Here is a 72,089-nt window from a genome sequence, read left to right as displayed (position 1 = left end):
TCATCAAAACCTTGGATATATTGAGACATACTGTCAGAACGAATCCATTGGGTTTTGGTTGGATCTTGTTTGTTGTAAGCTAACAGACATGACTCATCTTCTGATCCAACTGAACTATCAGAATCATAATCAGACATGATTCTTTTCTTCTTCCTTTATGTATCGATTCCTCGACAATCCTTAACCTTTTGAGCTTCCTCCTTATTAGTCTTTGAAACACTGCGAGTTACTGGAGGCATGCTCGGTTATGTATAACTATAAAATGATTGCTCAGGGTTTCCGAAAACATAAAAGAGAAAGTTTCTCCTTTTAAAAGAGACAAATTTCTGACCAAAAGACCTATGGAGAATCCGAAAATATTAAAGAATATATTTCGTTTCCTCAGTCCATATTTCTCAAGTTGGAAGGTTTATTAAAATTCGAAAATTCTAAATAAAACCTCTTTTTGGAAGATCATGTTAAACATGAACATTTTTTTCTGACAACCATGGATTCGCAGCTACCCATATACTGTCACAAAAATTTTCTGACAAACAACTATACAAAACAAATGTGCTCATGTTTTATTATGCCTTTCCCATCCAATATTATGAGCACGAAAAGGATGAGAATGCACATTTTTGATACAACTAAGTTGCATCGAAGTAAGCTTTTTCCAGCTTACAGTGAATATCAGAAACATAGGTCATGTTTCTCTTCGGGGATTTCTGCCCAATTTCTCCCAAGACGATGATCTTTTCTAACTTGAGAGATATGATCATTGGAGAAAACGTACTAAATTGAGAATTCTCAGAGATAGATAAATCTCTCTTAATTCTTTCAATGGGATTTTCATAAGATATTCTCATTCTAAGGACTTCTTTATGATCCACATTAGTATGATCATCTGAAACAACTATCGGAAACTCCTGATTGTTTCTTTTGGCAGATATTCTCTCTTTCCCTTCCTTCTGAAGTCGTTCCATATAAAAACCAAAATTGTTTCGATATGGGTGCGGAGGAACCTTTTTCCAGAAGCGATTATCAACTCTTTCCTCTGACTCTTTTGAGTTGATCTTATTGGGATGTGGTATAATCTGTCTTTCTACTGAGGAATGATCTTTCAGTTTTTTAAGACAAGAAACTTCCTTCAAAAAATTTACCACCATATGTTGAAGAAGTATAAGTTTCCTGTCAAGTAACTGAAAATTGTATTCCTTAAGATCACCACAGAATCGGTTCAAAGTTTCCTTTGGACAAGATTTCGTTTGATCATCAGTAGATCTAGAAGCTAGCTTCTCATCCTCTTCTAACTTGATGTATTTAGGCAAACTACCATCATCTTGATCTGTTTCAGATGTGATTAAACCGGTTTTATCGCAGTCTGTAAAAGTCGAGCAAAGACTTTTAGTTTCCTCATCAGAAGAAATCACAACAGCATCATTAGTTAGAATCATAGGACGTGTCTTTTTATCTGTAAGAGATTTACCAAGAGCCTCTAGTTTGACAGTGAGATCCATTTTCTCTTTGGCTAGACAATTCAGTTGAATGTCTTTTTCTCTGATCTCCCGTTTAAGAAGATTTGACTCTGTCTTTAAAATGAATACTTTAGAAGACAGAGATTGTATAGGCTTTAGGAGTTTTACCAACTCTTTATCAGCATCTTCTCTTTCATCATAGATAGACATAGATGTTTTCGTAAATCCTGGATCATGAGTCAACGAAGTAGTAACATCTTCAACTTTTGAGTATTCATACTCCTGCATAACGTTAACTGAATCGGATATTAGATTCAATTCTTATAGGTTGGATCGCACCAAACACAGATTGTTAGATCTTTTAGTGTTTGCCTGCTCTGATTCCAATTGAAAAGGAGAGAGTACCCAAATATACCTCAAGCTAAAACTTTTCCTACCTATAAGTCCTTTCTCCGAAAGTGATTGTCTATAGACTGAGTCGAGAGAATACAACTAATTGATTCACACTTCGTGTGATCGTCTATGGATACAAGATCGTGACAATATAACAACGAAGTATGTTACTTGATAAAAAGGTTCGGACTTAACCAAACACAATAGGATTCACTTATCAAGTAAATAGGAATTAACGTTTGTGTAATTTACTTTAATTATAATAAAACAATTATAATGTGGAAATATAAAGTAAATGACACAGCAAGATTTTGTTAACGATGAAACAACAAATGCAGAAAAACCCCGGGACCTTTTCCAGAATTGAATACTCTCAGGATTAAGCCGCTACACAAAATTACACCTAACTTCGTATAGTTGAGACCAAGCAACTAAACCTATAGTTCACCTAGTTTCGTCTGTATTCCCACTCCTCAAACTTATAAATAAGTCACGTACTTGGAACAATTCCTTTGGTTCGTATTCCAAAAAGTAAAGGAACAACAAATCTGTTTGGTATCAACTCTGTTCAACAAAGTGATATGAGTCGGACAAAGGCTCCTCTTTTTATCTTAACATAAATTCCTTCATCGGGTCCTTAGATCTATCTTATGTTCAATTACCGAAGTAATCGTTTAAGATTAAGCCAACAACACTCCCAATCCAAAGAATTGTGTTGATGCCGATCTACTCAATTAATCAATCCAATCTATCACAAGGATAAACTGATTATTAATTGGATCCTTTTTTACTGAAACAAGTATTGTGCACACCAAAGAATATGAACCCACAAATCAATATCTTCAATATTTTCTTTGTCTTCAAATCTTCTTAGATCTTCAATAATAACCTGCACACAATCATTTGAATCTCTTGTGACCAATCACGCACAGAACGGAGTCTGTTAACAGTTGATTATCACAAGATCGTCTTTAGAATTAACAACAGTCTAAAGATCCCAGTCGAAACTCTGAACTAGTTTGAATGAATCTTATATCAGAAAAGAAGATTCTCAAGAATAAACAAACTAGGTGCAATCAGATTTCAATCACCGTTAATCAACCAAATCAATCGAAAACAAAAGATAAACCGCAATTATCTAGTTTCCCACCAACGGTACACGCTAGAGCTTCTCAATCACAAAGAAGACTTTAAACTGAGCGGACGTAAAAGTATTCGCCTAATTAGGTTACTCTCCTCTCCGAATAGGAGGCTACACCAGTAACAACAATAAAAGAGGAAGTCTGTTGTTACGAAGGATTAGTTTGCTAGAAAGGCAAACTTCAAGTATTTATAGACAAGGAAGTTTGGACACCAAGGAATTTCCAAAACCGAAAATATTATCAAGATATTAATTAAAGCACAAATTCGGTTTCCATAATTCCTGGAAATGCTCTGTCCAAAAATAATGATCGAAATCTCTCGGAAAATCTAATTAGTAAATGCACATTACTAATTCTTGTATTTCCCTACAAAATGAAATTAATAAAATTAATTAAAAGATTCTTAACTTACTTATGTTTCGATCCTGAGATTCTCTTCCCTTAGCTATTAAGGAATAACTTTGAACAATTAAAGAAATAAACATTCACAACACGTGTACAAAGTATGTCAACATCCTTACTTTGTAAGTTCTCTTTAATACTTACAACCTTGAAACCGATTTGCCACACTTCCAAACAAGTTTAGAATTGGTTCATCTAACTTTCAAGAACTATGTGATTGATCAAACAAACATTCAATCACAACCATGGGTTTAACGGTTCTACCAAAACAAGTTTCGGTTCTACCTCCATGTGAGTATCGTGCATAGTCACACTAGCTTTCCAAAATTCGGTTGACTAGGTACTAGGATCGTTTCCCCACATATATATGGTATCTAACTTATATGTGTTGCACATGTCCATAGGATCAGTTCCCCTTTGCCTAAAAACGTGTTGCACATGTTCATAGGATCAGTTCCCCTTTCTTCTATAAACCTTGTTGCACCCCATACAAGGATTGGTTCCCCTTTTTGATGTACTGCACCTCTTACTAGGATCAGTTCCCCTTTCCCATATTTGGTGAGACAAAACACAAAACCGATCATACCATCTCAGGTGATTACTTAAGATCGGTTTCACTAATAAAAGTTATACCAATACATAAGTCAGGCCTTTGTGAATAGTTCTACCAAGAACACAAACTAGTCGTGAACGGTTATAATCATTCAGACATATTGGTTGTTGATAACATATGCAATGAATAACAAAACCAATAACACCTGGAAATTTCCTTTTTGGTCCACAAACAAGTTTATGAACTTACTTCCTTAGAATACATGTAAAACATTGTTCCCTAGGATAAAATCCTCACCGCATACCCAAACATAATCACAATAACATTCAAATGATTATGTCGATGTCTTATGAACAAAGTTTAATGGTTAAGAAATAAACCTCGTACTGTATTCCTTAATACTACGTCTATCTAGAGTTCAAATATGCTTCGCAGTTATGTTTTCAATATGCACGACTTGAAAGATACGCTAGAGAATGAAACAGTTCAGGTCAAGTATCACTAACCTCGAGTGGAAGGATGATTGTTGTCGTTGTAGCTCCTTGCTTCTTCACATCTTCAAGTCTTCGCAATACTTGTAATGTCTCATTATCCTAATACTTTCAAGATAACCTATACGAAGTTGACTCTAGTACATAATCAAGCGACTCTTAACATTAGTTTTTATTCACTAAAATATGCCAACCAAACTTGACATACCAACGCTTAGTGGGTTCAACCGAGCAATGCTCTAACAATCTCCGATAAGCAAGATAGAAAAGTAGTCACAAACACCTTCGTCTCATCGTTTGTGATTCCACAATAACTTGTTTCGCTAGTCGATTAAGTTTATTATGAGGTGATTGATACTACTACGTTGTTCTTCTGGAATATAAGTCTGGTTTATCAATTGGTTCATGTTCACCTTGATTTATCAAAAGACGTAACAAAAACTCTTGGGTATTTCTGTAGGAGATAGATTTATTCAATCCTATAGCCTTTTCTGTGTGAGACATATTTGTTTATCAAGTCTTCGACTATGGGTCATAGAAACTCTTAGTTGTGGGTGAGATCAGCTAAGGGAATCAAGTGCGCAGTATCCTGCTGGGATCAGAGACATAAGGAGCGCAATTGTACCATAATCAGTGTGAGATTGATTAGGGTTCAACTACTGTCCAGTCCGAAGTTAATTGGTAGTAGGCTAGTGCCTATATCGGCTTAATAAAGTATGGTGTTCAATCTGGACTAGGTTCCGGGGTTTTTCCGCATTTTGCGGTTTCCTCGTTAACAAAATTCTGGTGTCTGTGTTATTTCTTTTCCGCATTATATTTTTGTATATAATTGAAATAGCACAGATTTTTTATTAAGATCAATCAATTAGAATATCCAAACTTTGGTTGTTGATTTACATTGATTGACACTTGAACATTGGTCTTTGGTACCGTTCAAGTAATTCCTCTTATATTCAATCAGGCTCGCAGATTTCTATTTGATGGTTGCGGATCGAATTAAGAGTTAGAGATATTAAACTCTTTTATGTACTTTATTCTAAACTGAGTATGATTGTCTAGTTGATTCTCTAGAAAGTTTATTGGAGTAAGTCCTCTCAGATTTCCAAACGAATTGGAGTGTGTGGTTGTTAGACCCCCCGCATTTTCAATTGGTGTCAGAGCAGGCAAACACGTTAAAGAACTCATAAGTCTATGTTTGTAGCAATATGTGTTCTGAGGACCTAAGAAGTATCTCTCAAGATAATGCATACTGTTATGTCTTCCAAAGGTTCGGATCACACCAAAAATCTTGGGTTTGATTCAAAGGATAACCCCTTAGAAGATTCTTCCGAATCCCTACGGAAAAATAAGATTTGTGGGATCGTGTCAGAATCCGAAATGGAACTCACCAGATCGTTAAAAAAATCTGTTGAAATCGTTGATTTTCAAGTTTCTGAAATTATGACTCTTGAAAAAAGAAATGATCTGCTTATTGATGAATTAGAGAAATCCCTTGAAAGGGAACGTGATCTCTACTGCTTTATTGATTCTCTCTCTAACAATTTCGAAAAACTGGTTCAAGAAATTACTCTACAGTGTGAAAAGATTAGGTCTCTTGAATATACTGTTAGAGAAGACTCAATCAGAGAAAAACGTTTAGTCAAAGCTCATTCATCGGAAATAAACATCTATCGTGCTGAAAAAGAGAAACTTGTTGCATCTCTTCAACTTGTCCAAGAACAGTATAACACCTTGAAAAAGGAAAACTCCGTCTTGATGATTAAGTCATCTTCTATACCTTCTTCTGATATTCACAAGGTTTTACCTAGCGTAAAGAAAAATTCCTCCAAGGAACTACCTACCGTGAAGCACTTGCAAAATTTGCATGTGCGGGCAGAAGTGTTGGGACAAGGAAATCATATCTCAAGTCCATGATGTTGTTCCTTCTGTGGGAAAAAGAATCACCATGCTCTTCATTGCTTTACCAGGAGGAAAAAAATTGCTAATCTCCATCATTTTCCTCTTTCAACTGTCAATGGAGTAAATCTTCTGACGACATCTTCAGTGAATTTCTTCCCTACAGAAAACCAGAATTCTTATAAGGATGATCGCTCTTCTAGAAATCATCACAGAACATATGTTCCTCTATTTGGTATAAACTCTTGTGTCACTAATGAACATAGTTCCTGCACTTACAAGAAAGTGTCTGGTAAGACCAAGTCAAGGAGACGAAAACTTTTTCTCACTTCTCCTCTAGAACCTGTTTCTAGGGGACCTAGACTTAGCCCTCAGAAAAATCCTTCTGATGGATATTTAAAAAGGTTTATGACAAATTCTTCTGGAATGAGTCATAATCAATGGAAAGAAGGAAATATACAGTGTAAACTCTCGCAAAACTGTACAACCCTTCTCATATGATTCATAGTGAGATTACTTCTCACTCCTTTACCTAATTCTAGGTAAACTCATTCTTGAATCTATCTTGAGAGATGCAAGGATGGTGATTGTGGGATTCTCAAGATTAGTTGTGAATTTTCGATTCTTCTATTGGTATCAGGCTCTATTTTGCGAATTTCTCTTTGAAATGTTGAGCCATTTTTTTGTTTTCCTCTTATTGGATTTTTGTTTTGAATCCATCTTTTCATATAATCGGTCCACGAACGTCCGTGTCCCTCCTATGTGAGTTCATAGGGTTTCCTTAGTGAGAATCTTCTTCTCTTATTCAATTACATATATATAAGTGTAGTAATCCATCCCTTTTAAAAAAGAAAATTATATGGAAGTCTGCAGAATCTCAAGAGATTGTGCATCTTTATATACTCAAGGACGTGATTCGATTCAAGAGTTGGTTCTGAAGAAGATGCTTGCAAGGAAAGAGCACGACTCCTGGTTAATGAATCTGTTAAGGATTTAACTCGTTTTCAGGACGATTCCAAGGTCGATTTTGCAAACCTTGAACTGCAAATAAACCAACTCTTAGATGGTCAGGACAGAATCCTTGCTAATCAGAATATTCTGATACGAAATCAGAAGAAGTTCATCGCGGACTATGTCAAGGCTAGACAACTTGCTCGGATTGTTGATCGTAAGGTTTGTGTTCTAACTCACGAACATGGAGTATCCATGGTCAAGAGAATAAATGAAATCAGTGATACCTTCTATGATGGCTTCATTGAAAGGTATGAGGTTCTCAAAGAGCTTTGAGTTTATATGTCTAGTAAATCTTCTTTTTATGTTTTTATAAGAATAACTAGAGTATTTTGGAATAGCCATTATTGTGAGTACACATAGCTATGTCCAACGATTTTCATCTTCAATGTTTTTAGATTTATTTACACATTCTAAGTTTTTGGAAGATGATTTTTGCAATTTTGATCTTTATGATTTTATATATTGCAAATTGTTATGGCATATTGAAAAGGAGGGTACCCAAATATACCTCAAGCTAAAAATTTTCCTACCTATAAGTCTTTTCTCCGAAAGTGATTGTCTATGGACTGGGTCGAGATAATGAAACTAATCGGTTCACAAGAGAAAAATGGTGGACAAATTGTTGTTCACCGCAATGCAACTTGATTGTGTTGATTTTTGAATTTTGTCTCATGTGCCTGATCAAAAGAGACAAGATTATGTACCTCTCAGGCTTTAGAAAAAGGTTGCTCTCTTTTTTCTTAGTTTTTTTTTGGAATTCCCTGTCTATCAATAATGAGGGTTATTTTCAACAATTCTACTCTGTTTAGGGTTCATAATTGTGCGTGCACGAAGATGTTAAAGGTTAACCCTACATTCCTTTTTCCTTCCTTGAAACCTCTTTTTATCTTAAGACCGCTTGTTGAGATTGTGATCTCCTCTCACAAACCCATACATTTATGGATACTCCAAGTATCATGTCTTCTGATGGAAAAGATGGTAATATGATTGTCAAGCCATCAATCATGAAGGAAAAAAAAATCCATTGGATCCGACATTGAAAAGAAAAAGAAGGAATGTGAGGAAGCCTAGAGTTGTTCCTTCAAATTCTCAGAAGTCTTGAAGTGTTGAAGGAGATGCAAAAGGATATTCAACAAATAAAGGCTTTTGTGTTTAAGACTCATGGGATTCAGAAGGCCCTGATTCGACATCAGTCAAGAAGGTTTACTGATATTAGCTCCTATCTTCATGAACCTTATCTCCCAATGGCTGTTGATGACAAGGAGTTCAGGGACGATAAATAATTCTTCAAAGGTCTTATTTCCTAGTAAATCTTCTTTTATTGTTTTGTTTAGAAGAATAACTAGAGTTTGGAATAGCCATTATTGTATCTACACATAGCTATGTCCAACGTTTTCATCTTCATGTTTTTAGGTTTATTGGTTTAAATTCTAAAATTGTTTGGAAGATGATCTTTGCAGTATTAATCTTTATGGTTTTATATATTGCAATTTGTTATGGGATATGTGTGTTTGCGTCCGTGAACTATGATTGTCCCATACCTTGTCAAAAGTTAAGTCTTTCATATGTCGATATGCATGTATTGATAAAAGAATGAATGAACTTTTGACAATACAAAAGTTAAGCCTATTATGTCATTTATTGATGGAAGATAGGTAAAATCTTTTGTTTACAAGGATTATGTCTATTGTATGTCATTGTGCAAATAGTGATGGAAAATAGAGTGAATCTTTGTGTATTCCGCAGTATTGATCTTCCTTGATCCATATTTTTATGTATTACTATGAGGCTCCGTAAGTTCTCTTATGTCGAGCATGACCAATTAAATTCATCACTTTTTGTGGTTAATTTGGTTGTATATTTCCGATTAGATTATTTATGGGTTCTCTTGTGATTAATATAATTGAGTATTTTTGGATTCAAATTCATATTCGTATGTGATTTGTTATGTCCAAATAAATCCTTATTTTCTGACGAAATTAAGGTCGCTCTTGTTGTTCTTTCGGGAATGACATTTTATGGGGGAGAGTTCTTAATTGAACTTGTGTTTAATTGCCAAATCTTTGTGGGGAGTGCAGTTGTGGAATATTATAGGGGTTATCTTGTATCTTTATAAACTCCTTGATGAAAGCTTTTAGCTTCGGCTATATGATTGCATCTAAATAAGTTGATATGTGCTTACTTTTGGTCATGAAATGTCTCTATGGAAATTTTCATTAGGACCCGTTCTTGTACCTTATCCAATTTTATTGACAAAAAGGGGGATAATTAATATGTAGTTCACACTACAAATACATATGGTTATCGGATCATTATGTAAGGGGGAGTGGTTTCCATGTGAGATGGAATATTGCTAGGGGGGCAATATATATCACCATAGTATTGTTGTCAAAGTTGTGATACAATTGAACTTTGATGCTGCATAATGATACTATGACATTGTATAACAATGATCGAGAATTTTGTGTTCTCATTGTTATAGCTACGGATTTTCAACAACGATGATGCTAAACTTACAACCTTTGGAATCATTGGAGTACTTGGAAGTGACGAAGATTTCGAGTAATGTTGAAGATTAAGCATGTGGAATAGGAGTTACAAAATTTTACATAAAATTGGTTTAAAAGACCAAAATCAACAATTTATGGGTGAAAAGGATATTTAGATTTTGATATTGTTTAAATGGACAAAAATGTAAAAATAGCCAGGATGTAAACAGTTTCATCCTACCCATTTTCAAATATTTTTTCTTATTTTTAATTTACATCAGGATGCATCAAGTTTCATCCTTGCTAATTTTTAAGTTTAAGTCAGGATGAATCCAGTTTCATCCTTGCTATTTTTTTTGGTGTCCATTTCACCCATACTGATTTTTACTCGTCCATTTGAACCACGTTTTAAAAATATTTGGACAAATGACCCATTTTCCAAAAAATTTATTTATTTATTTTTATATTCCATATGTATTGATAGTTTTGTCATTAAAATTGACAAAGGGGGCGATTGTTAGAGCACTGCTCGGTCGAACTCGCATGCGTTTATATCTCAAGCATGTTTGTCAATGTTAGTGATCAAAACTATAAGTCTTGATTTCTAGTCTACAATAGCGAAGTCTCTGACTGTGATAGAAAGTGTAGTTGAGCTCAAGAACTCCATGGCGATCATCATACAAGACGAAGAACTACCCTAGGAACTGGTGGAACTTCAGAAACTAAAAGGTGTGTGGAGACTTGAACATATATATCACTCAAAAGTATATCTACTCTATCTCCTATCTTGAGACAAAAGTCGTTTTTCTATATAGACTTTGATTATACACATTTGTTATTTCGATCCGAGTTTATCTCGCTTATATATTTCTTGAAATATGTGTTGGTAAGATTTCTCTTTGGCCAAGTTCATCTTTACCTAGTGACGAAAGTCATGTTATGTTTCAATCACTTTGAAAATGGTTTTGACGAAAAATGGTTTGTGAATAACAACTATATAACGTCCTCTAAGAATGTTTCAATGATTGAAATGAGAGTTTAGAATATATAACCAATGTTGGACATAAGCATTGTATGGTAACACATGTATGTATAAGTCCTTATTTCTTGAACCAAAGTATGCGTACTTTATTGATCAGGAAAACCAGAATAAGAGGCGTGAACTCAGTCCGCGAACCCAGACCGCGAACTGGCGGGGGTTCTCATCCCGAGAAAATCTGATGGAGTTTGTGAGCTCCTTCTGGGAACTTAAGTCCGCGAACTTAGTCCGTGTACTTGAGTTGGTTATTTCTAAAGACGATTATTTGTGAACTTATATTTATATAAACTAAGGAATGCAAGTTTGCAAACCGTGGCTATAAAGTTCATGAATCGATTCGAGTGAATCAAATCGTTTTTACTTCGATTGTGTCTTGTATAATTCTATAAGATCTAAGCAATTGAACAACTCTCTAACTAGTTCATTTGAGTCATTTGAACTAGTTATGGTGAAGAAGAATATGGTCGATACGAAAGTGCTCATATGGCTAACCATTTGGTTAACTATTGTTGAACCAACAAATGTACATGTTTGGCTACGTTACACAAACCTAAAATCGTGCATTTCATTTGTGTGTAACAAGCTAAGTTTTCGATCCAACGGTTGAAAGATATTATCTTGAATCTAATCAGGTTTTCATTTAACGGTGAATATTGAATACTTTGTTACTAAGTTAACATTGATTGCAAACCCTGATTTGTAAGACTATATAAGGGAGAACTCTAGCAACTGGGAAACCTAATCCCCAGACCTTACGTGTGATACTATTAGATAGAGTCGGTTCTCCTTTAACCTTAGGTTTCTTCTTGTAAACCAGGTTAACGACTTAAAGACTTCATTGGGATTGTGAAGCCAGACCGATACTACTTTCTCGTAGTTGTGTGATATGATCTTGCATATTCTATCGTACGAGTACAATCGCAAAAATTGTCTTGAGATTGATATCTCCGATTAGCAAGATATAAAAGTAATCACAAAAATCTTCGTCTCATCGTTTGTGATTCCACAATATCTTCTTTCTCCGCGTCTATTAAGATTATTGTGAGGTGAATGATAACAATAGGTTGTTCTTCGGGAATATAAGTTCGGTTTATCAATTGGTTCCTTTTCACCTTGATTTATCAAAAGACGGAATAAAACTCGTAGGTATTTCTATGGGAGACAGATTTATCTATTACCATAGACTTTTTTGTGTGATTAATCAAGGTGAACAGGAACCAATTGATAAACCAGACTTATATTCCCGAAGAACAGCTCCGACGCGGCGAAAGAAGATATTGTGGAATCACAAACGATGAGACGAAGATGTTTGTGATTACTTTTATATCTTGCCTATCGGAGATATTAATCTCAAGCAAATCGTTACGATTGTACTCAATACGATAGAAACAACAAGATCATATCACACAACTACAAGAAAGTAGTGTCGGTCTGGCTTCAAAATCCCAATGAATTCTTCAAGTCGTTAACCTACAGGGTCTCAGTAAAAGCCTAAGGTTAAAGGAGAATCGACTCTGGATAATACAACTAGTATCACATGTGAGGTGTGGGGATTAGGTTTCCTAGTTTCTAAAGTTCTCCCTTATATAGTCTTTCAAATCAGGGTACAATTAATCTTAGCTTAGTAACAAAGCATTCAATATTCACCGTTAGATGAAAACCTGATTAGATTCAAGCTAATATCTTTCAACCGTTAGATCGAAAATTTTGCTTGTTACACACAAATGAAATGCACGATTTTAGGTTTGTATAACCGTACCCAAACATGTACATTCATTGGTTCAACAGTAGTTAACCAAATGGTTAGCCATATGATCACTTTTATATCAACCATATTCTTGTTTACCATAACTAGTTCAAATGACTCAAATGAACTAGTTAGAGAGTTGTTCAATTGCTTAGATCTTATAGAAGTATACAAAACACAATCGAAGCAAAAACGATTTGATTCACTTTAATAGATTCATGAACTTATAGCCACGGTTTGCAAACTTGCATTCCTTAGTTAATATAAGTATAAGTTCACGAATAATCGTTTTTAGAAAATAACCAACCTAAGTATGCGGACTAGGTATGCAGACTTAAGTACTCGGAATAAGTTTGTAAATAGTTCACAAACTCCAGCAGATTTTCTCGGTACGAGAACCTCCGACAGTTCGCGGACTGGGTTCGCGGACTCTGTTCCGGTTTTATTTAGCAACAAAGTACGCATACTTTGGTTCAAGTAATAAGGACTTATACATATATGTGTTACCATACAATGCTTATATCCAACAATGGTTATATATTCTAAACTCTTATTTCAATCATTGAAACATTCTTAGAGGACGTTATATAGTTGTTATTCACAAACTATTTTTCGTCAAAGCCCTTTTCAAGTAATTGAAACATAACATGACTTTCGTCATTAGGTAAAGATGAACTTGACCAAATCAAAAGCTTACCAACACATATTTCGAGAAATAGATAAGCGAGATAAACTCGGCTCGAAATAGCAAATGTGTATAATCAAAGTCTATATAGTAAAACGACTTTTTTCTCAAGATAGGAGATACAATAGATATACTTTTGAGTGATAGATAAGTTCAAGTCTCCACGTACCTTTTAGTCGATGAAGTTCCACCAGTTCCTTGAGTAGTTCTTCGTCTTGTATGATGATTTCCATGGAGTTCTTGAGCTCAACTACACTTTCTATCCTAGTCCGAGACTTAGCTATAATATACTACAAATCAAGACTTATAGTTTTGATCACTAACATTGACAAACATTCTTGAGATAGAAACGCATGAGAGTTAGACCGAGCAGTGCTCTAACACTACCAATAATAGATCGATACAATTATTGATCCACTTTTACTCCTTTGTCATTTATGTGCAGTTTACCAGTAGTGGGCATATGTGTCAGTTTTGGAGTTGACTTATCCATACCGAACCTTGAGACAAGATCCTTTGCATATTTTTCTTGGGATAAGTAAATTCCATCCTTATGCTGTTGAATTTGTAATCCTAAGAAGATCTTTAATTCACCAACATTTCTCATTTCAAATTCTTTAGCAAGAGAGACTTGGAAATCCTTTGCAGGTTTCTCAGAAGTTGAACCATAGATGATATCATCTACATAGACTTGAGCAATGACAACATCTTTCCCACTCCATTTGGTAAACAAAGTTTTATCAGCTCCGCCTCTTGAAAAACCTTTCCTAATAAGAGAAGTGATAAGTTTTTCGAACCAGGCTCTAGGTGCTTGTTTTAACCCATATAACGCCTTTTTGAGCTTAAGAACATGATATGGGAAATGAGGGTTTCAAAACCCTTAGGTTGAGCGACATAGACTTCCTCCTTTAAGATTCCGTTTAGGAATGCGGATTTTATATCCATTTGGAACAACTTAACCTTAAGAAAACAAGCATGATTTAATAATAGCCGAATGGACTCAAGGCGTGCCACAGGAGCAAAGGTTTCGTCAAAGTCGATACCTTCAATCTGTGAATATCCTTGAGCGACAAGTCTGGCTTCATTTCTGAAAATTGTGCCAAATTCATCAGACTTATTCTTGAATATACATTTAGTACCAACAATATTAATATTGGAGGGACAAGGTACAAGTTCCCATAGGTCTTGTCTTTGAAATTGATTTAACTCTTCATGCATTTCATTCACCCAAAAGGGATCGCTAAGAGCTTCATCAATGTTTCTTGGTTATACTTGTGAAAGATAACAACCAAAATTGCAAATATTTTGAAGTTGTCATCTTGTCTTAGATGTAGAATCTTTTCCTTTAATGATACTGTTGGGATCATGATTCCTTTGAACCCAGAGGTATCGTGGAGGGACACGTTCTTATTCGTCAGGAGTAGCCTGATAATTTCTCTTCTCCTCGTCACTAGAAATATCAGGATCAGTAACAATTGGGATAACTTCAACTGAATATGGAATTTCTTTGACTTTCTCAATTGTCTCAGTTAGAGGAAATTCAGCCGGAGGATTATCATGATGAAAATTACTAATATCATCGATGATAACATTTGAAGATTTCATCATGACCTGGGTTCTGAGATTAAATACTCGAAAACCATGGTTATCAGAAGCATAGCCAAGGAAGATACCTTCATTATTTTTGGTATCAAATTTCCCTTTATGTTCTCGATCTTTTAGAATGTAGCACTTACTTCCGAACACTCTGAGATAGTGCAAGTTGGGTTTCCTTCCGCACCACAACTCATAAGGAGTGTTTAGGGTCTTAAACCGTAGGTAAACACGGTTGATCAAGTAACATGATGTAAAGACAGCTTCTCCCCAAAACCTTAATGGTAAGTTTTGTTATGGAGCATTACCCTTGCCATTTCCTGAATGTTCTTATTTTTTCTTTGTGCAACTCCATTAGCTTGAGGAGTGATGGGTGGTGAATATTTTTGAATAATCCCCAGTTCGACACAAAATTCAAACACCTTGGTGTCCTGAATTTAGTTCCACGATCGCTTCTAATTTTCTTTAGTTTGCGACCTTGTTCGTTCTGGATTCTTTTAATAATAATCTTGAATTCATCAAGGGTTTCACTCTTATGATATAGAAATGCAACCCAAGTGAACCTGGTGTAATCATATACCATAACTAAAGCATACTTCTTACCAGCAACCGTGGGTTGTTGAATTGGTCCGAAGAGATATATCCACATGAATTAAATCAAGTGGAGCTTTAGTGAGAATATCTTGGGATGATTTATGGTGAACTTTCATTTGTTTACCCTTTTAACAGGCACCACGTACACCATCAATCTTTGCATTGATTTTGGGAACGCCTGTAACAAGTTCTTTTTTAATGATCTTAGTTAGAAGATGATAATTGATGTGACCAAAACGCTCATGCCAAAGATGTGTAGATTACACCTTAGTCAAATTTCAACAGTTGCTGAACTAAGTATCCAGAAGATAACAGTTGTTTTTACCACGAGTTCCATGAAAAATTACTTTCCCAGTTTTGTCTATAATGTCACATCCATTTGCATTGAAGACAACTCGATGGCCTTTATCACAAATTTGACTAATAGAAAGAAGATTGGAAGTCATACCTTTTACGTATACTACATCATGGATTTCAGGTACACCGGGTAGTTTGATCGTCCCCTTCTTTCTTATGTAGCAACAACTCCCATCTCCAAATGTTACCGGTCCTCCTTCATAGTTTTTTGAAGAAACAAATGATGTAGTTTTGAAAGTGATAAGTAGAAGTTTGTTCAACTCGGACTTGTGTAGACTCGATTCTAGACTTAAATATTAACCCTAATAAATATATACAAAAAGATGATATCAATATCGGAGAAACTAGGACTTAGGATTTCACCAAACCTCATATCATGTGGTTCAACAATCAATTCTTAGACAATTATAGCTCTAATTTATTGACTCTAATTCTTTGCCAGGTTAGATTTTAAAAAGATTAACTGTAAATCACTAGCATGGTGCATCAAAAGCACTTAGACCAAGCATACATCATCATACGATTTCACAACTAATTAAGAAAAATCATAAAACGATTAAATTAATGCAAAAAGTCATAAAAAGAATTAAACATAATTACCACACGCATGAAATATGGCTTTCTCCGCCATCCCAGTGTTGGGGTTTAGCTCCTCATATCAAAAATAAGTTCAAAATAATAAATCATGGCTCAAAAGGTGGTTTTATTGAAGAGAATATATAAAACAGCAGATCTGCAACGGTGTATAGATGTTACATAAGTCACCGTTACAGTTGGTGTTGCAATACTGAAGATATACGTTACTAATCGACTGTTACAGGATCGGAAATTTAAGACCCTAGAATACGACTGTCCAGCACAAATTAATGTTCTTCAGCTGTTGAACAACGATACCGTTCTGCGACTGTTTCTCGTGCGTCAATGTTCTTCGTGTTCTTCCTCTTCAGCAGCAGCAACAACAGAAACAGAGTTTGATAAAACTTTGATTTCTTCTTCTCTGGCTCTCCTCAGGTCCCCAAACTCTCGACACCCCTTCTATATGACCCAAACGATCTATTTATATCAAAAATACCGATTAAATCTCTCCCAAATCTTCCAAAATCTCTTTCCTTCTCTTCACGGCAAAGTTACGGCAATTTCTTGTTTTAGCATTTCTACGCTTTTCTGAGCTTTCCTTTTTATTCTAAACTCTTCCTTATTTAGATACAAATCTTTGGGAAGGTTTACAACACTTTAATCTCTCTAAAATTCCCTAAAACAGGTCACACACGTGACTTTCCATATTTTCTGTTGTGATAAAAATCCGTCGATTGAGCCCAGTCTAATCGATTTAACACCCATATCAGATTCCTAGACCCATAAGGAGTCTATCCTATGAAAATCAGAGGTTTAATCGACCTCAAACTCCTCCAAATCAGAACCTAACTGCCAAACTGTCACTATTTTCCCGCCCTTTTGAATTTAATGAAGATGGTTGCCCCTTATCCAGAGTAGGGGTGCGATTAGCAGCTGCCTGGAAATGGGATGCCCCTTAGTAATTAGGTTACCCCTTATCCAAAGTGAGAGTCCGAATAGCAAATGTCCTCCTGCTTTGCAACTTTTCGAGCCAATTTTTTCCAAAATGTTTATTCCAAAAATACCTACAAATAAAAAACAAAATAAGTACAAAATGAGCCCTAACAATATATAGAATCGAGACAAACAACACAAAAATGTGTCTATCAAATACCCCCAAACCTATTATTTGCTAGTCCTCGAGCAAAAATAAAATAGAAATAAAATCCTAACTCACTGTCGCAGGCATCGTCGATTGCATTTAGCGTATGCAATAAGCCTTTAAACCCCTAGGTGTCCCTAGTGGCGGAGTGTTGTCTCCGGAGGGCTTACCAGAGGTATACCCACAAAACCTTTATACTCCAGACCCTAGCTATCTACACAGAACCTTGGAAGGCACTAAAGAATCTCCTTGGTTGGCATACTTATTGACTACAGGAGGAAGTACCCTGATGCGAAATTCCAATTGTTGTACACGAGTTTGCACTCAAGCATACTAAAATTCATATGAAGTGACAGAGCTCTACTCAGATAGTCGCACTATGGACATCAATATCCGGAGTCAAAACTAATCACATGGATAGATCAAGAAGATGGATATAGAAAAACATAGATGGTTTTGATGTTTACTAGGTGAACGGTGTTTCTCATATCTGTCTGAAGGCCTCCGCCAAAATGAACCTATCCTAATGGACTGAGATACTAGTCTGACTAATATCAACACACTGGGCATATACAATAACCAGTGATTGATAATCCTAACTCTAGGTCAACACAACTGGCATATACAAGGGTTCCAGTGGTCGACTTTATTGAATTTATTCCAGTTGGTCTGATGGTCTGGTCTCTTTTTTTTTTTTTTTTTGTATCTCAATCACTCTAATTCACCCTAGCATTGGTAACAACTTGAATCGTGAGCCCCACCTAATCACTTAGAGAAACATAGTTTAAAAACAAAACAAAATAAAAACAGAAGTGAAAAGGACTCAACGAGATATGGTGAAACTATCATGTTATTTCTAACACCTGAGCTCTGTGCTTTTATGAATAGACTCTTTAGATGTTGCCATCTAGTCAGATTGGTTCCTCAACTCCTACAACCAAAATGCTTCCATCCACTTAGATTGGTTAGTGCCATCCTTAATAGGGATAAATTTCTAGGCTCTGGAGTTTATTTATTGCAACGAAAAGGTAACAAAAAGTTCTACCCCACCCCCAAACTTAAATCTAACATTGTCCTCAATGTTTCTAATCAAAGAACAGTACCAAAAATATAAGTAACATGAGGAAATAGTAAAGAGAGAAGTCGGAAAGATAGTACCTGGGTGAAGTGTAACCAAAAACCTACAAAAATATTATACAACATACAAAATCGCCTCGATGGTCAATCAAGGTAAACAGGGTCCTCCAGAGGGACCTCCTCAACATCACCTGTAGGAAAAGGCTCTAAAAAGGGCTTCAATCGCTGACCGTTAACCTTCGAAGAACTACTACCATCTGGTGTCTCAATCTCAACAGCGCCATGAGGAAAAACAGTACGGACCACAAAAGGACCGGTCCACCGAGAGCGCAACTTCCCGGGGAATAGATGCAAACGAGTGTCATACAGAAGAACTTTTTGACCTGGAGAAAATGACTTTCGTAAAATATTCCTATCATGCACAAGTTTCATTTTGTTCTTATACTCCTTAGCACTATCGTATGCATCTCTACGAATCTCGTCCAACTCATTGAGCTGGAGCTTTCTTTGAGCTCCTGCCTTGTCAAGTGAAAAGTTTAAGTTCTTAATAGCCCAATAGGCTCGATGCTCTAACTCAACAGGCAGGTGACATGCCTTGCCAAACACTAAACGATAAGGTGACATTCCAATGGGTGTCTTAAACGCAGTACGGTAAGCCCATAAGGCATCAGTAAGCCTCGACGACCAGTCTTTCCTATTTGGATTAACTGTTTTCTCTAGAATACGTTTAATTTCCCTATTGGAAACCTCTACCTGACCACTAGTCTGAGGGTGATATGGGGTTGCTACTTTATGGGTAATACCGTATTGTTTCATTAAAAGAGAAACGGTCTATTACAAAAGTGTGAACCTCCATCACTAACTCGCGGCGTACCAAAACGTGTAAGTATATTCTCTTTCAAAAACTGGACTACGACCCTGTGGTCATTCGTTTACACGGAACCGCCTCAACCCACTTAGACACATAGTCTACAACAAGTATGTAAAGATAACCAAACGAAATAGGAAATGGACCCATAAAATCAATGCCCCACACATCAAAGACCTCAATCACTAAAATAGGGTTCAAAGGCATCATATTTCTACGGGAAATGGTTCCTAACTTCTGGCAACGCTCACAAGAAACACAATGACTATGGGAATCTTTAAACAACGAAGGCCAGTAAAATCCACACTGCAAAATCTTAGCAGCAGTCTTCTTAGCACTAAAATGACCCCCACATGCATGTTCATGACAAAAGGAGATAATACTAGACTGGTCACTCTCAGATACACATCTCCTAATAATCTGGTCCGGACAATACTTAAACAGATAAGGATCGTCCCAAAAGAAATGCTTAACCTCGGCTAAAAACCTAGAACGATCTTGCTTACCCCAATGTTGAGGGGTTCGACCAGTAACAAGATAATTCACTATATTTGCATACCAAGGTGATTGGGAAACAGAGAACAATTGTTCATCAGGAAAGCTATCCCTTATAGGAAGGGAATCACTAGGGGAACTAACAACTAGCCTAGACAAGTGGTCTGCTACTACATTTTCTGCACCCTTTTTGTCTCTAATGTCTGGGGAAAATTCCTGTAACAATAGGATCCATCTAATCAATCTAGGTTTGGTATCCTTCTTAGATAAAAGGTATTTCAAAGCAGCATGATCTGTATAGATTATGATCTTAGAACCTAATAGGTAGGACCTAAACTTATCCAAGGCAAACACGATGGCTAAAAGTTCCTTCTCGGTAGTTGTGTAGTTCATTTGGGCATCATTCAGAGTTTTGCTAGCATAATAAATCACATGAAGTAATTTGTTTTCTCGTTGTCCTAAAACGACGCCTATAGCATAATCTGAAGAATCACACATAATCTCAAAGGGTAGGTTCCAGTTAGGTGCCTGGACTATCGGGGCAGTAGTGAGTAAAGTTTTAAGCTTCTCAAAAGCCTCTAAACAAGCATCATCAAAGACAAACTTAACATCTTTTGCAAGCAAATTGCAAAGAGGTCTAGAAATCAAGCTAAAATCCTTAATGAATCGACGGTAAAAACCTGCATGCCCTAGGAATGACCTAATATCTTTTACGGTTTTTGGGACCTGTAAAGTCTTAATAAGGTCAACTTTGGCTTTGTCTACCTCTATACCCTTTGAAGAGACGATGTGCCCTAACAATTCCTGATTTAACCATGAAATGGCATTTTTCCCAATTAAGCACTAAATTTTTTTCCTTACACCTAGTCAACACTAATGTCAAATGATGCAAGCACTCATCGAAAGATGAACCAAACACTGAAAAATCATCCATAAAGACCTCTAAGAACCGTTCTACCATATCAGAAAATATGCTCATCATACAACGCTGAAAAGTTGCAGGGGCATTACATAGCCCGAAAGGCATGCGTCTATACGCAAAGGTACCAAAGGGACAGGTAAAAGTGGTTTTCTCTTGGTCTTCTGGGGCAATAACGATCTGATTATAACCGGAGTAGCCATCTAAGAAGCAATAGTGACTATGTCCAGCTAATCGCTCTAGCATTTGGTCGATAAAAGGAAGGGGAAAGTGATCCTTCCTTGTGACCTTGTTCAATTTCCTATAGTCAATACACACACGCCATCCCGTGGTCACTCGGGTTGGGATTAATTCATTATTATCATTCTGGACTACAGTGATACCTGATTTCTTGGGGACAACCTGAACAGGGCTGACCCACTTACTGTCTGAAATTGGGTAAATAATACCCGCATCTAACAACTTAAGCACCTCTTTTCGAACTACCTCTTTCATGTTAGGGTTCAGTCGACGTTGCATCTCCCTAGAAGGTTTGGAGTCTTCCTCTAAATGAATCTGATGCATACACACAGTAGGACTTATACCCTTAATGTCTGCTATAGTCCACCCTAAAGCTTCCTTATTGTCTTGAAGTACATTTACTAGCCTACTTTCCTGATCACTATCCAAATTGGAAGCTACAATCACAGGTAAAGTCTCAGATGGGCCTAAAAACACATACTTTAGAGTATCGGGTAGTGGTTTAAGGTCCAACTTTGGGGGCTCTTCTAAAGAAGGAATTAGGGTAGTCTCAGAAACTGGTAACGGTTCGAACCTAGCTTTCCATCTATCAGTGTCTAACACAGGGGTAGAATCTAATAGAGCATTCACCTGTTCAATAGTGCTATCGTCGTCAAAATCTAAACCAAAATGGGATAGACAACTTTCTAATGGGTCTTCAGACAAATGTTTGGTAATGACTCCTGAACTAAGGCTTCTATCATGTTCACCTCTCAACACATGTGTCATCTAGCTCATGAGGTTGCTTACTGACATTAAAAATGTTCATCTCCATAGTCATATTACCAAAAGATAAACTCATCACACCATTTCGACAGTTAATGATCGCATTAGACGTAGCTAAAAATGGGCGACCTAAAATCACAGGTATCTGGTTCTCTGGGTCAGGGACAGGTTGGGTATCTAGGACCACGAAATCCACTGGATAAATAAACTTGTCGACCTCAATAAGAACATCCTCGATAACACCTCGAGGGATTTTAACAGACCTATCAGCTAACTGCAGTGTCATCTGAGTAGGTTTCATTTCACCAAGTCCTAGCTGTAAGTATACATGGAATGGCAGTAAGTTCACACTGGCTCCTAAGTCAAGTAAAGCTTTTTCTACCCGGAAGTTACCTATTGTGCAAGCAATGGTAGGAGAACCTGGGTCTTTGTACTTTGGAGTTGTGGTGTTCTGAATGATTGAACTTACGTGACTAGCTAAAAAGGCTTTCTTATGGACGCTAAGTTTTCGCTTTCGCGTACACATATCCTTAAGGAACTTGGCATAAGCAGGAATTTGCCTAATTGCATCTAATAAGGGAAGGTTTATGGTAACTTGCTTAAAAACCTCCACTATGTCATTAAAGTTCGATTCCTTCTTTGTTGGTACTAATAGCTGAGGAAATGGGGCTCTAGGCAAAATCAGACCTTTCAGGAACCGAATTCACATCATCAGAAACTTTATCAGTCTCTTCAGCTACTGGTCCTGAGAGGTGAGATCCTGAGGGGTGAACTACAGTATGTTCACTATCGGGCATGGTTACCTTATTGTCTACAACTCTACCACTTCTAAGGGTTCTAACAACATTCAATTGATTCGATGGTTTTGCACCTAATTCATGAACTCCTCTAGGGTTGGGTTGTGTTTGACTAGGAAACTTACCTTTTTCTCTCAAAGAATCACTTATCAGACCAACCTGGGTTTTTAACTCGGAAATAGCCTGACTATTTTCTTGTCCTATCCTGTTACTAGCTTGTAGACTCTGTTCTACGGATAACTGGAATTTTGCAGTTTGCTGAGTTAACAAGGCGAGAGATTCCTCTAAACTTAGGATTTTCTTATCTGACTGATTCTGAAACTGAGCTAGTCCTGAAGGATTCTTAGTATAGCCAAAACCTGGGGGAGCATTAGAATTACTAAACTGACCTTGACTTTGGCCCTTAGACCACGAAAGGTTCGGATGGTTTCTCCAACCAGGATTATAGGTTTCTGAATATGGGTCAATCTTTTGACGGTTATCAAATCTAGTGTTATTATAAAGAGCATTGGCCTGCTCTTCAATATTCTGGCCTTCCCAAAAAGGCTCCACTCTACCACTAGTCTGGCCCACTTCTAAGGCTTCTAACCTTTTTGCTATAGCAGCAATTTTGGCATCTGATTCATAGCCTCCTTCTACCCTATTAACGTTTCCTCTACTTAAAAGAATTGTTTTCTGGGGTGCCCTACTATTTTCCCATTGCTGGGTTTTTTCGGCGATTTCATTAAAAAATTCCATCGCCGCATCAACAGTTTGGTTTTCAAATCCACCAGTGCATAGAGACTCAACCATGGTCGTTGTGGAATAATCTAAACCCTCATAAAGGATCTGAACTAGCCTAACCTTTTCTAAACCATGATGAGGACACTGGGATAATAAATCATTGAACCTTTCCAAATACCTATATAAAGATTCTCCCTCTTGTTGTGAAAATGTGCATATTTGCGTCCTAATAGACGATGTTTTGTGCCTAGGGAAAAACTTATTGAAAAAGGCAGATGTAAGTTGTTCATATGTCTCAATTGACTCGGAGTCCAAACTATACAGCCACGATTTGGCCTTATCTTTCATGGAAAATAGGAATAACCTAAGTTTCAAAGCATCATCATCTAAGCCTCTAATTCTTAGAGTACTACAAATTTCCTCAAAATCCCTAACATGGTAATAATGCTTTTCATTTTCTTTCCCTAAAAAGATTGGGAACATCTGTAAAGTCCCAGGTTTCAGTTCATAGGGTGCCTCCGTTTCAGCTAACTTAATACACGAAGGACGAGTAGTCCTAGTTGGATTCAACAAAGCTTTCAAAGTTTCCATTTCTGACGCTATCGGAGCAACAAGGATTCTCTCTCAGTCAAAGGACGTTCAAAAACAGACTCTTCAAAAGTCGGACTTTATAGATTAAGGTAATCGAGACGCTTCGAACTACTATGTTTCTCTTTAACAAATCTACCTAGTGCGTCTCTTTTACGTTCAGGCATACAATATAATTTTCTAAATTGGAAGGGTAAGCAAACACAGATCAAAGCCGACTCAACCAAATCAAACCTATTGATTTCTAGCAAACAAAAAAGCATGATGGCTCCACTTAGATTGTTTCTAGACCAGCTTTTAATCCTTCGAACGGGAATTTGTTACAATTTAAGCAAACCCATTTGGAATCAATCTGAGTTAACGTAAGTTGAATAGAGGCGAGGGAAGCTCGGTGGATCTTTGATACCCAAGGCCTCACCGGTATTACAAGGCGGCGCAGTCACGCATTCAACTTACAGAAACCGTCAAGAACTTCGAAGAATGCTTAAAAGAGTAACCAATATTTTTCGAATGACTTTCCTGTTAAGCTCGTTACCCTATCGGTCTCGTTCTAGTCAAAATTTTAGGCTTAGGTTCGCGTAGGTTACGTGTTCTAAAGCGGGCAAGAAGAGAACGGTGATGAAATCCGAACCCTTATCTTGTATATCCAGGCCTTGCCTTTTACTATAAAAATAAATGTCCGTATTCAGTCCTCAACATATATGTATACGAAGGAGTCCAGTAACTCGCTGACAGGGGATTCGCGAGTGTTTAGAATCTTACCTTCCGTTCCAGACAGGGGATGAATCGGTTGTAGTCGACTCGGGCCACTGACTCCGATGTCTATTGTACGAACCCAAGGTGCAGAGGCAATATCGTAATTGTCCTCCTTCTCTGCAAACAGTTTATATTTAAAGTACCCTTCCGTAGGGTAATAAAAAAATAATGTCACAAAGTCCAAAAGTCCAAAAAAAAAGTAAAGAAAAATTACAAAAATAATAAACCCTAATACAAATTTTTTTTCCTAAAAAAAATAAACAAACCCTAAACTAAAATTGTCTAAAATAAAATTTTCTTCTTTTCCATTCTTTTTGCTTTAATCTTTAGCTCCAAGTCTTTATGAAATCATCAAACTCTTTGGCTCAATTTTCTTTATGATCCAGAACCTGTAGACACAAGATAAATACCAAAAAACATAAAAAAGGAAAAAAATAAAATAAATCTAAAACCCTAAAAAAAAGTCCGCGTCGGCGGCGCCAAAAATTGATGTAGTTTTGAAAGTGATAAGTAGAAGTTCGTTCAACTCGGACTTGTGTAGACTCGATTCTAGACTTAAATATTAACCCTAATAAATATATACAAAAAGATGATATCAATATCGGAGAAACTAGGACTTAGGATTTCACCAAACCTCATATCATGTGGTTCAACAATAAATTCTTAGACAATTATAGCTCTAGTTTATTGACTCTAATTCTTTGCCAGGTTAGATTTTAAAAAGATTAACTATAAATCACTAGCATGGTGCATCAAAAGCACTTAGACCAAGCATACATCATCATACGAGTTCACAACTAATTAAGAAAAATCATAAAACGATTAAATTAATGCAAAAAGTCATAAAAAGAATTAAACATAATTACCACACGCATGAAATATGGCTTTCTCCGCCATCCCAGTGTTGGGGTTTAGCTCCTCATATCAAAAACAGGTTCAAAATAATAAATCATGGCTCAAAAGGTGGTTTTATTGAAGAGAATATATAAAACAGCAGATCTGCAACGGTGTATAGATGTTACAGAAGTCACCGTTACAGTTGGTGTTGCAATACTGAAGATATACGTTACTAATCAACTGTTACAGGATCAGAAATTTAAGACCCTAGAATACGACTGTCCTGCACAGCTTAATGTTCTTCAGCTGTTGAACAACGACACTGTTCTGCGACTGTTTCTCGTGCGTCAATGTTCTTCGTGTTCTTCCTCTTTAGCAGCAGCAGCAGAAACAGATTTTGATAAAACTCTGATTTCTTCTTCTCTGGCTCTCCTCAGGTCCCCAAACTCTCGACACCCCTTCTATATGACCCAAACAATCTATTTATATCAAAAATACCGATTAAATCTCTCCCAAATCTTCCAAAATATCTTTCCTTCTCTTCACGACAAAGTTGCGGCAATTTCTTGTTTTAGAATTTCTACGCGTTTCTGAGCTTTCCTTTTTATTCTAAACTCTTCCTTAAATAGATACAAATCTTTGGGAAGGTTTACAACACTTGAATCTCTCTAAAATTCCCTAAAACAGGTCACACACGTGACTTTCCATTTTTCTGTTGTGATAAAAATCCGTGGATTGAGCCCAGTCTAATTGATTTCAACACCCATATCAGATTCCTAGACCAATAAGGAGTCCATCCTATCAAAATCAGAGGTTTAATCGACCTCAAACTCCTTCAAATTAAGAACCCTAAATCTGCCAGAACTGTCAAGATATTTCCCGCCATTTTGAATTTCAAATGTAGAAGATGGTCGCCCCCTATCCAGAGTAGGGGTGCGATTAGCAGCTTCCTGGAAATGGGATGCCCCTTAGTAATTAGGTTACCCCTTATCCAAAGTGAGTGTCCGAATAGCAAATGTCCTCCCATGAAAGCAAAAAACACTTTTCGAGCCAATTTCGCCGCAAAATCTTATTTTTCCAAAAACACCTACAAAGACATAAGCCAAAATAAATACAAAATCGAGCACTAAAAATATATACAATTGATACTATATCAGACACAAAAATGTGTCTATCAACAAACCATGTGAGATCACATGTCATATGTCTGCTACATCCAATGTCAAGAAACCATTGAAAGGGTGATGTTGATTTTAAAGCAAAGGCTCACATACTATCAGTACTTTACTGCTTAGGGTTTCTTGTTATTTTTGTACATCCTTTTAGAGAAGCAACCAGTTGTTTAGTTTTCTTATGAAGATTACTTGCAACTTTCAGGCTCTTTTGGAAGGACATACAATTATGTTGAAAGTGATTGGAGGAATCACAAAACAAACATGGGCCAACATCTTTAAGCTCGTATGAGCAGTTCTGAGTCATATAAGTTTTTACAACATCTTAACGTTATTTATCATCTGACTTACGACCGTTATCCATAGAAGAACAACTGGAGTTATTCAGATCCATCAAGGGAATTTTGACAAATTTCAAATCCTTAAGAATTGCAATTTCTGCGACAAGATCAGAGTTGATCCGGATTTGTTCATCCAACTTTTTCTGGAGAATAACCAGTTTATCAGAACTTCTTCTACGATTGGTTTTTTATCTTGGTGAAGCGTTTCTAGAAATTTATTGTCCATATAGTCAGATCGCCACAAACATGACTTATCAGGTCTTTAAACGTGTTTGCCTGATCTGATACCAATTGAAAAAGCGGGGGTACAACAACCACACCCAATATTTCGATTAGCAATCTGTATGGACTATATCCAATAAACTTTCAAGAGAATCAACTAGACTCAATCTTAATAAAGTATATCAAAGAGTTATATCTCTCTTTCTCGATTCAATTCTTACTCAAGCAAATAGAAATCTGCGAGTCTAATTGAATACAAGAGAAATCACTTGAACGGTACCAAAGACCAATGTTCAAGGATTAATCAATTTCAATCAACAACCAAAGGTTGGCTTCCAAATTGATTGATTCAAACGCACAACCTGTGATATTTCAATTATATAACAAAATATAATGCGGAAAAGAAATAACACAAACACCAGAAGTTTTGTTAACGAGGAAACCGCAAATGTAGAAAAACCCCGGGACCTAGTCCAGATTGAATACAAACTGTATTAAGCCGCTACAGACACTAGCCTACTACAAACTAACTTCTTTCTGGACTGTAGTTGAACCCCAATAAATCTCACACTGATCCAAGGTACAATTGCTCTCCTTACATCTATGATCCCAGTAGGATACTACGCACTTGATTCCCTTAGCTGATTTCACCCACAACTAAGAGATGCTACGACCCAAATTCGAAGACTTTAATAAACAAATCTGTATCATACAGAAAAGTCTACGATAATAGATTAATCTGTCTCCCACAAAAACACCTACGAGTTTTGTTCCGTCTTTTGATAAATCAAGGTGAACATAAACCAATTGATAAACCAAACTTATATTCCCGAAGAACATCTCAGTATTATCAATCACCTCACAATAATCTTAATCGACGCGGTGAAAGAAGATATTGTGGAATCACAAACGATGAGACGGATATGTTTGTGATTACTTTTATATCTTTCCTATCGGAGATATCAATCTCAAGCCAATCGTTACGGTTGTACTCAATACAATAGAAACAACAAGATCAGATCACACAACTACAAGAAAGTAGTATCGGTCTGGCTTCACAATCCCAATGAAGTCTTCAAGTCGTTAACCTACAGGGTCTCAGTAGAAACCTAAGGTTAAAGGGGAATCGACTCTAGATAATACAACTAGTATCACACATGAGGTGTGGGTATTAGGTTTCCCAGTTGCTAGAGTTCTCCCTTATACAGTCTTTCAAATCAGGGTTTGCAATCAATGTTAGCTTACTACGAAAGCATTCGATATTCATCGTTATATGAAAACCTGATTAGATTCAAGCTAATATCTTTCGACCGCTAGATCGAAAACTTAGATTGTTACACACAAATGAAATGCACGATTTTAGGTTTGTGTAACCGTACCCAAACATATGCATTCGTTGGTTCAACAGTAGTTAACCAAATGGTTAGCTATATGATCACTTTCATATCAACCATATTCTTCTTTACCAAAACTAGTTCAGATAACTCAAATGAACTAATTAGAGAGTTTTTCAATTGCTTAGATCTTATAGAAATATATAATACACAACTGAAGCAAAAATGATTTGATTCACTTGAATCGATTCATGAACTTTATATCCACGGTTTGCAAACTTGCATTCCTTAGTTAATATAAGTATAAGTTCACGAATAATTGTTTTTAGAAAATAACCAACCTAAGTACGCGGACTTAAGTACCCGGAATAAGTTTGTAAACAGTTCACAAACTCCAGAAAATTTTCTCGGGACGCGAACCTCCGACAGTTCGTGGACTGGGTTCGCGGACTCTGTTCCGGTTTTCCTGAGCATCAAAGTAAGCACACTTTGGTTCAAGGAATAAGGACTTATACATATATGTGTTACCGCAAAATGCTTATATCCAACAAGGGTTATATATTCTAAACTCTCATTTCAATCATTGAAACATTCTTAGAGGACGTTATATAGTTGTTATTCACAAACTATTTTTCGTCAAAGCCATTTTCAAGTAATTGAAACATAATATGACTTTCGTCACTAGGTAAAGATGAACTTGGCCAAAGCGAAAGCTTACCAACACATATTTCGAGAAATAGATAAGCGAGATAAACTCGGCTCGAAATAGAAAATGTGTATATATAATCAAAATCTATATAGTAAAACGACTTTTGTCTCAAGATAGGAGATGGACTTTTGAGTGATAGATAGGTTCAAGTCTCCACATACCTTTTAGTCGATGAAATTCCACCAGTTCCTTGAGTATTTCTTCGTCTTATATGATGATCGCCATGGAGTTCTTGAGCTCAACTACACTTTCTATCCTAGTCCGAGACTTAGCTATAATAGACTAGAAACCAAGATTTATAGTTTTGATCACTAACATTGACAAACATTCTTGAGATAGCAACGCATGCGAGTTCGACCGAGCAGTGCTCTAACATGTTCAATCACCAAAGGTAATTGTTAAGATTTTCCAGTCAATACTTTTAATAGCAATGAATTGTATTGATGACGATCTACACAACTAAACAATCCAATCTACCACAAGGATAAAACGATTATAGTTGGATCCTCTTATACCGAAACAAGTATTTTGCACACCAAAGATTATGAACCCCAAATCATAAATCTTAAATATCTTCTTTGTCTTCAAATCTTCTTAGATTTTCAATAAACACCTGCACACAACAACTTGAATCTGTCGTGATCAATCACGCACAGAACGGAGTCTGTTAACAATGGATTATCATAAGATCGTCTTTAGCACTAACGACAATCTAAAGATCCCTGTCGAAACTTCGATCTAGTTTGAGTGAATCTTATATTAGAAGAAAATATTCTCAAGCATAAACAAACTAGGTGCAATCAAAGTTCAACCATCGTTAGTCAATCAAATCAATCGAAAACACAAGATAAACCGCAATTATCTAGTTTCCCACCAACGGTACTCGTAGAGATTCTCAATCCCAAAGAAGACTTTAAACTGAGCGGCCGTAAGATATTTCGCCTAATTAGGTTACTCTCTTCTACGAATAGGCGGCTACACCAGTAACAACACAACCGAGGAAGTTTGATGTCACGAAGAATTAGTTTGCTAGAATTGCAAATTTCAAGTATTTATAGACTAGGAAGTTTGGACACCAAGGAATTTCCAAAACCGAAAATATTCTCAAATATTTTTAATATATTCCGTATTCGGTTTACATAATTCCTGGAAATTCTCTGTCCAAAATAATGACCGAAAATCTCTTTGGAAAATCTCAACTAGTAAATGCACATTACTAATTCTCATTTTCCTAAAATAAAATTAACAACCTTAATTAAAAGATTCTTAACTTATTTATATTTCGATCCTGGGATTTTCTTCCTGTAGCTATTAAGGAATAACTTTGAACATGTACAATAAAAGATAAACATTATTGTACATGTTCAAAGTATGTCGCTATCCTCACTTTGTAAGTCCTCTTTTATACTTACAACCTTGAAACCGGTTTGCCACACTTCCAAACAATTTTAGAATTGGTTCATCTGACTTTCAAGAACTATGTGTTTGATCAAGAACACTCAATCACAAATCGTGGGTTTAACGGTTCTACCAAAATAAGTTTTGATTCTACCTCCGCGTGAGTACTGTGTATAGTCACACTAGATTTCCAAAGTTCGGTTGACTAGGTACTAGGATTGGTTCCCCACATATATATGGTATCTAACTTATATGTGTTGCACATGTCCATAGGATCGGTTCCCCTTTTCCTAAAAACGTGTTGCACATGTCCGTAGGATCGGTTCCCCTTTCTGCTACAAAATTGCTGCACCTCATACAAGGATCGATTCCCCTTTGTGATGTGTTTCACCTCTTCATAGGATCGGTTCCCCATTACCCAGATTAGGTTCAACAAATCACAAACTCGATCATACCATCTCAGGTGATTACTTAAGATCGGTTTCACTAATAAAAGTCATACCAATACATAAGTCAGGCCTTTGTGAATAGTTTTATCAAGAACACAAATAATTCGTGAGCGGTTATACTATATCACACATATTAGATTTCCACAAGATATGCAATAAAATAACAATCCCAATAACGCCTGGCGATTTCCTTTTCGATTCATAAAAAAGTTTATGAACTTACTTCCTTAAAATACATGTAAAAACATTGTTTCCTAGGATGAAATCCTCACCTCATACCCATACATAATCACGATAGCATTTAAACGATTATGTCGATGTCTTATTTACAAAGTTTAATGGTTAAGCAATAAACTTCATATTTTATTCCTTAATACTATGTCTATCTAGAGTGTTCATGCTTCACAGTTTCGTTTTCAGTATGCACGACTTGATACGTTAGGGAATGAAACAGTTCAAGTCAAATATCACTAACCTCAAGTGGAAGGATGATGTTGTCATTGTAGCTTCTTACTTCTTCACTTCTTCAAGTCTTCGCAATACTTGCAATGTCTCATATCCTAATACTTTCAAGCTAACCTATACGAAGTTTACTCTAGTACATAATCAAGCGACTAAAATATGACAACCAAACTTGACATACCAACGCTTTGTGGGTTCAACCGAGCTATGCTCTAACATATATGTTGTTTACGTCTGTGAACCTGTGACTGTCCCATATTTGTTCAAAGTTATCTTTATTATGTCGGTATGAAAGTATTGATAGAAGATAGAATAAAATTTTGACATTACAAAACTTAAATCCTTTTATGTCATTATTTGATGGAAGAAAGGATAACACTTTTTTTACAAGGATAAAGTCTGTTACATGTCATTGTGCAAATAGTGATAGAAAATAGAATGAATCCTTGTCTATTCCGCAGTATTGGTCAATCTCTGATCCACATTTTTGTACATATACTGTGTTGCTCCATAAGTTTTCTTATGTTTTAGCATGACCAATTGAATTGATAATTCTCTTGTGGTCAGTTTAGTTGTTGCTCCGTAAATCCTCTTATGACGAGCATGACCAATTGAATTGATCGCTTTCTTGTGGTTAATTTAGTTGTGTAATTCCAAAAATCATGGGTTTTCTTGTAGTTAATTTAGTTGTGCATTTCGATTGGATTAATCATGGATTCTTTTGTGGTTAATTCAATTGAATACTTTGGATTCAAATTCATGTTTTCATGTGATTTGGTTATGTCCAAAGAAATCCTTCTTTTCTTGTGAAAGTAAGGTCGCCTTTGTTGTTCTTTCGGGAATGACATTTTATGGGGGAGAGTTCTTTTTGAACTTGTGATTAATGGCCAAATATTTGTGGGGAGTTCAGCTGTGGAATATTATAGGGGTTACCTTGTATCTTGATAAACTCCTTGATGAATGCATTTAGCTTCGACTTTATGATGGCATCTAAATAAGTTGATATGATATTCTGTTTCGGTCATGAAGGATCTCTATGAAAATTTCATGAGGAGCCCACTAGTTTTCGTAGTGTGATACTACAAATACATATGGTTTACAAATCATTATGCAAGGGGGGGTGCTTTTCATGTCGAGATGAATTATTGACTAAGGGGGAGTGATACATATCACCATAGTATTGTTGTCAAAGTTGTGATACAATTGAACTTTGATGTTGTGTAATAATACTATGACACTGTATAACAATGATTGAGAGCACTTTGTTTTCTCATTATTATTGCTACGGATATTCAACAACTATGATGCTGAACTTACAACCTTTAGGATCATGGAGTACTTGGAAGTGACGAAGATTTCGAGTCGCGTTGAAGATGCCAAGGAGATCAAGGATTTTTGATGAGAAGCTACAATTTTTATTTATTTTGTAATCCATATGTATTGATAGTTTTGTCACTAAAATTGACAAAGGGGAGATTGTTAGAGCATCGCTCGGTCGAACTCGCATGCGTTTTTATCTCAAGCATGTTTGTCAATGTTAGTGATCAAAACTATAGGTCTTGATTTCTAGCCTATTTATAGATGTCTCGGACTAGGACATAGTTTGTGTAGTTGAGCTTAGACTTCATTGTGTTTATCACTTGAAGACGAAGAACTACTAAGGAGAGCTTGTGGAACTTCATCGACAAAAGGTATGTGGAGACTTAAATTCATCTATCACTTGGAAAGGCTATTTCTACTATATCTCCTATATTGAGACATAAATCGTGTTACGATATATAGTTTTCTCTATATACATTTGAGATTTCGAGCTGAGTATGTATCGCTTATATATTTCTCGAAATATGTGTTGGTAAGCTTTCACTTCGACCAAGTTCATCTTATATCATGAGAAAATTGCAGAGTAACATCTAACAGGGTTTGTGTGATACAATCATTTGGTGTAAGACTTGGAATGTTTCGATAATGATTATTTCAATATCTTGAAAATTGCTTTGATGCTAATAGTGTGTGAAAACGTCTATTGTCGTTATAGAAGAATGTTTCAATGATTGAAATAAAAAGTTTAGAATATTGTAACCATCTTTGGATATAAGCATAGTATGTTCGCACATTAGTGTATAAGTCCAAAATCGGGAGCCTAAAGTATGCATACTTGTGTGTATACAAAAAGGTTGTAGGAGACTGGGTAAGTATGCGAACCCGTACTCATACTGGCGGAAGTTCAAATCCGTGAATTTCTGCTGATTTTGAAAACCAAAACCAAACTCATCCGGTTACCTAAAGTACGCGTACCCGTATGCATACTGGCGAAAAGTTCACGTTCGTGAATTTCTGCTGAGTTTGAAAACTAAAACAAACTCAAATCTGGTTACTTACCTACGCATACTTAAGTATGTTACTTTCTAAAATCGGTTTTACATGAACTTAAAACATTTATCAATAAGGAATGCAATCTTTTCAAACCGTGGCTATAATGTTCATGTATTGATTTGAGTGAATCAAACCGATTTTGCTTCAATTGTGTTCTTGTATAAATCCAAGAGAATGTAGTAATCGAAAAACTCTTTAACTAGTTTCATTTGAGTCATTTGAACTAGTTATGGTTAAGATGAATAAGGTTGATATGAGAGTAATCATATGGCTAACCTCGGTTAACTATTTGTGAACCAACATGGTGTACATGTTTGGGTACGGTTACATAAATTTAAATGAGGGTACATTTCATTTGTGTATAACAAGCTAAGTTCGATCTAACGGTTGAAAGATATTAGCTTGGTTGAATCAGGTTTTTCATCTAATGGTGAATATTGAATGCTTTGTTACCAAGGAAACTTGGATTGTAAACCCCAATTTGAAAACTATATAAAGGAGAACTCTAACAACTGGGAAACCTAATCCCCACACCTCTTGCGTGTTACTAGTTTCCTAACTAGAGTCGATTCTCCTTTAACCTTAGGTTTCTTCTCGAGACCTTGTAGGTTAACAACTTGAAGACTTTATTGGGATTGTGAAGCCAGACCCAACTATTCTCTTTGTAGTTGCGTGATATGATCTTGTTGTTTCTATCGTGATTGAGTGCAATTGTAAAATTGGCTTGAAATTTATATCTCCGATAGGCAAGATAGAAAAGTAGTCACAAACACCTTCGGCTCATCGTTTGTGATTCCACAATAACTTATTTCACAAGTCGATTAAGTTTATTGTGAGGAGATTGATAATATTAGGATGTTCTTCGGGAATATAAGTCTGGTTTATCAATTGGTTCCTGTTCACCTTGATTTATCAAAAGACGGAACAAAAACTCCTGGGTATTTCTGTGGGAGACAGATTTATTTAATCCTGTATACTTTTCTGTGTGAGACAGATTTGTTTATCAGGTCTTCGACTTTGGGTCGTAGCAACTCTTAGTTGTGGGTGAGATCAGCTAAGGTAATCAAGTGCGTAGTATCCTGCTGGGATCAGAGATGTAAGGAGCGCAACTGTACCTTGAATCAGTGTGAGATTGATTAGGGTTCAACTACAGTCCATTTCGAAGTTAATTGGTAATAGGCAAGTGCCTGTAGCGGCTTAATACAATGTGGTGTTCAATATGGACTAGGTCCAGGGATTTTTTTGCATTTGCGGTTTCCTCATTAACAAAATTTTGTTGTCTGTGTTATTTCTTTTTCGCATTATATTTTGTTATATAATTGAAATATCACAGGTTGTGCGCTAAGATCAATAAATTAGAATATCCAACCTTTGGTTGTTGATTTACATTGATTGACACTTGAACATTGGTCTTTGGTACCGTTCAAGTAATTCATCTTATATTTAATCGGGCTCACAGATTTCTATTTGCTAATTGCGGATTGAATTAAGAGTTAGAGATATTAAACTCTTTGATATACTTTATTCTAGATTGAGTCTGACTGCTAGTTGATTATCTGCATTTTCACAACGCACAACCTGTGATATTTCAGTTATATAACAAAATATAACACAGAAAAGAAATAACACAGACACCAAAAATTTTGTTAACGAGGAAACCGCAAATGCAGAAAAGACCCGGGACCTAGTCCATATTGAACACACACTGTATTAAGCCGCTACAGACACTAGCCTACTACAAACTAACTTCGGTATATACTGTAGTTGAACCCCAATCAATCTCACATTGATCCAAGGTACAATTGCGTTTCTTACGTCTCTGATCCCAGCAAGGTACTACGCACTTGATTCTCTTAGTTGATCTTTCCCACAACTAAGAGTTGCTATGACCCAAAGTCGAAGACTTTAATAAACAAATATGTCTTACACAGAAAAGTCTATAGGAATAGATAAATATGTCTCCCACAGATATACCTACGATTTTTGTTTCATCTTTTGATAAATCAAGGTGAACATGAACCAATTGATATAGCGGACTTATATTCCCGAAGAACAGCCTAGAAATATCAATCACCTGACAATAATCTTAATCGACTAGCGAAACAAGATATTGTGGAATCACAAACGATGAGACGAAGATGTTTGTGATTATTTTTATCTTGCCTATCGGATAAATTAATCTCGAGTCAATTATTTCAATTGTACTCAATAAGATAGAATCGGGCAAGATTAGAACACGCAACTACAAAGAAAATAGTTGGGTATGGCTTCACAATCCCAATGAAGTCTTCAAGTCGTTAACCTACAAAGTCTCAAGAAGAAACCTAAGGTTAAAGGAGAATCGACTCTAGTTATGCAACTAGTAACACATAGGAGAAGTGGGGATTAGGTTTCCCAGTTGCTAGAGTTCTCCTTTATATAGTCTCCAAATCAGGGTCTGGAATCTAAGTTACCTTGGTAACAAAGCATTCAATATTCACCGTTAGATGAAAACCTTATTAGATTCAAGCTAACATCTTTCAACGGTTATATCGAACTTAGCTTGTCATACACAAATGAAATGTAACTTCATTTAGGTTTGATTAACCATACCTAAACATGTACACTTAGTTTTTTCAACAGTAGTTAACCAATGGTTAGCCATATGAGCACTTTCATATCAACCTTATTCATATTCACCATAACTAATTCAAATGGATCAAAAGAACTTGTTAGAGAGTTCAATTTCTTATACCTCATAGAGGTATACAAGACACAGTCGAAGCAAAAACGATTTTCATTCACTCGAATCGATTCATGAACATTATGGCCACAGTTGCAAAGATTGCACTCCTTAATTTATAAATGTCTTAGTTCACAAATAAACCGTTTTTAGAAAATAACCCACTTAAGTCCGCATACCGGTACACATATTTAAGTAACCGGATTTATCTTTTTTTTGGTTCACAAACTCCAGCAGAAATTCACTGGATGTGAACTTCCTACAGTACGCGTACAGGTACGCGGACCTAGCTCGGGTCATCCTAAACCAACTACGCATTCTTTGGTTCAATGATTTTGGACTTACGCAAGTATGAGTTCACATACAATGTTTATATCCATTCAAGGTTATATATTCTAAACTCTCATTTCAATCATTGAAACATTTTTAGAGGATGTTATATAGTTGTTATTCACAAACTATTTTTCATCAAAGCAATTTTCAAGTTATTGAAATGATCAACATGACTGTCGTCACGAGTAAAGATAAACTTGGCAAAAGGGAAAGCTTACCAACACATATTTCGAGAAATAGATAAGCGAGATAAACTCGTCTCAAAATAGAAAATGTGTATAATCGAAGTCTATATAGCAATACGACTTTTGTCTCAATATAGGAGATAAATAGATAGACTTTTGAGTGATAGATTAGTTCAAGTCTCCACATACCTCTTTGTCGATGAAGTTCCACCAGTTCCATAAGTAGTTCTTCGTATTTGCATGATGAACGCCATGGAGTCTAGATCTCAACTACACTTACTATCCTAGTCTGAGACTTAGCTATAAGTAGACTAGAAATCAAGACTTATAGTTTTGGAAACTAAACTTGACAAACAATATTGAGATATCAATGCTTGCGAGTTCGACCGAGCAGTGCTCTAACAACTATTAATTTTAAAACCCAAAATCGCATTGAATCTTATCCATTCTGCCAATTCAAACATAAACTTCTCACATGTTTTAAAAGCAATCGATGAATTCCAAAATCAGTAGAGGAAAAATTTGGAAAAAATAATTAAATTGTTTGTTAGAGATTAGAATGAAGATCGCAAAAACTAAAAATTAAAAAAAAAATCACTTTCTTCCGTAAATTGACAATCCTAATCAAACCTATTACAGCAACATCACTATCTGTAACACCAGCAAAGTCACCACCAAGCTTGATTTGTAAATCTCATTCAAACCACTCTATCAGCTCAACCATTTATCCTGCAAGTTCTTCCACCAGTCTTATTAATTGTACCTGCAACTCAATTGGGTTTAATCATACAAATATTCATTCATGTAATTCAACAACAATCCTCTATTGAGTCTATCAACTGCAATTTATAACAAGCCCTATCTATGATTCATACCCGTTCTTCAAAACCCCTAATTACATCTATGACAATAATTTATCTTATTTTCCAATTCCAATTTCATGAACCCTAATTCTCTAATCTTCACTAAAAATTGCAAATCATCTGTTAATTCTCTTCTCGTGGTTCTCACATCAGAAAACCCATCATTTATGGATAAATAACACTACCAATTTTACATGAACCCAAAGTATAAAAGAAACCCTAATTTTAATATCAGATTTACCTCTAATTTGAGTTTAACTCGTCTCTTTTATCAAATAAACTTCACCCCCATAAACCATTACTGGATTCTCTTCCACTTCTCTCGATCTAAGCCTCATAATCATCATCTTCATTCTCGATTCTCAGAGAGACCCTAACCTAATTTATTGTTCTTCAATAAACACAAACTCTGACCAAGAAAAAATCTACAATCTCATCAACACTCTCTTGAATTCACTAGATTATAAAGTTCTTGCTCAAATTACAGTTCAATTCCCTGGATATTGAAATCGGAAAAGAAAGGAGATGAAGATCAGGTGAACAAGAAGAAAAGAAGAGGGTTAATTTTCTCTTCAATGGGGATTTGATAATAACCAGATATGGTCAGACGAAGGAACATATAAGGATAATTAAGTAATTGCATCGTGAAAAATTGACCAGGTTAGCCATAAATGACCAATCATGTGGGCCTTGACGGAACTGATAACGGCAATGGTATTTTATAAATTCAGGAAAAGACATTGGAACTTTAATAAACCAGAAAATCAAAGTCTGGCATTTGGTTAAAATTCTCATAAAAATATGTATAGTATTGTTCTCCATCAAGAAAGGATTACAACTAGATCGCATACTTCGACAACTAAACCTTATCATAGAGAGTGATTCTCAATATATTATAGGTTTATGCAAGGGAGATGTAGTTTTTCTTTGATATTTTGTAAACATTTTGTAAGAGGTTAAGTTTCTGGTTTCTTACTTGTAATTTTGCAGTATTTGTGAATAAGTATCGTGAGGGTAATAGTGTTGGAGATGTGTTAGCTAAAAATGAAGCAAATGAGTTTTTGACTAACTTTTGGATTGAATTTCCTCCTAGATTTTTGGGCTCTGTGTTGCATGAGGATATTATGGGAAGGGATATCCCTAGATATGTAAAACGTAGTTACAGTATAACTTCTTTAAAGTAATACTCGATAATATAATATTTTCTTTAAAATAATAAAACTTCCGGTCCTGATTCGGGACCTTGGTGCTAAAGTAATAAATTCGATAAAATTATAAAATAGTACATTTTCAAAAGTTTTCCTTCAACATTAATAGATCCCAAATAATATATAAAATAATAAGAACGCGCGATTGGGGGATATCAAAACTAATTGAGAGATATGAATTACTTCCCCCAATCAAAGGTGTCTGCTAAGGGGTGTTTTTTTGGGGCGAAAATACTAAAACACCCTTTGATTAATTAGAAAACATTATGAAAAGACTATATTACCCTTTCCTCTAAAACTTAAAATCTAAAAACCAAATACATATCCCCCATTTCTCTATCAGTTCCGGCACACTCGGTTAGGGTTAGGTTTCGATTTTTTTTTCATCTTCTTAATCCGTTCTTCATCGACGATTAATCGTTAATTCAAAAAAAAATTCGTCGATTAACCTACCCGAATCATAACCATGCCTCCACTAAAGAAACCAAATACCCAATCGAAGTCAAAATCGATTGCTCAACAAAAATAACAAAAGAGGCTTGCTTTGATTGCTCAAGACAAAGAACACGAAGAAAAAGAGTTATCAGACGATCAACTACTCAGAAATATGGCTTATGTGAGAAGGTAAGTCATTTAAAACTGTTTAATTCGTGTTTCAATCGATTTGTAGCTATGGGTTTAGGTCAAAATGGTGAAACCCTAACTGAAACAGTTGAGTTTCAGTAGCTTCCGGCATTCAAATTAGTATGAATACCACACCGGAAATCAGTACCGGCATTCGATCTAGGATGAAGACCACGCCGGTAGTGTCTCCCGGCATTTAATTTAGGTTGAAGACCACACCGGAACCTAGTTTCAGCATTCAATTTAGGATGAAGACCACTTCTGAACCCAGCACCGGCATTTATTTGAACTTTTACGAATACGCTGGTAGTGAGCTTCTAATAAACAGAAAACCCTAGGATTTTGTTATTTGTACCGGCATACATTTTAGGTTAGATTTCATGTCGGTACTGGAGTTTTGGTATCCAGGAACTTTAGAAATAGTACCGGCATCTTCGACAATTTTTTGTCAATGCCGGTATTAGGTCCCGTCATGAGTTTTTATTTTACGTATCTGCCGGTACTGGTATTTTGTTATCCAGGAATTTCCTAAAGTGTACCGGCATCCTCGAAATTTAGTTGTCAACGCCGGTATTGGTTCCTGGCATGTTCAATACTTTTTTTCGGTATGGCGGTGGTGAAGATTCTATCCCGTAATGTGGTGTATCTATGCCGGTATTAGAAATGAAAGTTAGTTGTCTTATATTTATTTCGTGCTTCTTTTGAAATAGATCTAAAACAAAGGAGGATAACAAAGGAAAAGCTAAAGATGTTGTCACTAAGAAAAGAAGGAAGGACGGTCTTGGTACTCCTCAGTCTCTGCCTCCTAGAGGGAAAGACCAAGGTCGCAAAATCCGTTTGGGGGATGATACAAGAGGTGAAGTTTGGGAGAGTGGTCGTGACCATAGTAAACTCGTAATCCGTGAATCTACCGGAGCAGTTGAGGAGGAAGAAGAAAGTAAGGAGGAGGATAATGAGATTGATCCAAGTCAATTAGCAAATTAAAGCCAAGGAGTAGTGGAACAAGGAGGACCAAGTCAACAACCGACACAAGGCAAGGGAAAAGGGAAAATCAAAGTAAAAGTTAAAGGTTTGCACCTTCCTCATATTGTTGACATGATACCTGACCTTGATGGTGGTAGAATTTGGGGCGCAGCTTCTCATGATCCGGGGTATCTATTTGTCTACAAGGACTCATGGGCTCGTACTATATATCAAACCTATGTAAGAATTTCTATCTCGTGCATATGTATTTTTTTGTATTTATGCAAAATCTCTTCATAGTATTATCTCCTAATTATAGGATCATAAGAAGGTTGTGCGTGTTTGCCGAAACCAAGCCGCGTCTCATTGGGATTTGTCTAAGGAATGTGAAGAGGTCCAAACATTAGTAAAGGATTCCGGTCTATATCCTTTGGTTAAAAATTATGTGAAGCCATATATTGTGACAGTGAATTGCTTTGTCGAAAGCTATCATGGTGAATCAGATACCATGCACTTCCCGTTTGGCGAGATAACCTTGATCCCTGATGATGCTCAGAACATTCCAGGCTTGAGTGTTACCGGAAAATAAATTGCAGAAGGAGATCATTGTTCGGATCTAGAATGGTCGAAGTTGCACGTTCTTACTTACAAGCTTTTTGGTTGGGAATACAAAACTTCTGTGGAAAGCTTCTATATATCTAAGATTAGTAGGACAAAGACCATCCAGCTGACGCTGCTTAAGAAGAAGTTTGAAAACACGAAGCATAGAAAAGACAAGGATGGATGGGACCCCGCAGAGATTCGTTATACAGCCGTTGTGTACCTGTTATTCATCTTGGGCACTAGGGTATTCCCTGACACTAGTGGCAACAGGGTTAGTGCAAACTACCTTCAATACTTGGATCCGTTGGAAGACGTCTATAACTATTTTTGCGGCACCGTGGTAATGGCACATTTGATGACGGAGATGATAAGGGCCTCTAAGGTGGTTACAAACCAATTTGTCGGGAATTTCACTCTACTCCAGGTAATTTTGTTTTTAAACTGATGTTCTTATTTATATTGTTCGCATGTACCCTTATCATGAACTTAGAAACAAAATTTACTGATTTTTATATTATCATTTCACATTTGTATATGTGTGGGCTTATGAACATTTCCCAACATTGTTCAAGGACAACCCCTTCTTGAAGATTATTCCCGTTGATGACCCCGAGGAGCCTAGAACCAAGAGATACCAGTTCAACATCCATCTGAAGCCCGGTAACAATCATCGACTGACAGATATGAGATTGGCTCTGGACGCGATGACTACCAAAGATGTTGTGTTCGACCCTTACAAGGAATCTAGATAAAACCGCCAATATTTGAGGTATTATAACGTTGCATTTTACAATGGGCCTTTGTTCCACCCAAAGGGATACGTTATGGATGATCCTCAAAGTGTGATGCGGAAACTTGGATAAATTACCCTCCTTCATGACAGCCTCTACTGAAAGGTATCAGCTGACCTTTATGTGTCCATGACAAGTTCCACAAGGTTGAGGGTAGAGTATGATCCAATTACAGAACCAACACATTGGAGGGATAGAGAACCGCGTCGTTTGGTAGATACTAGTAATTGGGAGCTTGCGATCAAAGGTGATGAAGCCGATCCCGCCTACATTGGTAATTACTTGGAATGGTCACATCCTTTTGTCGTGCGCTCGGAAGACGTCGAAGTTCCACCCCAGAAAAACCCTCCCGTTACAACTCCTATAGAGGCACCACCTACGATGTCCCAACTTAATAAGACCGTTGGATTGTTAGTAAGTATTGTAAATTACTTAGTTGTTTAATGTACACATAATTTTATATTAGCATATATATACTAATTATGTGTTGTATGTATGAAACTAGCGGTGTCGGCTTAGCAAGTTGAAGAAGATGTTAGGTTTCAAGTACGAGGAAGGAGAGGTGTTATCCCTTGAAGCGGATACCTTCGTTGGCCTACCCCTTTTCTTTGGGACCGGCACTTCATAGGCTTGTGGTGTTGATACGAAATCCGTCATTTGTTCTTCACTTGATAGTGGTAACATATTCGGCCTACTTCTTTTCTTTGGAACCGACACTTCATCGGCTTATGCTGTTGATACGGAATCCGTCATTTGTTCTTCACTTGATAGCGGTAACATCTTCGGCCTACCCCTTTTCTTTGGAACCGACACTTCATCGACTTGTGGTGTGGATACTGAATTCCTCGTTTGTTGTTGACTTGATGGCGGTTCCTTCCTCGACCTACCTCTTTTCTTTGGAACCGGCGCTTCCGCGAACCTTGCTTCTGAAAGATCACATCCAGTCTTGCCTCGTCTTCACATTCGCGTTGACTCATTGCTTTTAATTCTTTCCTTTGTTTTCTCCTAGTCTTTTTTGTTTGTGGTCTACCGGACGGATCTCCCTTTCTTGGCTCTTCACTTTGTGCTATCCATGGGCGTGTAATTAGCCTTAGTTGGCTCAAAAATTCTTGTCGGCTACCCGAGTTTCCATGTGAGTAAGCTTCATAGAATTCCTTGGCCTCCTTTATATCCTATGGTGATTGTCCGGGAGCTTCCGAAGAGGGAGGGTCGAAAGATAGTTTCTTCCAAAACGGATCAATAACCTCAATAGGTATAACTTCTTCATACTTCACAAGCATATGACGACGCGGAAGCCCGAATGAAGACATGTCGGGACAAATACACACATCACCCGGTTTGTCATAGTTTATCTCTTTTTTCCATTTCTCTAATAATATGTTTTATTGCCCAATGCGAGACGTTGAATTATATTCCTTGGAGCAAATTACCATATCGAAAATGTGATGTCATCCTTTCCATTGAGCTTTTCTCAAAGGCCTTCTTGATCCTATCGATATCAGCCTTAAAGTATTGATCCATTGCCTCGGTGACCGTAACCACGTTTCCTTGGCCGGACTGGATGATATCTTTGAATCTCCCATGAGCGGACTCCGCTATATTAGTTGCTTCATTCCCATAGTGTTTATACCGATTTGTCTACGCACACACAAATTTTTCCTTGAACTTATCCAACAATTTATCCCGACAATATGAGACGGCACTTGGATATACTTCGTTATATTTGGAAGTAAACATGTTCAATCTCTTTTCATATATATCCTCGGTAAGATACCAATAAAATTTCTCCCAATCCTTTAGAAATTCCAACCACCTTTTATAATTTTCATCGTGTTTTTGTCCACTCGCTTTTTAATCTTTACTCTTTCATCTTATTCTTCTTCGGGTGATAGTTTCTTCTTGCGAACATCTTCCTCTAGTTGAGCAAGCATTCTCTTCTTAATATCCTCCTTAGAGGGTTCAAACAAAGCATGACAATGTTTTTTCAAATTTTGACGTATATGATATGTACATATGAAATTTTTTGCATCCAGAAATACGTCGGATATAGCATTCATTAGTGCGTCATTTTGATTGGTTATGATGACCCTCGGAAATTGATTTTCCGGGAACACTAAGTTCAATTGTCGTAATGCCCAATGATAATTGTGATCCCTCTCGTTTTCCATTAAACACCAAGCCAATGTGAATGATACCTTGTCCGATGTTTGCCCTACGATGTTGAACAACAACATATTGTATTTTTTTGTCTTGTAGGTGCAATCCATCATAAATACACAACAACATGTATTAGCCAATTGTGAAAGCAGGGGATGCGCAATGAATATTTGAAGGGGTTTGTTGTCCGATCCTATTTTAATAATACGCATGTAGTTGTGATCCCAAACTATCTTCTCAAATTCTTGCATAACGGTCCTCCCTTCCCATTCCACCCTTCTAATGGTTGCTTGTGCACTATAAATTGTACTTAGATAAGAAACGTTCTGATCATCCTTTTCCTTGAAGCTTCTGAGAATCACTGTTGGTTTGATACATGCTTTGGTCATTATCTTTACATCCTCGAATTCATGTGGTTTTAGCTTCGCAACTAGGGAGTGACCAACAAAATCTTTCGGATCCCGGTGGTTATGACGGCCAAACCACACCGTACAATCTCATTGCTTTTCTTTGTCTCTTAGATAGAATACAAGCTTAAAGGGGAAATTATCCTTCCTCGTACGAGTCTTGTATACCCTATTAGTCTTCTTTGGATATACATAACCCTTTATTTTATGTCTATCCTTCTTCTTGTATTTCCCACTTCTATCGCAAACCATCTCAAAACGATTATCTGAACGTTGGGTATTCCTCGCCAACACACACATGTGTTTAAGAGCCGTCTCTTTTGCCCAAGAAATTGCTTCCTCTGGAGATTTTATTCCCTACATGAGGACAACAATGGAAGATTATAAGTTTCATTACAAGAAATCCCCACATAAAGTTCTAAAAACTAGGTGAAAAGTATTGTTTGGTAACATACCGGAGGCATTTTATAGTATTCGGACGTATTCGGACCAAGCGGTTTGGAATTTTTTGGATCAATGTATGTCACAATCTAAGGAATGAATGAAAATAAAATTGAATTAGTTCAAAAAAATTAAATTACTATGCCGGGTACTATTTCTGGCATGCTCGACGATAGTTCCGCCAAAATAATCAAAGCCGGAAACCAGTGTCGGCATTCTATAATAATGTTCCGGCATTCCGGAACTAAAGTTGAAAAAGAGGACCTAATTTTAAACAGTACCGACATTGTATTTTCTTGAATATTAATGCCAGAATGGGTAATACCGGCATGCTCGATTGATGAGTGCCAAATATTGTATATATTTGCACCTTTTTATTGGCATTTAACTCATCATTCGTGCACTAACGCTCCATTTTATCCCATATTTTGTGTTTTCGTTGTATTCAAAAATAAATACTTTTCTCAATTAATTTTGCATTTTTAGGTACTAAATAAAGCCTGGTTAACTCACGGAGCGAAAAGAGCAAAGAAACGACAAATACTCCCGCAGAAAGGCAGCGAAGATTGATGTTTGCAAGAGCCGGATCAATTAGAAATGGGATTGAAGAGGAAGAATTGTTCTTAAAGAAGATATGGGCTTGGCATACCCAAGTCCCAAATCCATTCCCAATACCCAAAACCGCTTCCATTTTCAGCCGTCAGATTGGATCCATCACTTCATCCCACGGTCGCTTCATCATCGTGCATCAAACTCTGAAGTTCCTGTATAACATCATAGTACCTGACTCCATCTTAAGCCGTCAGTTTTGATGTATCACACATCCAACGGTCGCTCCACGCCTATTCCCTTCGTGCCGTTCGATTTAATCCAGATGTGATCATCCAACGCTTTCTCTTCGCTGTGCATCAACATTCGATGTCCCCGCCTCACACCCTAGAAACAAATATCTTCTTCCAAACCAAACATTCCCTTCTTCCTCCCATCGAGAACTTCTTCTCTCTTTCTCTGCATTTTTCTTCCCCCGACAGAAACCCATCACCTGCAGTTTCTTCTTCTCGAGCTTCACCACCACCACCTTCACCCGACCACGACAGTAGACCAAATCATCAGTTTAACCCCCTAGTCTTTCTTTCTCCATCATAGCTTCTTCATACCTAGATGATACAATTGAGAGAGGCAGACTTAGGGTTTCCCCTCACAGTCGATTAAGGACAATTGGAGTAGGAGATGGAGTGGCAGAAGCAAGACAAGGCATGGGTTGTCGTCAATTAGCAGAGGAGAAAACAAAATCAGAAGATTGGTGAGTTTATTTTACATAAACCCTAATTTTGGGAATTTGGGGGAAATTGTATGAACCCTAATTTTGGGGTATAAATAGAATGTGTGCGTGGGTGTTGGGAGGGTATGCCTGGACTAGCCAGTGTACCACCAAGAGGCCTGGAATAGCCAGGACCTCAACTGTTGGTGTTGTTTCAATTTCAATTAAGCTCTGTTAATGTCAAATTCAGTTAATACTGTGTTCATTATGCTTTAGTTATTTTGCTTAGGTTTCAATGAAACCCTAACTTGTTGTTGTGCATTGCATTCTGATGACACTGCTTTTGAATGTTAATAATGCTCATGAAAGATCAAACTTAGTGCTGCATCATATTTCTCTCACATGGTATGTCATTCATACCTTGTAGTTAGGTTCACACTATGATGGTGGAACTACAACTTATATCAAACCAGATTATCATTGATCTTTAGACTAATTGTGCTTTAGCTAGACAATTAGTACTTAGGAGATATTCCTTAGTTGTGTTAGGTATTTCTAGTGGGGAAACACCTTAGACATAGGGAAAACATGATTCTAAACCCTTGTATATCATAAGGACAAGAGGAATGTACACAGAGCATGCTTAGTGGAGGTTACTGATGAATTTGAAGCCTGAGTTTCACATTTTCCTTCATTCCTTTCTTACTGCTGTGTAAAACTCAGCATCTCACTGCCAGTTTAGTTGTGGTTCAACACAACAAATCAAATCTCTCACTTCACTTCCTTTGCTTATTTTTGGCTCACTGCCACTGTCACTTACTGTCACTGTTTAGTTCTGTCTTGCTCTTGTTACACTTAGCTCACTGTCACTGTTAGAGAGTTAGCTTAGTTTCAACTTCAACTTTACACACCCAAGTCCCTGTGGACTGACCTGTGCTTGCACACTCACTATAACTGACCCTGTATACTTGCAGGTCTAAGTTGTAGGTTCTTTTAAAACCACACCAAGTTTTTGGCGCCGTTGCCGGGGACTTGGCTGTTGTGTGGTTGAAGCTTTGTGTATCTTGCTTTGCTGTTTTCTGTTTTCCTTGCTGTTCATCTTAGTTTTTCTTTACTTACATCTTAGCTAACTTACTGTGCATTTAGTGTAAGCATATTTGTTGTTTTTCCTGTAATTGCATTTTAGTTTCTCATCTGTAGCTGCACCTGCATCTCATACTCTTTGCTCACTGTTTGCTCTTGATCTTGATCTTTACTGTCCTATTCTTGCACTTTCTTAGCTATACTTGCACTTATCTTTTAGCTTTTTCTCTTGTTGTTCATTTGCATCATCACTACATCTGCATCTTCTCTGCTCTAGTAGCATTTGCATTTTGCATCTTCACTGCATATTGTTCTTGCACTTATCTTTGCATACTGTTCTGCATCATAACTTGCATCTTTCAATTAATCTTACTGCCTCCTGCATTCACATAATCTCTGCCTTCTTGCTGTGCATCTCATTGCATTTCACTGAACTTGCAAATTTTGCTGCTGCTGTGGTGTTGTGGAGTTGGTGTTGCTGCTGCTGCTGCTGTGCTGTTGCTGCTGCTGGTGCTGTTGCTGCTGTGAACCAAAGCCCAACTGGGCTGTGAAACTAGAACAACAGAGCAGTTGGGCTGTGCTAAAAAGAGTAAGCCTAAACCCAATAATTGTGTGGGCTTGCTTTAAAAACTGAAATTCCGGGCCTTGTAAATTGATTCTGAAACTCTTGAACCCAAGTGCACTTTGTTTCTGAACTCTGGGCTTGAACCCAACTCAGAATTTGTAAAACGTTTTTAAGCCCAAGTGGGCCTCATATTTTTGCTAACTGAGAGCCCAAAAATCAAATACCCAGCTGGGCCTCGTGCATTTCTGGGCTTGGTTCACTGAACTCGTTAGTTTGGCCGTGTACCCAAATCACTAGGCCGTTCGCTGGGCGTGTCCCACAGAAAATTTGAACCAGTTAGCTGGGCCTCATCCCATTAAAACCAAAAGGAGTTTTCAAAACCCAACTAAAAACTAAATTGCATTCTCCCACCAATGTGGGCTTGCTCCTAACAACAAAACCAAATTTTTCTCCCAACTCAAAACCAAATTCTTGCTCCACCAATGTGGGCTTGCTCCCAATCCTAAAACCAAAAATTTTGCTCCTAATTTAAAAAAAAAAAACAAATACCCACCAATGTGGGTTTGCTTCCAATTTTAAAAACCAAAGTTTTCTTTCTATCTCCCAATTAAAACCAAAATTTTTCTCCCTCTTTAAAAACCAAAATTTTATCCCAAGCAAAACCAAATTTTCTTTTCAAAACCCAACAAAACCAAAATTTCCCAATTTTAACCAAAATTCCCATTTGGGCTTTACCTTTAAAGCCTAAAAACCAAAATTTTGAAACCCATAACTGAAAAGTGTGGGCCTTATTTCTCTTTTTGAATTGTGTGATTGTTTGATAAACATAACATGTCTGGATTTTGGTCTGCCACTGGGAATAAATCTATTAGAGAAGCTTACGGGCAAGATTCACCTTATGAGCCTCCCACAGACCATGATGTCAATAGTTATAGGGATTATTATTATGGACCCTCTGTAGGTCATGAACCTCAATATGCAAACCCTAATGACTATTCACACATGTATCATCCACCATTGAGTGAAAATGAACATATAGACAATATCCAACTCACACATTCGTCACTTGTGAATCAGTTAGAGGCTCGGATCACTGCTTTAGAAATGCAAAAACATGAGAAATCTGTAGCATCTAGTTCACATGGACGACCTGAAATCTATGCATGTACCTTATGTGGTGGTTTAGACCACCCGGATAAATATTGCTATATTTTGCATGATTATAGGCAATTTAGAGAATCCCATGAAAATCCAAATTATGAAATGCCCACGAATTGTGAGGCTGGTAGTCATTGGGACCATAATCAATCCTTTGAGGGTTGCGATCAATCTTTTATAAAACCTAATGACCATGCACACATGTACTATTCACCACAATTTGAACATGAAGAATTTTGTACTCCCATGAATTTAGACCCCACCACAAAAGCTTTCAGACTCAGTGAGCAAAACTTTGCTAGATCTACATCACGAATTCAGGCATATTTAGATCAGATTTTTCTTTACCTACAAAAGGAGGAAATTCATGAGGAAATGTATATTGTCCCTAATGAAGTGTCTAGTACCATTCATGTAAATGATGTTGAATATGAACCTAATTTAGAGGAACATGAATCGACTAATGACACCACCACTGTTAATGAGGACCAATATGCATGTTACCATGATAATGATTATGATGATAATGATGTTATGTTAGAAGAACATGAAAATATTGTGGAACCTTTTGGTTCAATAACATATGGCTTCTCTCCCTCGACCTTCATGAATGTTGTTTCTTCTAATACTCATAGCAAATCATATGATTTTGATATTGATATGGTACTCGTACAATTGTTCTTCGAAGATGAGCATGACATAGGAATAGTTGAATCTTCTGTAGACACTAATGTTAATATGCATGAAAACAAATTTGATGTGTCTGATTCCTTGCCTAAGTCACAAAATGTTATTTCTTCCGATGTTGATTTGAGTACTACGGACAATCATGATACTGATTTAGGTCTTGATGTTTTGTTCGATGAATGTGAGCATGATTTACCAATTTCTGATTTAGGGGAAGTATGTGTTGGTACTATTGATCTTATCCATGAAAATAACTTAGAAGTACCAACTTTCTTACCTAAATCTCATATTGAGATTATTCCACCCAACCTAGATTTGGTTTGTAACAAAACTTTTAAACCAACTTTTCTTAAAATTCCCAACCTAGGATTGGAACTGTGTGCCTCCCAAGTCCTTTTGGACTATTTTGCATCAAAATACAATACTTTTAAGGAGCCACAATTGGAATTAATTTCTCTGACCATCCCAAACAAAGTCCATTTGAGTTAGACCTTGTGAATCCTGAACCCCTAAAATTAAAAGATTATGTTCTTAAAAGTAAACCTGCTGAAAATTACAGGTTTAGGGGTGATTCATTTGGTTTTTCACTCTCACTCGCATTTCAGTCCAACTATAGTTGTTTGAAACTGTCTATGTTTCAACACTTTGTCTTTTGGGTTGATCCTCAACTCTTTAGACTGTATGTATATAGTGAATTGTTTGTATATAATCTGGTAGGTAATGTTTAGTGGAATCATATGTTTCTTGTATATATTGTGCTAACCCAATGTGAATTCAGTTGAGTTACTGTTGGGTTTTTCCTTGAATAATGGAGTTCAAAAACTTGCTTTCGCCAATATCCGGTAATCTCTTTCCTTTTTCTACACTTAGCATCGTTCTCATGGTATGTGTTATAATCATGTTTATCTTTTGAAACATTGAGGACAATGTTTAGTTTAGGTTTGGGGGTGAAAAGTAGATACTTTGATAACATGTTATAATTGAAAACAGAACTCTTTCTTTTTGGAAAAAAAAAAACAACATAAAAATGGAGCCCATTTACCTTGAAATGTTGACTCTTGTGCATGTATGTAAACATAAGGATTTTTAGTCTAGATTTTAGGCACCCTGATTCTAGCACAATTCACATAGTGATAAGAAACTTGCACGCGCATGATCTACCAATACATGTATAGCCTCATCCTTGAGGTGTTCTATCGGAAGTCACGATTGCCAATCACTTTAGAATACTGAACGAAACTTGACTAGCTTGTTCTTTGGTTGGTTGGGATAGAAGGTGGAGGTTATATTAAGAAAGACAACCATCGAATTTAACTGGGTGCATCAAAAAGGGCTACCTCTTGCAAAGTGTCATGTAATTTTTTGTTTCTTTTTTCTTATGTATCAAAAGAGTTACCATGTTGTAAATATTTTTTTCAAAAAAAAAAATAAAAATAAAAATAAAATCAAGTATTTATCAATTCCATCCTCTCTTGTTCCAAAATCAAAAGAGAGTAGTCAATGTAAATAAGAGTCATGTAAAGAGTCATATTTTGTGTTTTTGTGTTATAAGCAAGGAAGGGTGTATGCCATTGATGTACAACGCGAGTAATTGTGAAATACCTCCAACTCATTCACAATTCTCGTAAAGTCCGGACAGCTAGCTAGATTTCGACCTCGGTTCTTAGTCTGAGAAACTGTCTCTTGGTGATTAGTAGTCATAACATCCGATCTTTCTTTACACATGTGTAGATACACTTTACACTCTTATCACATGTCTTTATTTGTTATCAGTGCTAGGATTGTGCCTTTGATAGCTAGATTGACATCTTCATTTTGTTGTGAGCTTCTACTGTCTTGCACATGTCACATTTCATGGAATCTGAGCTTATATTTTGTCTTAGAACTTTGTAGGTACGTTCTAAGCAAACCTTCACGAGACTTCAACTCGTCCACTAGGGACACTTAGTGGTTTAAAAGGCTTATTGCATTCGATAAATGCAATCGAGAGACCAGCGACAGTGGTATAGGTAGGATTTCCTTAGTTTTGTTTTACTTGAGGACAAGTAAAATTCAGGTTTGGGGGTATTTGATGAGTGCCAAATATTGTATATATTTGCACCTTTTTATTGGCATTTAACTCATATTCTGTGTTTTCTTTGTTTTCAAGAATAAATACTTTTCTCAATTAATTTTGTATTTTTAGGTACTAAATAAAGTCTGGTTAACTCACGGCGCGAAAAGAGCAAAGAAACGGCAAAGACTCCCGCAGAAAGACAGCGAAGATTGATGTTTGCAAGAGCCGGATCAATTAGAAATGGGATTGAAGAGGAATAATTGTTCTTAAAGAAGATATGGGCTTGGCATACCCAAGTCCCAAATCCATTCCCAATACCCAAAACCTCTTCCATTTTCAGCCGTCATATTGGATCCATCACTTCATCCCACGGTCGCTTCATCATAGTGCATCAAACTATGAAGTTCCTGTCTAACATCATAGTACCTAACTCCATCTTAAGCCGTCAGTTTTGATGTATCACACATCCAACGGTCTCTCCATGCCTGTTCCCTTCGTGCCGTTCGATTTAATCCAGATGTGATCATCCAACACTTTCTCTTCTCCGTGCATCAACATTCGATGTCCCCGCCTCACACCCTAGCAACAAATATCTTCTTCCCAACCAAACATTCCCTTCTTCCTCCCATCGAGAACTTCTTCTCTCTTTCTCTGCAGTTTTCTTCCCCCGACAGAAACCCATCATCTGCAGTTTCTTCTTCTCGAGCTTCACCACCACCACCTTCACCCGACCACGACAGCAGACCAAACCATCAGTTGAACCCCCTAGTCTTTCTTTCTCCATCATAGCTTCTTCATACCTAGATGCTACAATTGAGAGAGGCAGACTTAGGGTTTCCCCTCACAGTCGATTAAGGACAATTGGAGTAGGAGATGGAGTGGCAGAAGCAAGACAAGGCATGGTTTGTCGTCAATTAGCAGAGGAGAAAACAAAATCAGAAGATTGGTGAGTTTATTTTACATAAACCCTAATTTTGGGAATTTGGGAATTTGGGGGAAATTGTATGAACCCTAATTTTGGGGTATAAATAGAATGTGTGTGTGGGTGTTGGGAGGGTATGCCTGGACTAGCCAGTGTACCACCAAGAGGCCTGGAATAGCCAGGACCTCAATTATTGGTGTTGTTTCAATTTCAATTCAGCTCTGTTAATGTCAAATTCAGTTAATACTGTGTTCATTATGCTTTAGTTATTTTGCTTAGGTTTCAATGAAACCCTAACTTGTTGCTGTGCATTGCATTCTGATGACACTGCTTTTGAATGTTAATAATGCTCATGAAAAATCAAACTTAGTGCTGCATCATATTGCTCTCACATGGTATGTCATGCATACCTTGTAGTTAGGTTCACACTATGATGGTGGAACTACAACTTATATCAAACCAGATTATCATTGATCTTTAGACTAATTGTGCTTTAGCTAGACAATTAGTACTTAGAAGATATGCCTTAGTTGTGTTAGGTCTTTCTAGTGGGGAAACACCTTAGACATAGGGAAAACATGATTCTAAACCCTTGTCTATCATAAGGACAAGAGGAGTGTACACAGAGCATGCTTAGTGGAGGTTAGTGATGAATTTGAAGCCTGAGTTTCACATTGTCCTACATTCCTTTATTTTGCCTTACACTTCTGTGTAAAACTCAGCAGCTCACTGCCAGTTTAGTTGTGGTTCAACACAACAAATCAAAGCTCTCACTTCACTGCCTTTGCTTATTTTTGGCTCACTGCCACTGTCACTTACTGTCACTGTTTAGTTCTGTCTTGCTCTTGTTACACTTAGCTCACTGTCACTGTTAGAGAGTTAGCTTAGTTTCAACTTCAACTTTACACACCCAAGTCCCTGTGGACTGACCTGTGCTTGCACACTCACTACAACTGACCCTGTATACTTGCAGGTCTAAGTTGTAGGTTCTTTTAAAACCACACCATCGATACACAAGGGTTGAAGCCGGAACAAGCCACCGGCATGATCGATAAATTGAAAACCAAGCCGGAATGTAGTACCGGCGTGCTCGATAATTTATATACCACGCCGGTGTATATGTTCAAAATTCTTTGAACTCCTGGAGTTTTTTCTTGTGGTACCGGCATGGTAAAGTTAGAAGAGAACCATGCCGATTAGAATATTTCATGGAATGTTCGGTGGTAGGTAAAAATTTTACTGCGTGCCGGCATGTATTTTTTAGTTGAAGATCACGCCGGCAGTTGATTCAAAATGGGGGATATTTGGTGCCGGCATGCAAATAGTATGAATACCATGCCGGTTATGGGGGTTCCGGCGTGGTATTCATACTACGTGTATGCCGACACCAAGCTTTTTCAGAGAAAAAAATGGCGGTTTCAAAAAAAAAAATCAAATTTTCGACCTCTTTGAAGCATTACATGTGTGTTGGGGTTGCTTGTATGTTGAACATGTTTAATTTCTTGATTTGGTTCTTCATAAAACACTTCATTCTCACGAAAATCATGATCCAAGGGTGTTGGTTCATCATATAACTCCAATTGTGAGTTATTCTCATTAACCGAAGATTGAAGATATGATTGTTGTTGTAGTTGAGCAAAAGATTCAGCAGCTGCAATTCTCTCCTCACAATCATCTTCCATTTTCACAAAAAAATTTCCACTCAAAAATATTTTTCCCTCCTTCTACTCTCACCTCACTCACACAAATTCAAATAAAAATACACACTAATCTATCCCCCAAATACTTAAGATTTTACTAATTATTATTAACCATTAAACCTGATTAGTGAGGAGTAGATTAGGAATTAAAAAATTAATTACATAAGGGGTGACCCAGATTTGATATTTGGATCCAGTTTTTGTCATGTAGCTATATCCCCCAATTAGTTTTGATATCCCCCAATCGCGCGTTCAATAATAATGCTACTAGAAACCAAAAAAATAAATTGCATACGTATTAAATTTTGTCAGCATATGATTTGATATTGGTTTGTTTTTCTTTAAAATTCAAATCAAGTTGTATTTCATTGTAGTCAAAAGACCCGAAGTCATGTTGTTGTATTGCAACAACATGTAGTGTTGAAGTGTGATTGATACTTGGAGTGCTTATATTTGTATTACAATTAATCGATAATATAATATTTAGTCAATATTGTACTTAAACTAAAATTTATTCAACCTCCAAGATAAGAATTATTTTCTAAAATAATTATATATTATAAAATTATATGTAATACTCTTTATCTAATAATATGAAATTATTTAATTATAAAATAACAATTTATTATATTATCGATAACATAATCTAAAGACTTAAAAGGCATAGGCAAATAAAGCTCCCACATTGAACAGTGAGGAATTCTTCGCTTCCTATTGGCCAAAATAAGCTTTTTCTGGCTTTTGTGAAACGAGAGTTTTGGTGAGGACACTTGGCAACGTATGATTGATTTAAAAATTACAAAATCAAAAGAAAAACTTAACTTACGATGTTTGGAATTTTATGGAAGTTCAAATTCAATGCGGAAGTCGGATACCTACCGTATTATGACTCTTTTTTCCAAATTAATACTACATAATTTGGACACATATTTTCTACGAAAATAAAAGGAAAAAAAAAACGTATATATTTTCTACCTTTTCTTCACCTATTCAATGTGTTCGCCTCGCAACATGAAATCAAAAATACATGTAGAAATTGACGTTTAGTCCCAAAGTTACTGGGGTTGGGACGCTTTAGTCCACCCATCTTAGGCCTAGTACTCTCTAGTCCAAAAAAGCCCCGCCTCCAACAATTTAGTCCAAATATGGACGAGTTAGTCCAAAAATACACCGATTCATGGATATCTCATATTTTCACAGTGCCAAAATTACCCTTTCGGAATTTCCATATACGAACAATTTTTTTCAAATGTAATGTGGATCTAAGATTTCAAATCAGAAGAAATTGAAAAATATGGAGAGAAAGGGAGAGATAAACAAAGATATAGAGAGATTTTGGAGGATTAAGTTGTTTCTTCATCAGATTATTTTGATCTCAGGTTAGTTTTTCATCGTTAATCTTTTGTTTTACTTCTTCGATTTTGTGACTGTGTTTTTTTAATGCGTGGTATGAAATCGATTCGATTTGTTATCTTTTGTTAGATCTTTTTGATTTTCTTTTTTTAGTTTTGATTTTTGTTATACTTAAGTTTTGATTTTCATGCAATTCTGATTTCATTTTCATTTCTTCTTCATAAATTTGTTGCTCTTTGTTAGTTTTTCGATTTTGAGATCTACATATACATGATTAAGATGATTTTGTTCTCTTCATATATGTTTTTTATAACACGACCAAAGTTATTAATGGAGATTAATTGATAGATTGATTGATTTCTTCTGTTTTTGATTAAACAGAATGTGTACTTTCTTGTACACTGTATATGTTCCAGTTTATGGTTATTTTAAGATTGATTCAAAGAATAAATTCTATGATATGTTCAAATGTGATTCGTATATATTTGCTTTTAAGTCTCTGTGTTAGTGGATTCTATATTAAAAAATTTCAGATGTGATTCGGATTTTTCTTGAGCTACCTCTGTTATTATATGTCATTTTTTTTTTAAATCTCTTGATCTCTTCATTTGTGTGATTTTATAACGCGTTTGATTTTATTTCATGATTTCTAATTGATAGAGTATTTGATATCTTTTTATGGTGATATAACATGTGTACTTTATACACTGTATATGTTCTCTATATATGTATTTTATAATACGCAAGGTATCAACCATGTCTAAGAAGGTTGTATACATATTGTACACTGAAATTCCCTTTGGTAAATGCATAGGTTTTTTTGTTTGAATCAACGCTCTATTTTTGTTATTTTTCTGTAGATGTGTACATACTTGTACACTATACTAGCATGCTCTCCGATGAATGCATGGCATGTTTTATGGTTATGGATGCTAGAATTTGTTATTTTTTTCTGTGGATGTGTACATGTTTGTACACTAAAATTTTCTATGATAAACATATAACATGTCATGTGGTATGAATGCTAAAATTTGCTAGGTTTTTATACAGGTGCACAATTTTTTTGTATGCTAGTATGCTCTTTCTATGAAGGGATGGCATGTCATATGGGTATGATGCTATAATTGGTTATTTTTTTTTGTAGAGGTGTACATGTTTGTACACTAGTATGTGTTTCAATTTATATAGCATGTGCATGGACTTTAATATACACCATATATGTTTCTTTTATAATATGTAGGGTATGAACCAAGTCTGAGCAGGTTGTGTATGCTTTTTTTGAATCATGGTGAGTATTCATCCATATTTTGGGAGATGCGTACACATTTATATACTAAAACTTTATGTGTGATGAATGCATCAGTTGTTTTGTTTGAATTAATGCTATATTTTTGTTGTTTTTCTGTAGATATGTACATAATCATACGCTAGTATGCTCTCTCATAATTTTATGTTTTGTTTTGTGAGTATGGATATTGGATTACTTGGTTTTTTAAAGGTGTGTACATAATTGTACACCATTGTGATGTGTCATTATTATATGGCATGCTTTAGAGGTATGGATGTTGGATTTCTATAGGTGTGTAAATAGTCGTTCACCATTATGTTCTCTCATAATTTTATAATCTGTTTTGTGGGTGTGGATGTTTGACTAGTTAGATTTTTGTATAATTCTACATGTTTATATACTAGTATACTTTGCGATGAATTGATTGCATGTCCTGCGAGTATGTGCGCTAGAGTTTATTATGTTTCTATATAGGTTTACATATTTGTACACTTATATGCTTTGTAATGATTATTTGAAGTTTATTTTTAACTTTAAGATTTTCGGGATCATATTTTTTGGTTATATATAGTTGTACACATGTTAATGATAATGTGTACATAGTTGTACATATTTTTGACTTTATGAATGGTATTACTAGGGTGCATGAATCATTTGGTCGCAGTTAATGAAGATGGTTGGACATGAATATGACGAAGAGATGATTACCTCTTGATTATTCCATTCATAAATGGTGGATGTCACTAGGGTAAGTTTCTTTACCTTTTCAATTGAGCTTGAAATCTTATTTTGAGCATAGTTAACCTTAGTAATGATGTGGATGATATTCGGGTCGATAGTATGTCACACTTTAGACTCATTGGGTATTATTTGAATTATATGTATGTATAAATTTAGGGACTCATAAGCTCAAAATAATTTTATTCAATATGTGTAGTGATATTGTTCCTTAGGTACACGATTCAAGTTGTACATGTGTATATGATTGTGCACGTTGTCCGGTATCATTCATATATAGCCTTTATATGGGTATGGATGTGCACAGGTTGATTGTTTTAAAGATGTGCATAGTTCTGCAACTAAGTGTACATAGTTGTACACATGCTTTTTCTTAATGTATACATATTTATACACATGTTTATTGTTTTTGAATTTGCGCATAGTTTTGCAACATTATGTTCGTTTTTTTCCAAATCATTTCATTAGTGCATATGTTTTATTTTCCAGGTTGAAGATTATCATGTTGATGTCTAAGAGACAGGTAAAAGATATTATAGGTAGAATCATTAGTCACATATCCAAGACTCCATTTGGAAGACGAAGAAATCAACGCATCAAACTTGCTAGAGAGAAGTAAAAAAGACCTGTAATGTGCACTGAGTGCTTTACTTGCACCTTCCTTGATGATTTACTACCATTCTTGCTTACGACTTTGTACTTTTTTTTCTCATGTAAACTGTTACAATGAATGTTACTATCTTATTTATTTTAAGAATTTAGATTGGTTTTTACTTCAGTACATGTGTCTTTATTTCTGCAGGTATGAATAATTTTATAACATGTCAGTACATATTCAACATCATGTACACTTTGATTTTCTAACCTGTCAGTAGATGTACACCATTATGTACACATGAAAAAAATTTACTTATAATATACCATGTAAATCTGAAAAAAATCTGCATTCAAAACATCTATATTCAATCTAATAATAAGATTAATTCAAGGTTTTACAAGTAATAATAGTTTTTTAAGAAAGTTAAGAAACATAGTTGTTAAAAGTTTAAGAAAGTTACAAACAACTTAAGCAGGTTTTAAACATAAATCAAGTTGTTTCTCTCCTACTTGCACGCCAATCTTGGTATTATTTATCTTCTGCGATGTTCTACAGTTTGGCAGGACCACCGACAGGTTTCTGCAGGTTCTGATGCTACCATATCCAACAAGTATATATACACCTAAAAAAATCAGACAAATCCAACTTCAAAAACTAGGAAACATGTCATATATCCATGACATATCTTACCAGTGTACTAGCATGTATACCATGACATCCATACTTCGAAAATTATAGAACCCGTGACATCCATACCCACAAAAAGTTCATATATCCATGACATAACATACTAGTTTGCAAGTATGTACACACCTACAAAAATCTTAAAACCAATATTCATACTCACACAAGAAAGTTCATATGTCCATGACATGATACTAGCAGTGTACATGTATGTACACACCTATAGAAATGACATAATCTAACATTCAAAACCACAGAACATGTCATACTCCCATGACATGATACATCAGCGTACAAGTATGTACACACCTCCAGAACTTTAACAAATCCAACATACATGTTCATACAAAACATGCCATATGTTCATAACATGATACAACATTGCATAAGTATGTACACACCTACAGAAATGAAAAAAATCCAACATTTAAAACCACAAAACGGATCATATACCCATAACATGATACAATGGCATACAAGTATGTATACTCCTAAATAAATCCAATAAAAATAACATGCAACTCGACGAAATAACCCACACATCCTTGAGATGTCATACATGTGTACAAATATGTATACAACCACAACTAATTTAAGTAAAATAGAATTCATACTCACATAACAGTACATATACCTCTGAAATGGCATGTTGTCGTACAAATCTGTACACAACTGCAACAAATCTAACAAAAATAACATCCATGTCCACATAACAGTTCATACACCCCTGAAATAACATCTTGTATACAAATATGTACACTACCACAACAAAACTAACAAAAACAACATTCATACCCACAGAACAGTCCATACATCCCTGAAATAAAACGCATATTCTTCTTATATTTTCTCTCTCACTACGACAAATATTCTTCCCGCCCTACGTGTCCTCACTTTTCCACTCATCCTGTCCCTCCCCCATAAGAGTCAGCCTTTAAAACATAACAAGTTTATTGAAAGATTTGATTTTGAATAAAGATGAAACAACATATGTGATATGAAGATGAAACCACATATGTGTACTTATATGTACACCATTAATCGAACTGTTTAAAGATTTGATTTTGAATAAAGATTTGATTATGAAGATGAAACAACATATATGTACTTATATGTACACCAGTAACACAAGTGATGGGAAAACAAGTTTAAAACACACACAACTGGCAATATGAAGTGAAACAACATGCTGGTGCACAGTTATGTACATTAGTAACACAAGTAATGGGAAAAAAGGTTCAAACCACACAAAACATGCTATATGAAGATGAAACAACACACTGGTTGACAGATATGTCCACTAGTAACACGAGTGATGGGGAAAAAGCTTCAAAACACACACAACCGTCCATATGAAGATGAAACAACATGCTGATGTACAATTATGTACACTAATAACACAAGTGATGGGAAAAAGTCTTCAAAACACACACAACCAGCCATATGAAGATGAAACAACATGCTAGTGCACAGTTATGTACACTAATAACACAAGTGATGGGAAATAGGCTTCAAAACACACACAACATGCTATTTGAATATGAAACAGCGTGGTGGTGTACTTTTATGTACACTAGTAACACAAGTGATGGGAAAAAAGCTTCAAAACACACACACCACGTCATATAAAATGAAACAACATGTTGGTGTACAGTTTTGTACACTAGTAACACAAATGACGAGAAAAAATCTTCAAAACACACACTACCGGTCATATGAAGATGATACAGCATGCTGGTGCACAGATCTGTACACTAGTAACATAAGTGATGGGAAAAAAGCTTTAAAACACAAAATAAGACCAATATTTGTTACCTTTTCCTTTCTTAACTGGTGATGACTTTGAAGTTTTTGATGTTTTCTTAAATGGTGATGATTTTGCAGTTTTTTTACTCAGTTGATGTTGAAACTGCTGCATTCTTTTAAGATTTTGATCTCGTCTCAGGACCTGGTGATTTTGAAATTTCTTGTTCTTCAACTGATGTTGTATCTTCCGATAGTTCTTCTGCTTTCCTCTTTTGAACTGGTTTTTCCCAATCACCATGTTGTTACTTCTACTGCAATCATCAATGATTATGAAGTTTTAGGGTTTGATTATGAAGATTTAGGGTTTGATTATGAAAATTTAGGGTTTCGATTTGGGTTTTCTCAGTTAGGTTACAGTTTTTCTTTCTTCTCTTTGTTTTCTCTGATCTTCTTCTCTCTTCTCTCTGCTAAATGAAATAATTTATTTTTCCATTTTTAATTTCATTTTTTTTGTTTTGAACGAACGTGTAGCATTCACCCTTATTGTGTCAGTTGCAAACTGTTTTCATTCGTCATACGTGTGCGAAGGATAGCAGCGTCTTTACACAAATTTTGAACTAATTTGTACCTAGTCAACTAGGACTGGACTAATCTGTACATTTTGAGACGTTTTTGGACGAAACCGTTTTTTTCCCAAAATACATTGCCATAAGACAACCACAAAACCCCACACACCAAGTTAACACAAAGAAAAATGTCGCTGCTTAAACATAGACACAAATCTAGTATTTTATAAAAATAATTTTTTTCACGGTCCCAAGCTATTGGCTGTAGTTTTTACTTGATAGAATTCTGACTATCGGAAAAAAAAAATACACGAAAAAGTGGCATAATCGGGATCATCCGTAATTTCCCATTTTATTTACGCAAATATAATTTATTTAATTACATAGTATTGATATTTGCAGGATACCGCCAAATTTTGCTCAGCTATTATGATGAGCCCGGTAATTCATTATATATTCTATTTTTATTTTCTTTTCGATCACTTATTGTCTCGATTCCCTTTTAGAAGATCATCATTCCTTTATCTGATTATTCTTGCGCAATGAGTGAGAATGCTGCACCCTCTAGTATAAGGATTAGCTTCTTTGGGTTTATGACAATCGTAATAAGACATTCCAGGTTTTCCACAGTAACGTATGTTCTTCTTAAGAGCTTCATAACTAATATGTCTCTTAGGCTGAAACAAAGAACGACGATTAACCTTAGAATCCATCATTAATTCATAATGTTCATCAACGCATTTTCCAACTAAACCGTCACATGTTTGTGTTGATGATCTTGTTACGCCCACTACCATATCATCAGGAGAAGCAGAAGTTGATGATTCTGCTATCAGTCCAGCCATAGCTAGTACGAAAAAGACCAAACAAACTTTGACAGCCATTGTTAAATAATTGAAAACAAACTAAAATGGAGAAATGGGTCTGATTTGATTATTAGCTTGGAATCTATTTAAAGGGAGGGGAGGGGAAGAGTGGCTATATGAAGTGAGATAATGGTGATCATTTGACATTTTAATCTTCTTTGCGTGTTAAATTCGTTTTAAAAAATTGGGTTTGCTATCGATGAATAATGGTTAGTTACTTTGTTAGAGGTTTCATTTGAATGATATTCATTCGGAATCATTCCACGGAACGCCATCAACTGCATGATGCTTCTGGCAAGTGTGTTTTCTTATCACGTGGATACTCGCAGACGCAGACGGAAGAAGGAATTTTTGAGTGAGGGGCTGGAAAATTTATGTATACAGAGAGAGTAGTCACTGCACCACTCAAAAATTTGGGCCCCAACATTTTGAGGCTCTAGGCCAATGACCTAACCGGCCAAGTCTATAAGACCCTCACCAGAACCTAACAGCCATTTCCTATGTCAAAACCAGCATTATTGCCTTTAAACGAATGTCTAAATATGTTTCAAACTGACGCTTGTCTTCAAAAATCGTCTGGTTTCTGCAAATTCCATAAGACCTGTGTGACAGTACAGGAGAGCCACTTGATTTTCGTGTTTCATTAAAATCATTAAAAAAATGTAAAACCAAAAGAGTTCCAAGACTTGGGCATCTCGTACATGGTATCAGAAAAGATTCATGCACAACCATCATTAGAAGTGAGGGCGCCTTACTAGCAAAAAGAAATTAGGGAAGCGATCGCAATCGATTCACTAAGTAGAACGAGTCATATAGGGATCCGTAGATTATATTTTGCCCAATCAAAACAGCCATTTATACTTGGCTCTTCTAACCAAATATATTTAAACTTTAACATTCATTTTCGCAATTTCTCTTCAAATATACCTGATTTTATTGGAAACCAAAAATATCATGTACTCGAATGATTAAAACTTAGATGTGCCATAATTTTTAATAATGCTTCTGTTAGTGTCATGAATTTTACTAGACCAGTGGCTAGAGAAGTAGTTGAATGGGAGAGTAATATGGTTTTTTTTTTCGGATAAACAGGAGAATGATTTTATTAAGGAATTCCAGGAACTAAAAGCCTGGATAACAAAGTTTCAAGATGTAAAACATCATGACTGAATTCTTCAATGAGAAGTTTATCTCTTCTAACTACTTTCGAAATAGAATCTGGTATAAAGTTTAAATTCCTACTGATATGAGAAATTTTAAAAGAATTTAAAGTTTTAAGCAAAACTCCCTGGAATCTATCAGAGAATGGATTTCAGATTAGGACTAGAAAGATCAGGACTCACACTCCCTGGAATCTACCAGAGAATGGATTTCAGAAAATCAATTTTGATTCATTATTTCTCAAAGATAACAATACAATGGGCATTGGACTAATATTGTTTTCTTCTGTACGGACATGCGGGGTTGCAGTTTCAGAAGCTGAACTAGCACAAAATGAAGAGCAGGCTGAAGCATTATTAATTAGCAGCTTTAAAGTGGTAAAGAGAGCTGCAATATGAAGCCTGCACATATAAGGAGTTGTCAGAATGTTGTGGAAGCAATTAATGGTAGAATTGGGTTTGTTAGATGGAAATGCACTTTTGTGCACACAGAGTCAAACGAGGTTGTCTACTGTTTAGCAAAAAGATCTAGAACAAGTAGTTCAAGTGAGTCTTGGTCATCAGATTTCCTTATCTGGCTAAAATCTGTCATTAGAGAGGAACTTGATGTTTTGATTTAAGCTATCTAATAATAATCTATTTCTTATTTAAAAAAAACAAACAAATGATTAAAACATGATTCTCTTTTGTTTCAATTTGCATCTAAATGATAAAATTAACTAAAATTGACCGGAGTGTTTGATTAACAAGGAGGAGAGAGAATCTCAGCAAATTGGGCTTCTAAACTGAGTTAACTCATTCCGTAGATCTTAGTTTTTGATTCTTCTCATCCTATGAATCCTTCCATCAAAAAATCTCTTTTAAGCTCTGCTCATGTTTCTTAGAGTTAAAAATTAGTATCACCTCAGATGATTGTTTGTTTTCAGATATCATAGTCATTATCTCTTTTCTTTTTTTATTCTCTTGTTTTAAAATTTAGATCCTTTTTTCAAAAATGAATTCTTAGTTTACATAGTTTTCAAGTTATGATGTTATAGAAAATCGTCTTCTTTATACCAGAAAGTTATTCTCCTATTCAAATTTGTTTTGTGTTCTATGAATAATGTCTAACTAACGTCCTTGCTTTTCCTTGTTTATTTTTAGATTGAGTATCACCTAAAAATGGTGTTTGTCCATGAGGAGTTTGTCCAACAGGCGTTTGCCTATATGTTCATGATAATTATAGTGTTTGTTGTGGTTGCTGAAATGCTCGATGAAGCAAAAGATTTCTCCATTGTTGCCATTACCAAGACAGAAGTTCCAAAGAGTACCGAGTTTGAACGACCTGATTCAAGAGTTTTTTGAAATTAAAATTAGGATCCCACATGTCAAAGGAAATGCCATTACAAATTTGAATGTGGATATCAATTCCCCTGTTATATCCACCGGTCAATGGCCAGCTGCTTAATTTCTATAGTTACTCCAGTTTTTTTTATGACAGAGTGTCAATCATATCCCAGATATCCAGCAATTTATCAATAGATCTTTTTCAAAACCCTAAAGCCATGCATCCAGATCCAAAAATCTATAATAATTATATCTTTAGTAGAGGCAACCATCCAAACATCAAAATTAGCACCATGACAGATGAGTATAATGAATCTATTAGTAACCTTACTGCAAAGTTCCAGAATACAACTCTGGAGTTAGGAGATATCTCTAAAGCAATTGATCACCATTATGATTTTGAAGAAGATGCTAAAGTAGGTCAGTGGGACATATGCATCATTGGAAAAATCATCATGAAGGAAAAATGAATGACAAATTTATTGAAAAACATCTTCAGTTCACATGAGATTTCATTCCTTCAGAAGAAGCGAAGGTAATTGAGCTAGACCCAAATGTTATAGTCTTCGAGTTTAAAATTTGGACCTAGCTGAACAAATTTTTTGAAACAAGACCTTGGAGTATTGATGGTCACTTGTTTTTTTTTGCATGACTATTATGAATGGTGTATTTACAAACACTTTAATTGGGATACTCAAGAATTCTGGATTCAAGTGAAGGTTTTGTTACCGAAATTTATGGAGGTGAAGATAGTTGAAGACATGGGAAGAATAATAGAAGAAGTTCGTGATATAGACCCGCAAGATATTATCCATGCTGCTACTGATCCTGTGAAAGTCTGTGTGAGAATCAATCTACAGACTCCTTTAAGAAGGGGTATATTGGCAGTAAAATCTACATGGATTACAAGATGGATCAGTTCCATCTACGGGAAATAGCCTCACAATATTTTTCCAAAATGTTTTGTTATGCAACATTCAAAGGATTCTTGTGTTGTTGCTAAATTTTTTCTAGAAATAGCTCATCAAAAGACTCATTATTTTGGAAGTGCAAAAGCACTCAAAAAGAATCCAGTTACTCAGAGAATTATTTCTTCTCAAGCACCTAAACACAGTCAGAAAAAGGACAAAATCTACTTCATATGTGCATCCTAAAGATAGTATTCAAGTTGGATTTGTTATCCCTACTGCAAATTACGGTGAAGATACTTTGCAAGACTACGCTAGATTATGAAAAAGACAGAGAAACTTTTCCTCTCAATAATCAACATCTCATGACCAAACTGATAACACCACTACTGTGATTGGTAATGGAAAACAAAAGGAAACTTCTACAACCCACGGAACCAACCAAGGGGTTACACAATCTGAAGATACAACAGTGGAAGTTCCGGTAATTCTTAAACTTATTCTCATTAAAAATAATTTATTTTTTCAAGTTATTCTAAAAAGTCTGATTTTCTTAAACCACAAAACTATTAGTTATACTTATTGTTTAGCTGGTGTTTCTGAAAATAATTTACCTTATTTCATAACGAAAATCATAAGTTAGAATTGTAATGGTTTTAGGGAAAAAAAACTTTTGAATATATAATTTTTATAGTCCTGATATAATATTTTTATGTGAAACAAAAATAGATCAGATAGATCCTAAATTTTGTTAGGCCATTACATTTTCTAAATTCCTTTTATGTTCCTAGTATAGGAAGGGCTGGAGGATTGATTCTATCATGGAAGGAAGTTTTTCTCATGATAATAACATGATACACTTTCTTATTATTAGTGATCCATCTAAACCAGAATGGTTATTAACATGTATGTATGGTACATTATTCTGCATTGTGAAGTGAATAATGGAGTTACATAAGCAATTTAGGGAAGGATAACCCTACTTTAACGTGGATGGTGCTTGGAGACTTAAATATCACCATAAATTTAGAAGATAGGAACACTAGCAATGCATTATGTTCTACCTTTTCTAGTATTGTACAACCTATTGATAATGCAGGGCTCCATGATCTAGGTTTTCATGGAAATCCTTTCACATGGAAAAGCAACAAACATGGCACATGGAGAATTAAGTCAACGCTAGATAGAGCACTAACCAGTATATAATGGCTCATGATTTTCCCAAACTGACATCTTATCCATCTTCCACAAATGGGTTTTGATCACTGTCATGTGCTTCTGAATCTTTCTACTGATATTCCTATGGGAAATAAATCTTGGAATTTTTTTGAATGTTGGTTAAGAGATAATTCTTGTAAGGATCAAATTATTTCTGTTTGGGCCAATGATGTAAGAGGTTCTTCTGCATTTCAAGTTGGAGAAGAGATTTAGTTGTACTAGAAGATATCTTACAGTCTGGAACAAAACAACTTTTGTGAACATTCACCACAGAATCAAGGGTCTACAACGACAAATTATGCAGCTACAGGGTTCTCCTATAGATGGAAGTAACACTCTAGGAGTTCAAAGCTCGAAACAAAAAATTGAAGAATGGCAGATAAGGGAGGGTCAGTTTTTGGAGATAAAAGTTTGGGGAGAGTCATATCATGGAAATGGACAACAATACAAAACATTTTCATGTGATGGATAACCAAATGAGTTCAAGAAACAATATTGTGTCTTTAAAAGATAAAAATGGGAATTCATGTTTTGGAACCCTTGTAAGAAATATGTTAAAGACAACAATGGTAACCGAGTCAGATTTTCTTAAAGACAACAAAGAAACTTCCAGAAATCAGCAGTCTATTATCCTCAACATCAGCAACCCTTGTAAGAAATATGTTATCAGCTTCAGTAATTTGCTCTGGTAATAGGTTAATGATTCTGTCACTAACATGAGGGTTAGTGGTGGTGTTTACTTAAATGAATTACTGATTTAAAAAGTAACTCCATTTCATTTCTTGAAAAAAATCAGAATCAACAGTCTATTATTCAAAGGATTTGCATACAAAACATTGCAGAATGCTATCAAGAAGACTCAAAGTCCAGTGCATGATTATGGAAGTAGTATATCTTGGTATCCCCTTATTTCTCAACAAAAGAAAATCAAGTCATTTTTCTAAAATTTTCAAGAATATGAAGAACTAATTGAGAAGCAGGGAATGTAAAGTTAGTTAATCAGTCTGGAAGAACAACTCATATGAAGCATGTCTTTTTTTAATTACCTGAAAATACCATTGAAAAGCTAGAAAGAGTCCAAAGATATGGAATAAGGAAAGCGGAAATGGTTTAATAACTATTGTTTGGGGGAAACTGTGTACTGAAAAGGAGAGTGGAGGCCTGAGATTCAGAGATATAAACTGTTTTAATCAAGCTTTATTGGCAAGATCTGCATATGGATATTATGCAATCACTCTATTCAAATGTTTTCAAAAGCTTTGAAAGTAAATTATTTCCCTAATACTTCTCTTGGTAATGCATATGAAAATAAAAATGCTACTTGGGCATGGAAAAGTGTGTGGCCTTCATTAGAAGATTTAGTTTGTGGAAAGTTGGTGATTGCAAGAGCATAATGATATGGACTGATAAGTGGGTTCTGGGAGTTGAAAACACACTTCTATCAGCTGCATAAACTACTATCAATATTCAAGATTATAATTTGGTTTCTGATATAATTGATGCAGATACAAAAACTTGGAAGGTATATATCATACAACGGCTTTTTAAAGAATATATTGCAGAGAATATCCTTCAAATTAGAATTCTTCAAAATGCCGATGACAATTTAGTTTGGGCCCTTACCACCAACGGTCTGTTCATTGTTAATAAGTCTGCTTGTAACAAGATAATGGAGCTGAAACATATAGACCAACATCAATATGGTGTATAAAACAGAATATGAAAAGAGTTGTGGAAGCTGAAAACTGCCGTAAGAGTCAAAGTATTCTTATGAAAGTGTCTTACTGACGATGTTCCTACCAGTGAAAGGCTTATGAGGAATATTGGAGGCGAAATATCAGTTTGTCAATTCTGCAAACAAAAATGGGAGAGTACAGATCATATCCTCAATTCCTCATGCATTGTACTTTTTCCAGAGTAGTTCTTAGTTCTTACATCACTTCCACGAGGTATCAACTCTAGGGAATTTTCTAATGATGTGCAAGCTTGGTTTGCGAGTTGGTTTAATCCTAATAACCAAGCAACTGAAGTATATAAGATACAAGTTTCTGGTACTATCTGGGAGATATGAAAGGAGAGATACAAGGCTGTCTTTGAAAACCAAATCTTATTTATGCATTAGGAGAGCTCGAAACCTTTATCATTATGTTCTTACAGATAGTTGTAGGCGTAGCTGGACTAAAAATTCTATCGCTTTACCTAGAGATAGTATATGGTCTCCTCCAGAGGCATCATTTTACTTTGATGCTTCATATAAATTACTATATAAAGACTGTGGTATATGACTATTTATAAGGGATTTTGCAGGGGCGTATCGAGAACCGAAATGCATCTTCAGAAACAGGCTTCTAAGTGCTGAAGAGGAAGAATGTATGGCAGCTTCGGGGGTGGTGAGCTGGGCTAAGGGTCTACATATGGACTGCATCATTTTAGAGACGCACTCATTAAATGTTGATGATGCAAGTATTGGCTGGGAGTAATTACTATTTATTAAAGACGTTAAGTTTTATCTTAATAGTTTTCTATTATGGAAAGTAAGGCATGTAATAAGAGAGTGCAACAGTGTGGAAGACTTATCAGCAAAACACTCTAGAAAGTTTAAGATGTCTGAGTTGTGGCAGGACACATCATCAAGTTTTATCTGTAGACAAATAGACGAAGATATGAGGGATATTCCCCCACATCCTCCTCGTCAATAAATAAAATCTCATTTTGAAAAAAAAAATTATTATGTAAAAAAAATTTCTTTAGTTCCTACGACAATGAAATGGATAAATCTATGCTCATATGGTTGTCATGCACATTTGTGAAAGTGGATACAAGTATTTCACTGCCACCTCCGGTGAAAGTAAATCCATATAATTGATTCAAGTTTTGTGTATTTAACGTCTCCACTTTGCACCGATCTCTAACATAATCCAAATAAAACAATCCACCTCTGATCATGTTTTTCGGAATTCCAGTGATGGGTAATCTTATTTCACATGTTCTCTTGTGATGATTTCCTTCTTAATCTTGTGTCTCTCTTTTGATTTAGAGATTTTAACGTTTGTGGGTTTCAAGTATGATATACTGATTTCTGTGCTCAATCCCTCCCTTTAGCTTTTTGATATTTGTTTGCAGTCATCTTTCTTCTTTATTTTTATTGGTTGATTTTAATTTCTTGCTCCTCCTTTTTCCTGAATCCTATTTACCGTTTCTTCTGAACTTTTTTGGGTTTTTGTTTTCTCCCATCATGTTTGTTCTTGTTTTCCTATTTTCCTTTCTTAGTCCCTCTGTGCTTTTAGTATTTTGTGCTTGTTGTTTTGTGCCTATCTCCAGCAGCTTTTTTTGATTTTATTGCAATGGTTTAACATGTCCATTGCTATGAATATTGATCCTCTTAAGGGAGGTCTTTCTTCTTTGATTACGGAGAAACATCCTGCAAAAAGGAGGGTTTCTGCTATAGTTTTGAATGCACTTCCTTCTCCTTATTTAAAGGGAAATTTATCAGCCATTAAGCTCAGAAATAGTATGTATATGAGGGGTTTGAATCAATGGAAGTTCAGCCTTATTAGGAGGCTTAATTCAAACCAGGTGAAGCTAGAAGAAACTAGAGAGTAATTGTTTTCTCAATGGAAGATAAAAAGTGAAGTTAAGCTCATTACAATTGGAAAGGGGTTCTTCGTTATAAATCTGTATAATGATATTGATAGTATTAAGATTTGGTCAGGAGGCCCTTGGAAAGTTGATGATCAATTTTTGCAAGTAAGAGATTGGGAGCCGAGATTTAACCCGGAAAATCAAAGATCTTCTTTAGCTAAGGTTTGGATTAAGTTTCCAGGACTCATCTTAGAATATTGGACAGACGAAAATTTGTTGACTATGGATAAAGCCTTCGGCAAACATATCCAGTTAGATAAGAACACTCTTTCTATGAATTTTGGTTTTTTCGCAAGTGTTTGGTCGAGGTTGATTTTGCAGTTAAAATCCCAGATCGAGTTTGGGTTGGTGAAGATGTTGAAGACAGTAAAGAGGATTTTTGGCAGTGTGCTTAATTCCCCAAGGTCCCTAAATTTTGCTCTCACTGCAAGATTGTGGGACACTTGGTCTCTGAATGCAAGTCAAAAATGGAGCATGTTTCAATTGAATTTGAAGATACTTCTGTTGTTAATTAGATTACTAAGAAAAAGAAAAAGAGGACTAAGAAAATCAAAGAATCTTTATTGCTTGAGGAGATTCAAGAAGGTAATACGATGGGTTGTGAAACAAGTGTTCAGCCGTCTCTTGAAGTGGAGAATAACACATTTACAGATTTGTCTGTTCCTCCTGACTTTGAAACTACAACAGATTCCACAGATTTGAATACGAGCAAGATGTTGTTTCATCTCCCTTAGTAAAGGAAGATGCAAGGATCATCACCAAACAAGCTTCGAGCCAAAAGTCAAAAGCTACAGGCCTCTTCCCAAATGGTACGTTGAGTTCAAAAAAGAAAGGTAATCCTAAATCCCTCGATGACCCTAATAAAATATCAGATGTTAAGCTCATGGATGCAGGTTCTTTATGGGATTAAGCTTTCCCTCTTCAAAGAAAGGTCAAAAAGAAATGCTTAACGACCTTAGAAAAAATCATAAGGATCTAACCATACATGAAGTTGACGAGAGTACTGCTTGATTGTAACCTTCATGGTTTGCAAATTTCAGCTATTACTTCCGGTTATTCCAAGAGGATTTTTCTTCTTGTGTACTTTGAGATTCTATTTCTTTAGTTTTCTCTTCAGAAATTTGTTGTTGTTTTTATTAAGTTGTAATTGCCTGCACACGATTTATGTACTTT

The 72,089-nt window shown here is 35.9% G+C and overlaps 1 protein-coding gene, 2 long non-coding RNA genes and 1 pseudogene across 3 annotated transcripts; 3 read left to right on the top strand and 1 right to left on the bottom strand.

Moving 5' to 3' along the window:
• Positions 1 to 23,580: 23,580 nt before the first annotated feature.
• On the top strand, positions 23,581 to 23,680 carry LOC113354698 (annotated as a pseudogene).
• Positions 23,681 to 46,390: 22,710 nt separating this feature from the next.
• Positions 46,391 to 48,559, top strand: LOC113353812. The gene is made up of 2 exons (XR_003361550.1): positions 46,391 to 46,694; positions 48,205 to 48,559. It is a non-coding gene; the product is annotated as an uncharacterized LOC113353812 (long non-coding RNA).
• A 7,523-nt stretch (positions 48,560 to 56,082) lies between these two features.
• On the top strand, positions 56,083 to 58,959 carry LOC113353811. The gene is made up of 3 exons (XR_003361549.1): positions 56,083 to 56,202; positions 58,105 to 58,212; positions 58,692 to 58,959. It is a non-coding gene; the product is annotated as an uncharacterized LOC113353811 (long non-coding RNA).
• Positions 58,960 to 62,317: 3,358 nt separating this feature from the next.
• On the bottom strand, positions 62,318 to 62,680 carry LOC113351761 (protein RALF-like 4). The gene has a single exon (XM_026595696.1). The coding sequence runs from the start codon at positions 62,678 to 62,680 to the stop codon at positions 62,318 to 62,320; it is 363 nt and encodes a 120-aa protein (XP_026451481.1).
• Between the last annotated feature and the right edge of the window lie 9,409 nt (positions 62,681 to 72,089).

This window comes from Papaver somniferum, chromosome 2, assembly GCF_003573695.1.
Source record: "Papaver somniferum cultivar HN1 chromosome 2, ASM357369v1, whole genome shotgun sequence".
NCBI classification, from domain to species: Eukaryota; Viridiplantae; Streptophyta; class Magnoliopsida; order Ranunculales; family Papaveraceae; genus Papaver; species Papaver somniferum.
Note: the sequence above shows the minus strand (reverse complement) of the source record. Positions and strands in the feature narration are given on the sequence as shown.

Bases quoted from the DNA above. Each gene is read 5' to 3' on its own strand.
- LOC113351761 (XM_026595696.1), bottom strand. From the start codon at position 62,680: ATGGCTGTCAAAGTTTGTTTGGTCTTTTTCGTACTAGCTATGGCTGGA.